General features: G+C 34.9%; 5 protein-coding genes and 1 pseudogene across 11 annotated transcripts; 4 read left to right on the top strand and 2 right to left on the bottom strand.

The window, feature by feature from the left end:
* Positions 1–14,933: 14,933 nt before the first annotated feature.
* Positions 14,934–18,541, top strand: LOC120081381 (elongation factor G-2, chloroplastic). Its single transcript, XM_039036209.1, has 4 exons — positions 14,934–15,252; positions 15,775–17,189; positions 17,312–17,824; positions 17,949–18,541. The coding sequence occupies exons 1-4, from the start codon at positions 15,018–15,020 to the stop codon at positions 18,114–18,116; spliced, it is 2,331 nt and encodes a 776-aa protein (XP_038892137.1). The 5' UTR covers positions 14,934–15,017; the 3' UTR covers positions 18,117–18,541.
* Positions 18,197–19,561, top strand: LOC120081011 (annotated as a pseudogene).
* Positions 19,562–27,092: 7,531 nt separating this feature from the next.
* LOC120080908 (probable RNA-binding protein EIF1AD) lies at positions 27,093–30,199 on the top strand. 2 transcript variants are annotated; one of them, XM_039035585.1, is made up of 4 exons: positions 27,093–27,667; positions 28,053–28,234; positions 29,283–29,409; positions 29,840–30,199. In XM_039035585.1, exons 2-4 carry the CDS (start codon positions 28,162–28,164, stop codon positions 30,039–30,041), a joined length of 402 nt encoding a protein of 133 aa, XP_038891513.1. In that variant the 5' UTR covers positions 27,093–27,667; positions 28,053–28,161; the 3' UTR covers positions 30,042–30,199. The 2 variants fall into 2 exon arrangements, with proteins under 2 accessions (XP_038891513.1, XP_038891512.1); XM_039035584.1 differs by having other exon boundaries at positions 27,102–27,667; positions 28,159–28,234; positions 29,840–30,113.
* Positions 30,200–32,468: 2,269 nt separating this feature from the next.
* Positions 32,469–38,665, top strand: LOC120081729. Of its 6 annotated transcripts, none has more exons than XR_005482940.1 (13): positions 32,470–32,987; positions 33,077–33,241; positions 33,325–33,414; positions 33,964–34,098; positions 34,203–34,271; positions 34,342–34,438; positions 34,648–34,750; positions 34,869–35,076; positions 36,590–36,703; positions 37,281–37,412; positions 37,555–37,635; positions 37,953–38,115; positions 38,234–38,265. XR_005482940.1 is itself a non-coding variant. In XM_039036828.1 (13 exons), exons 1-13 carry the CDS (start codon positions 32,880–32,882, stop codon positions 38,318–38,320), a joined length of 1,506 nt encoding a protein of 501 aa, XP_038892756.1. In that variant the 5' UTR covers positions 32,471–32,879; the 3' UTR covers positions 38,321–38,665. The 6 variants fall into 6 exon arrangements, 4 of the variants coding, with proteins under 4 accessions (XP_038892757.1, XP_038892756.1, XP_038892758.1 ...); XM_039036828.1 differs by having other exon boundaries at positions 32,471–32,987; positions 37,999–38,115; positions 38,234–38,665; XR_005482941.1 differs by lacking the exon at positions 37,281–37,412 and having other exon boundaries at positions 32,469–32,987.
* A 692-nt stretch (positions 38,666–39,357) lies between these two features.
* LOC120080941 (phosphoglucan phosphatase LSF2, chloroplastic) lies at positions 39,358–43,432 on the bottom strand. Its single transcript, XM_039035627.1, has 5 exons — positions 43,015–43,432; positions 41,535–41,740; positions 40,418–40,588; positions 39,985–40,188; positions 39,358–39,759 (listed from the first exon to the last, which is right to left on the bottom strand). The coding sequence occupies exons 1-4, from the start codon at positions 43,409–43,411 to the stop codon at positions 39,985–39,987; spliced, it is 978 nt and encodes a 325-aa protein (XP_038891555.1). The 5' UTR covers positions 43,412–43,432; the 3' UTR covers positions 39,358–39,759.
* An 826-nt stretch (positions 43,433–44,258) lies between these two features.
* LOC120081873 (uroporphyrinogen decarboxylase) lies at positions 44,259–47,978 on the bottom strand. Its single transcript, XM_039037049.1, has 6 exons — positions 47,684–47,978; positions 46,831–46,952; positions 45,659–45,769; positions 45,354–45,542; positions 45,128–45,253; positions 44,259–44,908 (listed from the first exon to the last, which is right to left on the bottom strand). The coding sequence occupies exons 1-6, from the start codon at positions 47,793–47,795 to the stop codon at positions 44,393–44,395; spliced, it is 1,176 nt and encodes a 391-aa protein (XP_038892977.1). The 5' UTR covers positions 47,796–47,978; the 3' UTR covers positions 44,259–44,392.
* Positions 47,979–71,120: the final 23,142 nt, after the last annotated feature.

The following is a 71,120-nucleotide window of genomic DNA, read 5'->3' as shown; positions in this document are numbered from 1 at the left end:
ATTAATAAATAAACATTTTATGATTTTCAAACAAGTTAACATGTCTATATTTATATTATATTTATAACAGTGGCATATAGATGCTTAATGTTTATGTTAAATGGATTTTTTTATGATATAATAGAAATATCGATTCACCCCACGTCGATGTCGAATCCATAAGAATATGAAAATATCGATGAAAATATTGACATATCGACGAAAAGCTAATGTTATGGTTTCTAAAATTCACATGTTTTTATAATACTAGGTTCTTCATGTATTTAAATTTGATTAATGCATAAATTAATCATTATTAACTTTTTCAAAACTTACCAATTTTAATAAAAATCTAGCGGTTGATCAATCATATGTAGAGTGGAGATTTAGATTTCTAATCTTTTGGCCAATAATACATATTTAATATCAGTTCTTCCTCTTTTGTTTTTTTGGGTACCCTTGTTTACTTCTATTTAAAATCTTATCAAATTTATGTAATATCTATGTCCTTGAACACCTGCTATCAATTTTCTTAAATTTTTTAGGGTACATTTAGCATGCAAAGTTAAGTTGAATAATGTATCTAGTCTAATTTTTGTAACCAAAAAGTACGAATTTTTTATGGCTTTTCTTTGTTTAACTTTTTGTTCCACCGTTCAACTACACAAATATTTTTCCAACTTTTTAACACTATGTTGAGATGTGAATCAAAAGCCTTCAAATATATTTTACAATTTCTTACATATGACTATTACATTTGATGTAGATAAAATACTATTTATATATATATATATATATATAATCTTACATCCATATTTGTATAGAAATTCATTTATATTGCTAAAATTTATTCGTATAATACTTAAGAATACTTTTGTTTGTTTTTTAGAAAAATAATAAACTAATAGTAGTGATAATTTTAAAATTTATTAAAAGTATATGAACTACACACGAATGAAACTCAAAATACAAGAATCAAAATATATTTTAACTTAAATTATTTTTTTAAGTAATAGGTTCGCCAATCTTAGAACTAAACTATCTCTCACACTAACTTCTAATCGCCTCCCATCTACTAGATTACCCTACTCTAAAAAATATATTTAAAAAACTATTACTTTCAACTTTTAATTTTAAAACGTTTTGTCAATTTATTTCAAAAATTAATTTTATCAATTAAAATATTTTTTAACAAAATCTTATTAGATATCCATAAGGTCATCACCTCCACTTTTATTATTCCTAATTTGATACTATGTACGTTGCATGTATTGTGTAAAATTTAAAAAGAAAACTTATAAGATTTTTTAATAATACAACCTTGATTCATGAGATAGTTTTATTCTTTAAATAAGTCATAAAAAAACATTTTAAAATTTTGGCTATTTGGTGAAGAAAAATAAAAACTATTTTAATTAAGTTTAAAATGTATTATTAAAAATATATAAATTAAACATTTTTAAAAGAACATATAAATTAATATATTTTGTACTAATTTTTTTAAAAAAATTGTGATAACCATCTTAGTAAAAAAAAAATATTTAAAAAAATTGTGCTTACTTGGATAAAAAATGTAATTGGTATTTTAATTTGGATGATTTGATTTTTTTTAATTTTAAACTTTAATTTAAAAGATTTTTTTTTTTTTTTTGAAAACTAAACAATACCTTAATAAAGAAATCGAATGTGTGAAAAAAAACACAAATGATGTTAACTTTTTTTTTTTTTTTTAATAAAATGAATATGGACATAGATTTACCCAAAAAATGTATAAAAAAATTGAAGCAAAATTATTCAAAATTATTAAAATTAGTTAAAAAAAAAAAAAAAAAAAAAAGAGGATTAAATAGTGGATGAAAAATTGAGGCTTAATTTAGCCTTTCAAATATTAGTTTTATTTTATTTTGAAATGTTTGAATTGGTTAATGTGATAGGACAATTTTTTTTTGTATTGGTTAATCTGGTGGTTGATAAATTTTTTTAATAAAAAATTAATGTAAAAATTGGAAATTAAATCTAAAAATTATTTAAAAATAATAAAATAATAAAATTTTAAAATGATAAATAGATAGTGTTACCAATGATTTAATCTTTATAATTAAAATAAAAATGCTTCACATATCAATTTAACTATCAAATAAAAGGGACAAATCATTTGATTGTATCTTTCTAACTTTTATTTTTATTTTTTTAATTTTAATTTAAACAAATATTTTTTCCCTAACCTAAAAATAAAAATAAAAAATTATTATAAATCAAATCGAATCAGGTTCAGTTCAAAAGCCGAAACCTAACTAAATTGGTTTTTAATGGTTCCTCCTTGTTGTAAACCGACCACTTCAGTCCATATAAAACCTATGTGATTCAACATGTAATTGGGCCCTGCATCGAAGATGTAACAGAACACATAGTGGGACGATTGGAGGGGAAATTTAGCATAGAGTAAATTTGGTAGCCATGTGGCAGAGAGATGCTTGGAAATTGGTCAACAAAACCCAAAATCATTATGGAATTTATATAATTTGTTTACCAAACACCTATTAATTAGATACAAAATTGAAAAAAAAATATATGTGTATTTTTTTTCAATTTAAGGATGAAAAAAATTAGTAAAATGTATCGATGTTTATTCCTCGATTCTCTAAATCCAATAGTATAACATTCTAAAATTTTAGATGAATTTAAATGGAATATTTAAGTTATTGAGTTATGCGCACTTCTTTCCTCGTTGGTTTTGCGTCACAGTTAGTCCTCGATATTTTCACAAGATATTTTCACAGAATTCTTCTTCTCTATGAATTCTTCTTCTTCCTTCATAGTTTTTCAAGCATATCAGTTCTGAAGGGTGTGAGTTTTTCGATCGGTTACCGTGCAACTGACAATTTTTTTCTTCTAGGCTGTTTTAATGACATGGCAATTCTATAGAACTGTTTGCACATTTAGGCAGAGTCGCAAAGCGTCTTAAAAGAGCAAGATTCGCAACTTGGCTTGTAATGAGTTTCTTCTGTCTACCGATGGGTAGCCATTCCAATAATTTTAAGACATTTTACATCTGTCATTGTTGCTATGACCTTTTCAAATTAGAACGACATTATGATCACCTCCGACATCAACTTTCCATTCCAGTTCAGAGGAGCGAACTTCAAATAGTGGAAGTAAAAGATGTTATTTTTCCTCACAATCAAGAATGTTGCTGATGTTTGTAGTACAAAGAAGCCAAATGTCCCAAAGAAAGATCCGACCGATCAATAGATGGAAGAAGCTACTGAGTGGGAAAAAAAAAGATTGTTTTGTATAAAAATTCATATTAAATGGTTTGACTAATGATCTGTATGAGTATTACAACAAAAGAAGTTGGGATCCTGTAGAAGAAGTACGATACCGAGGAGGCTGGGTTGAAAAAGTATGTCGTCAGCCATTACCTTAAAGTTCTAGATGACGGATGACAAATCTGTGGAGGTATTCCCCTAAACGAGCAATTTCAAATTGCCGTGATTATTGATAAATTGCCTCATTTGTGGAAGGATTTTAAGAATAGCTTGAGGCATTGAATATCGTTCTTGGGAGATCTGCTTCTGCCATGATAAAGTCTGACCAAAAGTCCAAGGAAACCAAGAGGAAAGGTCAGAACCATGGTTCTGGCAACCAGAACAATCAGAAAAAGCAGAAATCCCCTCGGGAGAAATGGTACAGTTCCTTTACTTTAATTGTAGTAAATCTGGACACGTGACAAGGAACTGTAGAAACAGGTGTCGTCCTGTTGAATAGGTGAACCAGATAGAAGAATCGTTAGTTGTCATGATCACATAAGTAAATGTGATCGATAGTGCTGAGGGATGGTGGATAGACACTGGCGCTATGCACCATGTTTGTCACGACCTTAGTGTAAACCCCTAAACCTATCTTACTAGTTAATCATGTTTAAGTTTCCTTAATTACGTGTTTAATTGCCCTAGTATGTGTTTTAATCTTACTAAGCTTGTAACTATGATGTTTGTAGTAGTTGAAATATTATGGAAGTTATAATGAGTAGGCATGTGAGGTAGAGATGAGGAAAAATTTCTAAGTCTTGAAATGGGGTGCTCTCGAGTGGTAAAGAGCAGCAAACACTTAGACAAAATTTGGGGAAGCTAGGACAAATGCAAGTAGGTGCGACGCCAGGTTGAAAGGGAAGTAGGAAATTACCTAAGTGCTAGAAGTTGAGCTCTCGGGCAAGATAAAAAAGCTAACGCCTAGAAAAGGAATCAGGAATATGTAGAAGTGAGGAACGCATGAGCGACTGTAGGCCTAAGAGTGGAAATTGGCTAAGTGTAACAGGAGGTATGCGTCAAGGGCTTTAGAGGTCAGTGAAATCCTGTGATGGATAGTATGTGGGTGTTTGAGGTTGCCTAAGTGAACGCATGGTAGCCGAGGAGTGTTGAGGCGTGCTAGAGGTAAGGGGTGCGTTTATGAGCAGTAGGCTTAAACACGAATGTCTAAGGGTAAAACTAGCGTATGCGCTGAATAGTGATGCATGAGCAAGGGGATGCGGTGTTAGTCGTGGTATGCGTTGGTCGGGATAGAAAGCTAGCAAGAATGCAAGCCTGGGCATTGGTAAAATACTTAAGCATTCAACTTAAACACTTAATTAGTAGGCTATGTGGCATGCTTAAAGGCCTTAAGGATGGGTTAAGTGTGCCAGCTGTTTTTTTAAGAAACTTAATAACCATTCAACTTTAGTATAAAAAGAAAGTTTGAATGGAGGTGCTTGGTTTTGACATTTTACGTGAGTTAGGGGAGGAGAATTTCTGCCAACTTTAAGCTTGGATGTTGAAGGAGTTGAAATAAGGTTGCCAAAGGAAATTTTCCATGGAATTGAACTGAAGGTTGAAGAATTTCTTCAAGTGTTCAAGGATCTTAGGCTACGCAGACGAGTTGTAAAGATTGGTGAATTTCAAGCTCGCAAAAAGGAATAAGAAGTTGGAATTCTAAGGTAAGATAGTTGAGATGTCTAGGAATAAGTTCTTAGAAGGAAGTTTCATGAAATTAAGTCTGGAATTTAAGTTATTTAAGCTGGAAATGAAATCTGAAATGTTGGTTAGATGAACAAATAGGCAGTTGCAACCCACGCATAAGCAAGCAGCTGGTCAGCAGATGCTAAGTGTGGACAAGCGTTCGTCGCATAGGCGAAGCTAACACGTTTTGTCACCTAGGAGCCTCTTGTATGCAAGCTGCCACTTATCTAGTTAGTTGCAAGGGCAAATTCGTATAGAGGAAGCTTGATAACTGGTAGAAATATAAGTTATTACAACTCAAATAAGTAAAACAATGAGAGAACGCAATGGTAAAATAGGCAATATCATGTCCGAAAGTGCTAAACTGAAAGGAATTGCGATCGCAAATGCTCATCGCATAAAAGCAGTTAATTCACCTATTTTGTGCAGATACAATGCGACGGCGTACATGAAATTGCGATCCAAAGGCACAATGCGTCAACGCGCTTAAAGTTGCGATCATGAGAAGTTTTCTTGAAAAGGCGATCGCATAAAGACCTCGCATCAAGGTGACAACATAATAAAGCATGATGGGATGGAAAGCTGATAACGGTCGATTCCGAATTTAGTTGACAAGCCGTTAAAAGCCACACTGTAGCAAGTACATTCAACTTTTGATGACTATTAAACGGCGCAACAGAATAGGGGAATTAATGGCGCCCATCATTACAATCATTAGCATGAAAAGCTGCTTCACCTTGAAATCTATAAATACCGAAGGCCACCAGAGAAAAAAAAGAGTCAGTTAGTTAGTCTGTTCACGCACATACTCATACATATACATGGCGAACGGAGAAAAGCAAAGAGTCGAGGAAGAAGCCAAGAGAAATCGCTCTTGGACAGATCAAGAAACTGCCGGAAAGCAACACAAAGAAGAGAGGGCCAACATTTGCGAGAGTAAGAATACACAACTAGAACAGAGTTGGAGTGATAAAGAGCAGTGTAAAAGGCCACGGGAAGCAAGACATTGCTTACCAGACACCTTATCTCTCAAATCCATTTGTTATTTTGTATTCAGTACTTTATTTGTAGAAAATGGAAACCTCATTTCTATCTATGTTCAATCTCTCCATACCACACATGAGTAGCTAAATTTCTGAATGGGTTGAGAAGTACTTAGCTAGCATGACTTAAGTCTGTCTCTTATACACATCTAGATGTGTATAGAGCCGGATTAGAATCGCATAAGCAAGAAGTAGAAACTTAGACATAAGTTCTATTGTTATTTACACATCGCATGCACCCTAGAAATAGGAGTGATGGTATACGGTCACCTTGTTTTATGTGTGCATCATTCATCATTGCATAGGCAAGAGTAAAGACTTAGAAATAAGTCCTATCGACTGTTTTGCATATACATTGCATGCGTCCTAGAAATAAGAATTATGACATTCTGCATCGAGAGATGTAGTACTGATATTTGTGTGTAGCATGATCGCATAACTTGTGCATAACCTTAGGAAATGTTAGCTAAACTCCTTCTCAACCCCTTCATCGCATACTTATTGTAACTCTACGCTTTCATCAACTCTGCGTTCAACTCCGTCGCATAGGAAAAATCTTAATTAAAACACTATCCACTTCATTTGTTTTTACTACCGCAATAGAATCAAAGAGTGTCGCATATCTACTTAGTAGTCCCTGTGTTTGACCCTGGACTTACCAGGAAACCTAAGAAGGTTTATACTTGGGTCTTGTTAGGAAAATTTGCATGATCACCACGTAACACACATCATCGCAAACTCACACTATAACACATCATAATTTCACGCATCAAAGCTTATAATCCTTCAAGGAAGTAACCCAAAGACAATAAGTTATTAGTTTTCAAAATATTTTCTAAGTGTTTTACTTATGAATTTTCAACACATAGTTACTTTTATCTTGATGTTCCAATGCATGCTTAAAGTAATGGGAGTCGAGGATGAACACATGTTCATGATTTAAAGACATTTACATGTAATTTTCATGTGTTCCACTTGAGTATCGTGCCATAACTTAGCATTGGAAATGAGCTCTTTACCAATTCCCATAAGCTTAATAAGAATGTTGTTTTATAATGTTGACATGTATGTTTAATATGTAAAACCTACTCCTGAGCATTTTGTACCAAAGGTATGGTAAGGTACCCAGTTATATGACGATCCTTGCTACTGAAGATATGGTAAGGTAAGGGAGATCCTACTCAGTTCTACATGCACGTAAGATCTATGTTGTTGGCGTTGATGAGATCGAGCAAAAGGGTTCTCTCTCAACTAAGGTCATTAGGGATTGAGCAAAAGGACTCTCCCGCATGTTCATGCAAAGGAGTAGAAGAATTTTACAAGGAATGTTGATAGTTTTAGACCAGGGCTTCAAATGCTATGATTTTATATTTTCAACTTCTTTTTTCTAAACCTTGGAATGTAAAGGTAAATGTTTTATTATAAACATATTTATATCATGAGTTTATAAAAGTATGTTTCTTTTCAAGAAGTCATTCACTGGGCATTTTAAGCTCACATTTTCTATTGTTTTCCTCCTCAGATAGCAGTCGACATCCCGAGACCTAGCAATTCTACCAGTCAGTCACTTCTCAGAAACCTCAGAGAATTTGAAGTTTAGGTGGCTCATCGTGTCTTGTTAAACTTAGATATTATGCTCATGTGTGGGAGTTAGGACGGGATTTTGAGTAGTTGTTGTAAATTAAGTATCCTACTATGTGATAGACTCTTATTAATAATATTGTTCACCATTGATGATAAACTCCTGATGTGGTCTATTATTGATAAACTTTGAGAGTTTGATCTAAATTTTACTATATTTATAATTTTTTTACATTGTACTACATTTGCTAATACTTTAGACCTAATTGTTATATTTGCAACTACTCACATTATACGATGAAGAATAAACCCGACTAGATATCTCAGTATCTACTATAATACAACAATATTCACAGCAATTTACGATAACTTTTGCCTAAAGTAGATGGTATATTACATCATTGTGATTATGGAGATTTGTGTGGAGTTTGTTACATTTCAACAACCGATATCATAATAAAAATTTAGCCACGTTAATAAAATATTTTAAAAGAATAATATATAAAGCACTTCTAATTTTTGCCTACCTAATTGCTTTTCGGTTTATAATTGATTGATATGATTATATAAATAAAAAAGTGACTGAGCAAATTTTGCAATTTTTCTTTTTGTGTACTCGAATTTGGACATGCATACAACTTTATTTGCTAGATCCCAAAATCCAGATCGGAGAAATGTACTTGACTTTCACGTTGACGTCAATAGTAAATTTTTCTAAAGAGCATAATAACGTGACCTGCAAAAAAATAAAACCTACACGTTATTACAATACTTGCCACACACATGTTTAAAGTCAAAGAATAAAAGAGTGTAAAAGCTAGAGAGTTTGAGAGTATGATTCAAATTACCTCATATAAAGTTATAATGATGTATTTATAGAGAAAGTTGACCTAAGTTATTCGATAGGTTTCGGAGTTGCCTTAGGATAGTTATATAACCTACCGAGCCAAGGAGTATGCCCAATTTCATGTTTGACTAGGTCGAAGCTAAGCATCTCCCCCTAAACTCATTTTAGTCCTAATACAATGCTTGGGGCAGATCATGCACGGACATTCCCCATTAAATATTTAATTTTCTAGGGTCAGACTTGGTCTTGGCCCAAGCCAAGATCGAGCACATAAATTTAGCTTTGACACGAAATAACCCTTTTTCCTATGCGTGAATGGGCCCAGGGTGCTATTTTTAGCTCAAACTTTGTTATTTTTTCGACTTTATTATTTCTATTCTTATTTTATGCTGAATATACCCTTCACTCCAAAATTACCCATAACAGTATTGATAATAAATTATTAGTACATTCTACAAATAAGCAAGAACAATATGATTTGTCCTTTATTAAAAATTACCCATATTCTTTCAAACTTTCAAACGTTAGAATATATATGACCTTTAATAAATATTTCCAAATTAGATTTGAAAATTGGACCTGGAACATGTGTGTGGTAATGTTCAAATGCCTAATTTACTTTTCAAATCATTGCCATTTCATTTATTGATTTTTATCCCGCATATTTGAATAGATTTTCTCTAAAAGTAATTTTGTAGAAGGTCAAGGATAATATTACAATTTTAATAGAATAAAGATATTTTTGAAAAAAGAGAAGAATTTAGGGGCACCTTTTAAAATATATATATATATATATATGTCCTAATATAAACCCAAAACATATCACACACATTTGGGTTCAACTACGTGGAAATAAGATAAAGTATATATGTCTAAGATAGTTAAAATATGATTTCTAACCCTAAATATCTAAAGCTCTGTTTGGTAAACATTTTGTCTTTGAAAATTAAGTCTATTTCATCTACATTTTTGACAATTATGTGCATCTTTCTTTGAGTACAATGGTTAAATTCTTAGTCAAATTCCAAAAACAAAAACAACTTTTTGAAAACAACATTTTTTTAATTTTCAAAATTTGGCTTGGTTTTTTAAACAAATGATGAAAAATAGGTAATAAAGGAAAAAATTTGGAAGTGAAAGTAGTGTCCATAGGCTTAATTTTAAAAAACAAAAATAAAAAGTAAAATGGTTACCAAACGGGCTTAAATAATTTATATATTTATATATGTATGTTGTGAAGTGATTTCATTATTTTTATAGGTGAGCAATGTTTCATTTTGGTATTTATAATTTAAGAGGGTGAGGGTAACTGTATTCCCAATCAGAACTTCATATCCTCATATTAATATTTATGAATATGTATATGACCACACGTGCGAATGATTTGAGCTTCAAGTTGGTTGAAAGTGAAAATGATTTGGTAAACCACATCTATAATATGTGGTGTGGAATTGCAAGCCTATGTGGCCCATTCCAAACCTGCTCTTTGCCAATTCAAAACTGTCCATGGTCCCATAGATCACTTTGACACTTCTGCCCTTATTTACAATCCAATTTACCAAGTTGCCATAACCAATTTTATACCCTTTTAGGAGATGGCTAAAGGAAAATATATTAAAGCGATTAATCAGTTTACATCACGAGCCTCTTCAAATATAACTAGTGGTGTTCAAAAAATTCGATGACTCAAAAAAATCGATCAACCCAACCCAATTTGTACGGTTTGAGTTATATTAGATGAACCCACGAACCAACCCGAATTTATTATTAACTTTAAAATATATTCTTTTATTACTTATAATATAATTATTTATATATATCTATATTGATGTTAATTTTTTTAATTCCAATATTTTTTGAATAATTTATTCTCCAACAACTCTTAAAATAGTTTCTCTACACTTTAGAAAGATAATTTTCACTATATAAATTGAAATTGAGTTATTGATTTTAATTCAATATATGAAGACAATTAAATTATATTTTTACATATTTACGTTTTACTTCTTTTTATAACAAAATTTTTAAATAAATGATCCAATTAACCCGAACCAACCCAATCCAATTTAATAAGAGTTATTCGGGTTGAAAAAAATTTATAACTCGAACAATTGGATGGGTCTAAAAAGTCTTTCAACCCATGAATACTCCTAGATATAATGGAGGATAACCAATCCAGTAACACAAAAGAATCCCCAGAACATCTTCAAATAGGAAAGAAAGGGATTAACGAAACCAGTCTTAGGAGATTAGCAATATATATATATATATACACACACACACATGGGGTAAGGATGTCTGGATGAAAATGTCTTGAAATGTTGTATTGTTCAAAAAAACATCCTTCTATTTTTGGATATTTTATTTATTAATTTAATATAATTGAACTTATGTAACATTTTAATATCTTTACAAATTTAATATTTTATTCTTCTCAAAATGTAATTTAATATTTTGTTGTTATAAAATTGGTTCACATTAAATTTCATGTTTGCTTTGTAAAAATTAGCTGATGTATATTGTTTTGAATTTTTTTAATAAAAAGAAATAACCTTAAATATTTATTTTGATTTAGATTTGAAGTACGTCAACTTATTTTAAAAAAAGACAATTATATGGTTGATAATATTTATTTTTATGGATTCTTGTACATCAAATTTTAAAGAAATAATATCAAACTGTTATTTTTTTTTAAAAAAAAATATATCGATGGTCACTATTTGAAAAGTAAAATAAACAAATACTTTTCAGTTTAGATTTGAATTAAAAAAAATATTGAGCTATATATTAATACATATCATACCATTTAAATAGAATTTACTTCATATGTAAATAGGAAAGCATAAATATAGTTAATTGAATAAAAGAAGAAAAGAGGGCAAAAACTAAAAAAAAAAAAAAAAAAAAAAAAAAAAGGGAAAAAAAAAAAAAAAAAAAAAAAAAAAAAAAAAAAGTGCCAATATGAAAATTATCTCAAAATCTCATATTTTAGAACGGCATTCCAAAATCATGAAATGTCTGTCGTAAAGTCAATCATATCCCAAATGTCAGAATATCTTACGTTACCTTAAAATTACTTGGTTAATGCAAATGTCTATTTCATAAAAGTCTTAAATTCTCCCAAACAAATAATTGAAACATACATGTCTACAATTGTAAGTAAAAATTATGGTCCCATTTGATAATCATCTTGTTTTGATTTTTGGTTTTTGAAAATTAAGTTTATAGACACTACTCCCCCTTCCAAATTTCTTTCTTTGTTATCTACTTTTTACCGATAGTTTAAAAAACCAAGCTAAATTTTGAAAACTAAAAAAATGAGCTTTAAAAACTTGTTTTTGTTTTTGAAATTTGGTTAAGAATTCAACCATTGTACCTAAGAAAGATGCAAACCATTGTAAAAAATGAGAGGAAATATACTTACTTTTCAAAAACGAAATAGTCACCAAACAGACCTATATAAAATTATGTTGCTGAATAATTTTTGTTTTTGAGTATATTTGGTTGATGAGTTTTCTCAAGGTATGATTTAAGATTTGACCATTTTAGGAGCTAAAAATATAGTTTGGTGACTTCAACCTTGCTCTCGTATAAGAAGATAGAAGTGTTGTGACTTAAGATTGCTAGTGTGGCCTTGGTCTAAAGAGGTAGTGTTCTCCTATAGATTGTGGTAAAATTAAAATCATGGCATAAAGTGATACACTTGTTGAACATGCCATTGTTAAACAATAGCAACAGTTAGATTATATAATATTACATTTAACCTTTATTCTTAAGTTTAAGTTTTTTGGTCAATTGGTGATTTAAAAACAATGATGCTAATGCCTTAATCACACACATTAAAGAATGATCAAACCTAGATCGTTAAATTTCATTCTAACAAATTCATTTGGGTGATAATTCAAAATTTAGAAAAAGATTTTTCTCAACTAAGCTCTAAATTCTCTCAGTCAAATAGAAAATAGGAAAATTGACCTATGGGTTGATAACCTGTAAAAATACAAGTCATTATTCTCTTAAAGTTGAAATAAATAGAATCTTTAGTGATATAAATGCACTCATTATGAAATAAAAATGCATGAAATTTCATACATGTAGTAAACTCATACAAAAGTATCATTTTAAGTAAAAAGCTGCTTCACTAATGCATTTCAACGTAGGAATCAAAGAAATTTACTAAGTGTTGCAACCAAGGGCAACGCAAGGGGTATGCGTCCGAGAATATTCGACACATGAAGGATACATTAGCTCGTGCATTTCCTGTCAAATCACCACTTACAGGCATGAGCATCTAACTGTGGTATCTGAACATTTTAGAAGTGGCTGACGGCTGTTCCAAGGTATGGAATTTAATGCAAGTCCAATCACTAAGTTGTTGAGATTTGCCTATATAAGGAAAAGCCGCCTTAATCAAAGTTAGACCTTTTAGAGCCAGACAGTTAGAAATTTTCTTCAGCACCAGTAGATAGACTTTGTTGTTTGCAAGCAAGAAGTAGGAGGGAAGACACCATTTCACCGTTGATCAAGAGGTGTTGTTGAAGAGAAGCTTGAGAGATATCATCTTCAACTCCTTTACCACGTTGGTTGTAGCAAGCATTAAAAAAAATAAAAATAAAATAAAACCAAAGAGGACAAGAGATTGAACTCTGCAGCTTGACTTCTACTTTTCACACTTCACTTCCATTCACTATTTCATTTTATTAAGCTGCGATTGTTTGTATAAATACTGGTTATCTTTAATTCAATCTTATCTTCGGCCATTTATCACTTCTCCATTTGTTTACCTTTGAAATTGTGTGTGTTTGTGAATTTTCTGACTTAATGAGAGCATGAAATCTGTTGCTTAAGTCTTCCTGATCAGTTGATTAAAGTGATAAGTAGTTAAGTATCTCGAGAGAGCAATTTAACTATTGAACGCATTAAATCGGAGTGTGAAGCAAGTCTAGAAATAGAGTTGCTAGTGTCTTTGCATGTTCTTTATGATCAATGCATGCACCTTAGAGATAGGATTACATGTGGCTTTCGTATTGAGAGATGTTGAATTTGGCGTAAACTAAAGAATAGAGTTTCCAACGCATACACATACATTTAGAGTGTAAACAAGCATTTTTATCATCTTCATTCCGCTCATATAAGCTCGCTGAACTTGCTAGAAATCAACGCATGCAACTTACACTTAGAACCACGTCATCCATAAATCCCTTTTTCCCTCTGAACTTCTATTTTTTCTTGCATGCGTGCCATTAGCTTAGTGTAAATAACCAACAGTTCTTAAATTAATTAGGAAACCTCTGCATTAGATCCAAAAACAAGGTCTGCGTTAGAGTATTCTAGAGCCCCTGCATTCGACCCTAGACTCACCAAGAAACTTAAGTTAGATTTATACTTGGGTCTGACTTAAGAGAACTTGTATGCATTCACAAGGTGTGCATGCATTCACTACCAACACATCACCTGATTTTCTTACAAAGAGAGAAATCACTCTTTCATCCATCTTCATTCATTATAGTCATTCATCACCAATTTTCTTCATCATTTTAAGCACGCTTAGAATCAAAATCACAGGGCGAACATGAGTCTACTAGTTATAGCAAGAATCAAGGCTACACTTAATTATCAAATTTGCTTATTCGCTATTATCTCATTGTTGAAATTAAGAGATGACTCATAGGTTAACTTAGTCTAACATGTTTCATTGTAGACTTAAACAAGACAGGTTGAGTTAAGCCTAAAGATGATTTATTTGTGTCGGTAAATTTTAACTCTACATAATTGTTACTTTTTTGTTTTAGAATATAACATTATATGGGCCGACGATTCAAATCTGTGGCAAATTTGGTTTTTTAAGTATTAATTAGAAAAAAGGTTAAAAATCATTTTTGGCCCCTAAACTTTCATAGCAGTGACAATTTAGTCTCTGAACTTTGGTTTGTAATAATTTAATCTCTATACTTTCAATTTTGTACAATTTAGTTCCTGAACTTTCCATGTAACAATTTAATTCTTGTTCTTTAGAATTTGTAACAAATTTAGTACTATTGTAGAAATTAGTATTAAGATTTAATGAAATTTTTGCATAATTAAATCAATAAACTAAAAGACTCAGTATTTTAAAAAAATACAAAGTCTACATCATAAAACAATTAAAATTGATATCTAATTTTGATCATTTTTTTTCACGTTAGGGACTACATTATTACAAATTTGAAAATACAAAGACTAAATTACTATATACTAAAGTTTAAGAACTAAATTATTATAAACTAAAGTTTAGGGACTAAAATTGTTACTTTTATAAAAGTTTAGAGACTCGAATGTGTTTTTTTTTTTTTTTTTTTTTTTTTTAAATAATTACCTCAAGAAAAGGGAAAAAGAAACAAAAAACACAAGGCTAATAAAGAAAAATGAAATTATTAGTTAGGGCAATTAGGTTACTATTGTGTTTGTAGAGGGCTGTTTGTGGAAAACAATTTTCGAGGAAGAAGAAATAGGAGAGACGTTATCTAATATATCTACGGCTTGTAATCCGAAGCAGACTCGAAATCTCCATTTCCGAGAGCAGGGAAGAAGACGATGATGGCGGCAGAGTCAGTGAGATTAGCTTCTTCCGTTTGCAGTTTCAATGGCTCTCAGCGTTGGCCTGCAACGCCTCTCACTCGAACTCACTTCCTCCTTCGTTCTTCTCGACCTTCCCGCTCCCAATTCTTTGGTACCAACCTTCGTTTCAGTTCATCAGCTTCTTCTAAGCTTTGTAATTCACGTCAACAGAACAGACGCAATCTCTCTGTCTTTGCCATGGCTGCCGAAGGTATTCTTTCTTGTCTTTCTATCTCAAATTTTCATTTTTAAGATGGGGTTTCGGAGTACTTCTATGCCAGAGTTTTGAATTCGTGAAGCTCCATAGCTATTGAATGAATTGTTTGCTTGCTTGTTCGTTCTCAACATTCTTTAAATTTTAATTTGAGTAGCTAATGAATGTGCGTTATTGTTAATACCCCTTTGATACCTTAAATTATTAGATCCCATGTGTTCTGAAGTATTAGAACTATATGACGACTCTTGGCTATTGGTTTCAGTTCTAGTTTTTCATTTCCTGCAGGGGAGAGTTTTGTAATGATCCTTGTTTCTTTAATAACATTTATGAAATCTTGTTGATTTTTTTTTGTTTGTTTGTTTTGTGGTCTTGGTTACGGCCTTACTGAAGTTGTGCAACTGCTGAATTTTTCTAGTTTGATGCTTTTCTAAGACAAAAGTCTACCTTTTTCACTAATGCAAGTTATCAAAGAAACTACTCAATAGGGATGTGCTTGTTTTCATCTTTTGTTTGCAGATGGGAAGCGTACAGTTCCACTTGAAGATTACAGGAATATCGGAATCATGGCTCACATTGATGCCGGTAAGACGACTACAACTGAACGTATTCTATACTACACAGGAAGAAACTACAAGATAGGGGAAGTACACGAGGGAGCAGCTACAATGGATTGGATGGAGCAAGAAAAAGAAAGGGGAATTACCATTACTTCCGCTGCAACTACCACATTTTGGAATAAACACCGTATAAATATTATCGATACTCCAGGTCATGTCGATTTTACCCTTGAGGTGGAGCGGGCACTTAGAGTACTGGATGGAGCGATATGCCTATTTGACAGTGTTGCTGGAGTTGAACCACAGTCGGAAACTGTTTGGAGGCAGGCTGATAAGTATGGTGTGCCAAGGATTTGCTTCATCAACAAAATGGATCGCCTTGGAGCGAACTTTTTCCGAACAAGAGACATGATTGTGACGAACTTGGGCGCTAAGCCGCTTGTTCTTCAATTACCAATTGGCTCTGAAGATAACTTTAAGGGTGTTGTTGATCTTGTGAGGATGAAAGCTATAGTTTGGTCAGGAGAAGAGTTGGGTGCAAAGTTTCAGTATGAAGATATTCCAGAAGACCTTGTGGATCTTGCTCAAGACTATCGATCACAGATGATTGAGACTGTTGTTGAGTTGGATGATCAAGCTATGGAGAACTATTTGGAAGGGATCGAACCTGATGAGTCCACCATTAAGAAGCTTATTCGGAAGGGAACAATATCTGCTTGTTTTGTTCCAGTACTGTGTGGCTCGGCTTTTAAAAACAAAGGGGTCCAGCCATTACTTGATGCTGTTGTAGACTATTTACCTTCACCAATCGACTTGCCGCCCATGAAGGGAACTGACCCTGAGAACCCAGAACTGATTGTTGAAAGGGCTGCCAATGATGACGAACCATTTTCTGGACTAGCTTTCAAGATCATGAGTGATCCTTTTGTTGGATCACTGACATTTGTGAGAGTATACGCTGGTAAACTTTCTGCAGGATCCTATGTATTGAACTCAAACAAAGGAAAAAAAGAGAGAATTGGTAGACTTCTAGAAATGCATGCAAACAGCAGAGAGGATGTAAAGGTAGCCCTTGCTGGGGATATTGTCGCTCTAGCTGGTCTTAAAGATACCATTACTGGTGAAACCTTGTGTGACCCAGATCATCCTATTGTACTTGAACGGATGGACTTCCCTGATCCTGTGATTAAGGTCGCAATCGAGCCCAAAACCAAAGCTGATGTTGATAAGATGGCAACTGGTTTAATCAAGTTGGCTCAAGAAGACCCATCATTTCACTTCTCCCGTGATGAAGAGATAAACCAAACTGTGATTGAAGGCATGGGAGAGTTGCATCTTGAAATCATTGTTGACAGGCTTAAGAGGGAATTCAAGGTTTGTATATGTTGCTTGACATTTTACTCTGAAGTATGTAAATCTTTATTGCTTAAACCTCCATTTTTGTTAAAGCTAAGCTAACAATAGAATTGGATGATTTGATTGCTTGGTTTAAACAGGTTGAAGCTAATGTCGGTGCGCCACAAGTTAACTACCGAGAAAGTATTTCGAAAGTGTCAGAAGTAAAGTATGTGCACAAGAAACAGTCAGGTGGTCAAGGACAGTTTGCTGATATTACAGTGCGGTTCGAACCCATGGAGGCAGGCAGTGGATATGAATTCAAAAGTGAAATCAAGGGTGGAGCAGTGCCAAAAGAATACATTCCGGGGGTGGTCAAGGGATTGGAAGAGTGTATGAGCAATGGTGTTCTTGCTGGCTTTCCTGTGGTTGATGTTCGTGCCGTGCTAGTTGATGGTACGTACCACGATGTAGATTCAAGTGTCTTGGCCTTTCAACTTGCAGCTAGGGGAGCTTTCAGAGAAGGAATGAGGAAAGCAGGTCCTAGAATGCTCGAACCGATCATGAAAGTCGAAGTTGTCACCCCCGAGGAACATCTCGGAGACGTAATTGGAGATCTCAACTCCAGGAGAGGCCAGATCAATAGCTTTGGTGACAAGCCCGGTGGTCTGAAGGTATGCCATAAACCTAAATGCCTTCACACCACATAAAATTCACGATAACTGCACACATTCATTCTCGTTAATGAATTGTACGTTCAGTAGTGCATATTATCAACGAAGTTTCGAACGAATGCAGGTTGTGGATGCGCTGGTTCCTTTAGCTGAGATGTTTCAATACGTGAGTACGCTGAGGGGGATGACAAAAGGCAGAGCTTCATACACAATGCAATTAGCCAAGTTTGATGTTGTCCCTCAGCACATTCAAAATGAGCTTGCTGCCAAAGAGCAAGAAGTTGCTGCTTGATTTTGGTTTCTGTTTGGAAACAACCTGCGATTCATTGTCTGTTGGAAAGAGGGATTCACGTTCTATTGTTAATTTATGCCATGTTTGTGCAAGGATTGCTGTTCCTGCAAGATTTGAAGAGGAGAGAGGGATTCGTGTTCTATTGTTAATTTATGCCATGTTTGTGCAAGGATTGCTGTTCCTGCAGGATTTGAAGAGCGACCTCTCTTACTAGCCCTCCTACCAAGGTGTAATTATTCAAATAGTTGGCTGTCGGATGTTAAATTCGACCCAAATGCAAACAATTTTGAATGTATAATCAATGTCTTCATAAGGAAGCCAGAATATTCATTTAGATCCTTGAAAGTTTTACTATAGATCACTGTTCTTTGATCTTTGAAGGAGTAATTCGTAATAAAAAAAACAACATTTTCAAGAGTATAAAACGGTTTTCTTTATTCTGAAAAGTACAGAATGGAAAGATAATTTCACTCCTTGTGGTGGTGAGATGATCAAAAAGTGGTTACCAGATGGGCAGTTCTTGTAGCTGGTTCTTCAGGGTTTTGGGAATTACAGGCATCAGGTATTCGGAATTTGAAATTAAGTTCTGTAAATTAGAATTTGAAATTGATTGAAATTTGGGGTGTTTTTTGATTTTTGGGGGAATAGGCCATCTGCCATGCTTATCAACTGCTGAACAAAGGAGGAATGAAGGATTAAAATATTGTGGTGTTTATGTAATGATGATATAGCCACAAATGTGCTGAATCCAAGGCCTGGAATCATCATCAACCACCCACAAGGAGATGTTTATCCAGGTGTCCTCAAGGTACGTGTTAGATGATATGATATTAAATTTGCTTCCATCAACTTTAGTTTTTGGGTCATTCTGTGGTTTAAGAGTACATTTAGGAATTTTAATTCAATAGAAAAAGTAGCCACAAAAGTTTATAAGCCAGACTGGATAAGAAATTCATGGAAATGAACTGATGAGCTAAAGAAATGGTTAGATAAAGAAGTCCAACAAGCAAAAGTAAATGTTGGTAAAACTTGGACTTCTCTGTTAAGATATCATGTTAATTGGCAACTAAACCTAACAGCTTAATTTGTTTATATTCTTTATACTGTATAGGATTACACTGGGGAGCATGTGACTGCTCAGAATCAGTATGCTGTGTTTCTGGGAAATAAACCTGCTGTTAATGGAGGGAGTGGGAAAGTTGTGGACAGCAAACCAAATGACAGGATTTTTGTTTACCATTCTTTCTGATCATGGAGGCCCTGGAGTATTTGGGTTGTTTTAAAAGATAAGACTAATTCAACTGATTTCTTTTGAATTTTGTTTTACTAAGCTAGTGTATATACTCTTTCCCAGGCATGCCCAACTTGCCTTTTGTCTATGCCATGGACTTTATTGAAATTTTAAAGAAGAAACATGCTGCTAGAGAGAGAGATCAAATTTCTAAGCACTGTGAAAAGCTTTTGTGTAATATTAGATGGTGTATACATTTTTGCAGGTTATCTATGTAGAAGCATGTGAGAATGGGAGTATTTTCGAGGGCATAATGCCAAAGGATCTGAATATATATGTGTTAGGTCACTGCTTCCCTGCATTCAGTAAAATCCAACAACACAACAACACAAGACAAGATGTATATATTGATATCACTGATAAAGAAAGGTTGCCATTACAATGTCCAAAAGAAGTAATACGTACTAAGCAACAAACTGATAAAGAGAAATAACATGTAAAGAAAAGTACACAAAACTAGCACATTTGAGAGAGTGGATGATCCTCTTCTTAAAAGCTAATCCGGCCTTTACTCAAAATGTTCTTAGTGTAATTCCTCTTCTACCCTTCCTCTTATAAGTGTGAATAATTGGGGGTTTAACAACACCATCCACCTTCAATTGTACCTTGCCCTCAAGGTGGAATTGGGGAAACTGTTCAGTCATCAAATAAACCAACTCTCATATAGCCTCACTCTCTGGCAAGCTTTTCCATTTCACCAACTACTCTTTCATAGCTAACTCCCCATTCCAATGAATCCCTAAAATAGCATCAGGCATCACCTGTAATTCAAACTCCTTTGTCAAAGTTTTGTTGAACTTGAGTCGATTGCCCCAATTTCTTTTTCAACTGAGAAATGTGGAATATGTTGTGTATAATGGCTTCAGGAGGAAGGTCTAGCTTGTAGGTCACTTTCCCAATTCGTTCCATGATTTTATATGGACCATAGTATTTAGGAGCCAACTTCTCACACATTTTTCTAGCTAGGGACCATCGTCTACAAGGATGGAGTTTCAGGAATATCTTATCCCCTACCTCAAAATGTAATTCCCTTCGTGTAGATCAACATGCTTTTTCATACGACTTTGAGCAATTACTAAATGTTCTTTTAAAGCGTTCAGGGCAGTGTCTCTGGCCATCAATTGTTGTTCCACCATTTGTTGTTTTCTTTTTCCCATACGACACTAAAGGTGGAGGTCTCCTACCAAAGACTACTTGATCAGGTGTTGTCTTAATTGATGTATGGAATGTGGTGTTGTACCAAATCTCAGCCCAAGGAATCCTCTTACTCCATTTAGAAGGTTGCTCGTTGCAAAAATACCTCAAATAGGTCTCAAGACAGTGGTTTAACCTCTCCGTTTGACCATCAGTTTGGGATGAAATGTTGTACTTCTTTTTAACACTGTTCCCATCATTGAGAATATTTCCTTCCAAAAATGACTGAGGAAGATTTTATCTCGGTTCGTAATAATCGATTTCGGAACCCCATGATGTCGTGTAACCTCTTGGATAAACGATTCTACTACTTGTTTGACTGAGAAAGGATGTTGAAGACGAATGAAATGAACATATTTACTCAACCTATCCACCATCACCATGATCAAATCATAACCTTCAAATTTTGGCAACTCTTCTATGAAATCCATGGTCAAGTCATCCCAAATTTGCTTTGGAATTGGCATAGGTTGAAGTAGCCCCATGGGGTTCAGCGATTCTGTTTTATTGCGTTGGGGGATCTCACATTGCTCGACATGTCTCTTCACATCAGATTTCATCCCATGCTAAAATAGTTCTCCTGACATTCTTTTGTACATACGAAGAAAACACGAATGTCCCCCTAAAACCGAATCATGGAAAGTATGGAGGAGTAATGGGATTAAGAAAGATGTTTTCAACATCATTAATCTTCCTTTGTATAACAGTCTCCCATGCTTCCATTGATACTTTGGTTTCCCTCCAGGTTTTCTTTCAATAAGGCAGTATCTGTAATTCTTCATCTTTATCCACTTCCTTAAACACTAACTCCACATCCAGCAATACTGGAATAGTCAAAACAAATATTTCCACCGTTGGAGGTAATCAGGATAAAGCATCAACGACTTTATTTTGAAGTCTAGGTTGGTATAAAATCTCAAAGTCGTATCCCATTAGCCTCGTCAACCATCTCTGATATTGAGATTGTACCGCCCCCTGTTCAATCAAGAACTCTGATGCTTTTTGGTCTGAAATAACCGTGAACTTGTTATCCAATAGATAAATTTACCATTTTTGCACTGCCAAGACCACAACCATCAGTTCTCTTTCATAGATCGATTTCTCTTGAGCCTGGGGTGATAATTTTTTACTAAAATAAGTAATCGATTTAGAGTTCTGAGTTAGAACAACCTCTAATCCAAATCCGAATGCATCAGTCTCGATCACAAAAGGGAGTGAAAAATCATGTAGAGCTAAAATAGGGATGTCATCCTAGCTTGTTTAAGTTCTTCGAAAGCTTGTTTAGCTTGCTCAATCCAAATAAAAGCATTTTTTTTTAAGTAACTGAGTTAATGGTGCTGCAATTTGTCTATATCTTTGAACAAACCTTCTATAATAACCTGTAAGGCCAAGAAACCCTATGAGTCTCGTTACATTCTTTGGTTAGGGCTAGTGAATCATTGCTTTCACCTTTTCTTCATCAGCTTCCACTCCTTTTTGTGAGACTCAATGACTTAAATATTGGATTCAAGTTTGACAGAATGAGTACTTCTTCTTGTTCGTGTACAACTTATGATCACGTAAGATGTTAAAAGCTACTGCCAAATGCATCTCATGAGTAGTAATATCAGGACTATAGATAAGAATATCATAAAAAAAATACCAATATAAACTTTTGTAAGAACGACCGAAATATTTGATTCATCAATGATTAAAAGTAGCTGGAACATTTGTCAAACCGAAAGGCATCACTAAAAACTCACAATGTCCTTCGTGAGTATGGAAAGTCGTTTTTTCAACATCCTTCTCTTTCATTCAAATTTGGTGATAACCTGAGCGTAGGTCCAATTTTGAGTAAATCGAAGATCCATGGAGCTTATCTAACAATTCTTTGATGACTGGAATCGAGAACTTATCCACCACTGTAATTTGGTTCAACTTTCTATAATCAACACAGAATCTCCAACCCCCATATTTCTTTTTAACTAACAGAACAGGACTTGAATATGGGTTCGACTCGATCTAATTATTCCAGCTTGCAACATCTTCCCCATGAGCATTCATTTTTTTGATGGTGTTCATATTTATGTGGTCTTACATTGACTGGCGGTTGTCCTTCTTGCATAATAATCTGATGGTCAATCTTGCGTTTTGGGGAAAGTTCCATTGGAATTTCAAAAATATCCTCACTTTTTTTAGCAGTGTTTGAATCATGACAGGTAAGACTTCTTCCTCTTTCCTTTCCTCATCAGGAAGTACTTCTTAATTATCAACTATCTTCACATTCTGGAATTCAATTAGAAATCCTTGATCCTCCTCGTCCCACACTTTAGCTAAAGCTTTCAGAGAAATCTCTGGTCTGGACAACAACGAGCCTTCTTTCAATGTAAATATTCTCTCTAGTTCGAAAAAAAAAAAAAAAGTGCACTATTCTTTTGATATGCATTAATCTATATGCGTTGATGGTCATACGTTGGACTGAAGAATATGCATATGCGTTAAGCGTGTATGCGATGACCTTCCTGTCACAAGTTTTCTTGTTTTCTCGCCAAGTATAACAAAAACGCAAGTTTCTCGGGATGATCCGAGGTCGGACACAAGGATTTGTAGCTAAATGAGGTTTGTGAAGTAATGTGTCTGAGGCGATTAATAAATAAAAAGAGAAGTTAATGGGCTATGCGTTACTCCTACTCCTAACTAAATAGATTGAGCAATGGAAGTTTGACTATGAGAATTGGTAGAGATGCGGCAACTATTAACGCATAATAAGGTGAATGAAGAAACAAAATTGTGGAGGGAATAAATTCACTACATCACTATACTTGGTTGCTAAAGTAATCCTACTTAGTGTGTTCCATTATTTACCCTCTCGGACAGTTAATTGTAGCTACTCAGCTCATAGACAAGCATTGCGATAGCCTCACACCAAGCAAAGAGGATTAACTCACTATACTCGTGCAATGCACACCTTTCGATGGTTTGCTACATGTGTCATATCTCTAGGTCGCATGATTGAGTATGCGACTCTTGCAATTAACACTTAACTCAACGATGAAATTAAACGATGATAAAGAAGAAGAAGATGATGAAGATGGTGTTGAAGGAACTGAAGAGATGAATTGATTACAAAACGTATTAATGTCTTAAGCCAAATGTAATACAATACAGAGATATGAGGAGAGGTGGAGGGCTAGATGTAAGCAATCTCTTGCTTTTCATCCGAAGTGCGTCAAAGTTGCCAGTGGTGCCATGGATGAGTGGTGAAGAAGTCTCTCTCGAGCTCTATCTCTGGCGAAGCTCCGGTCGTCACTCGGAAGGGCTTGTGGAAGTGAAGAATTCTAAAAAAATGTCTTGCTCATGCTCTCATCTGTGATCACAAGAATTTTCCTAAGGCAGAAACTTGGATGGTTTGAAGTTGGGCTTCAAGGCTCTATTTATAGAGCTAAAATATTGACAACATTGGGCAATCTCACTTTGAATCCCGCCATTTTTGATGCAGTATGTGGAATGTCAACATCACCTTATCTTGTTGATATTCTCAAGGTATGCGTTCATGCTTGTTTCTCTTGAAGTATCAACGCATTCTACCCACCTTGTGATCAACCTTCTATCACGATTATCACTCTGTGAACATAGCATTCCATGCAACGAACTAGTCTTCATGAAGATCAACGCATGTGATCAACTTTGCGGTGGGCTGGGATCAAGGCATGTGATCAATTCCTGCAATAATTGCAAAAATAGACATTTTGATGCAGAATAACACATTATATAGGGTTAGTGAGGATTTTCAATGCTGGTCGATGCAAGCTCACTTTTCCACATGAATTCTTGGTATTATTAACACATATTTTGCTTATTAGCCCTCATAATTCTAAGTAAAGGCTATAATAGCTTGTATTTCTACAAGCTATCATCTCTCCTTCAGTGTATCACATTGTCAACGAGGGCCATTGTACTCCCATGAATCTCGTTGTAAATAACCATTGCATTCCTAAGACTACATCCATTTTTCCCAAATCAATTAGAAGAAATCGGCTCTTACAACCAACCCTTGTAATTTGACTACCACAAACTTGCAAACTCCGTTACCTCATATCACCCCTCTGTTGCCGATTACCACTCCATACTTCACTGTGTCAATTAATGGTAGTTTCAGCTCTTCAACCAATTTCTAATGGATGAAATTGTGAGTTTCCCCACAATCGATCAACACGACAACCTTCTTTCCCTCTATTGTTCCCTTCAATTTCATTGCACCTCTCTTCGAAAATCCCATCATCGATCGTAGAGAGATTTATGCGTTTTCTATTACCTCAATCGATTTCAACTGTAGAGCTTCTTCTATTTCAACAACGACAACCTTTGTCTCTTCGACCTCTTCCTCCTCATTTGTGATGAACAACATTAGGTCCCCATTATCCCTTACCTTGCAGCGATGACCGTGCGAATATTTTTCATCGCTACAGAAGCACAATCCCTTCTCCAATCATTCTCTATATTTGTTATGAGACATATGCTTCACCAGTGGATCCTTCTTCACAAAGTTTCCCTTGACTGGGATCGAAACCTGCCATGTCATTCCTGTCTCGGTCCCTTTAGGGTTTACTTTCGTAGATTTATTATTCGATTTGCTTCCAACTTGGGCTTCTCCCTTGCTCGGCCCAATAATTCCTAAGTCATTTAGGGCCAACTTGAGAGCTAAGTTACAATCATTGACGAGCTGGGCCTCCCTCATACATCCATCCAAGCTTACAGGGTACCGGTTGATGACCTCAGCTTGTAACGATAACTCGAGTTCGTTTAAAAATGCATCTGTGAGCACATTCTCTGCCATCTCAGTCAGCGACGCTGAGTAGGTTACGAATTTCTTCATATAATCAGCATAGTTTCCATCTTGTTTGGTTAGTAATAATCTTGCTCCGAGACTACCTTCGCCCGTCGGTAAAAAAATGTTCAAACATCCATTTCTTCAACTCTTCCCAAGTAAGAATCGCCTTGCGGTTATGACTCCATCTAAACCAACTGACTTCATCTGGAGCGAAGCTCACCACTGCCACCTTCACTTTTTCTACATTGTTTAACTCATGTATTTCGAAATAATGTTCTGCCCTATAAACCCAAGATTTCAGATTTTCTCCTACGAAGATCGACATCTTCAGTTGTTTATATTTACTTTGTTAACCCTTCCAATTCCTTGGCTTTGAGCTAAATCCACCTCCTCCATCTTCCCTTTCATCTTGAGTTGGGAACCATCAGTCGCATCAGATTTCTCCTTCTTCCTTATCGAGCTATTTTCTTCTCAGACTTCTTTGGTTAGTTTCTCTATGCTCTTACAGAGGCCCAAGATCATGTCCTTAATTCAATCTCATTCTCATTTGTGTCCATCCTTTCTTCAATTTGTTTTTGCGCCATTTGCCTTGTTTGTCCTAGGTTGTAGGGCTATGATACCAATTTATTAGGCCACTACTTCCCTATACTCAGTAAAACCTAACAACACAAGACAAGAAGAACAGAGTAACATAACTCTGATGTATTTATTGATATCACATAATAGTTAAGTTTAAAATAAACAAAAAGAAAAAAAATCGGAGAATATTTGTTTTTTTAAATTTTGAAATAGAGATGTGACTAAATTTATAATTTTATTTAATTTATTTTAAAAATAATTTGATATTTTGATTTTACTAGGTTTTGAGATAGGACTTCATAGACTTTTGTTACTTTAACTAATTTAAAAATGATCATTTTTTTATAAAATTTTTTATCGTAACATGCTAACTTCAAATTGAAATAAACTAGTATTTTAGTCTTATATTCAATTATTGAAAAATTATATATATATATATTTATCAAATTACATTTGAGGAATAAAAAAAATCATAAAGCTTGAGTTTTAATTTTTTTGGTGCTAAGTTGTTACCAACATACATTTAAAAAATATTCTAAATCTTCGAGCTAGTTGAATTGACTAAAGGAAAAAAAAACTATTAAATTAAATTAGAGCTTTCTATCTATATATAGTCTAAATATATTATACTTAATTATACAATTACCAATATATTTGACACATACTTGAGATCTTAATAGATAGGTGATCGATTTTCAATGAGGAAAAATAAAAAATAACTGAAATCTTCTAAAATAAAGGAAACATTAATATTAAACAAAGAATAAAAGAGAGAAAATTTAAAAAACAATCTAATAATAATAACTAAAAAAACACCCAAATAAAAAAAATAACTAAAAGAGAAAGTGTATTTTAAAAGATATTAGTGTGATTAAACTAAGAGTGCAAAAAATATTCATGCTATTAGAAGTGGCAGTCAGAGCGATCATTGAAGTTGGTGGTTAGAGATGGTTGGCTAGAGATGGTTATCGAAAATGGCAATCGAAGTTGATAACTAGAGGTGGTCATCGAAAGTGACGATTGAAGTTTGACCAACAACAATCACCAAAGACAATATTTGAAAGTTGATCGTCCAACTTTCTAAATTAAATTAGAACGAAAAAGAGAGAAAAATTCGTGGGTTTACTGTTCAAGGCATAGGAAGTCGGGCTTCCTAGATGTTGCCGAGTTGGGCTTAGTATCCATCCAATCCAACCCTTAAACAAACACGCCTACGTGTTTTCTTTCTAAAAAACTCAATTTTGCGATCTTCCTTCCACCAAAAATCGGCGACCACAGCTTCCATCTGACGACGTCACCATCGGACGGCGGCGCACGAACGTGAGGCGGAGACTCGGACGGCGCGCGAACCATTGGACGGAGGCGGAGTCTTTCGACAGTCGCTGAGGTGGAGACCTCGACAAATCCTAACTCTTTCACCTCACTTCAGTCGCCCCACCGTACATACGCCACCGTTCTGATCTCCCTCTACCGGCGGCCAGCGGCTTCCCACCTCCAACTCTATTCTCTTCTCGTCACTTATTAGAAGAAGAACCCTAGTTGAAGCTGAATCTCTGTCAGAGCATGAAAGGTGGAAGAAAGAACTTGCAGAGGGCATCAGAGCAACATATCTCGAGCATTGAAGATGGTCATAGCATTATGCAGGTTGTCTCAATTCGTGGTTCCAATCTAATCGAGGTATCTTTCTATTTCATCGGTTATGCTCGCTCTCTGGTTTCGTCAATTATTTTACTTCACAATCTTGCGCTTCTGCTATTGTCTACTACGTTGCATCAATCTACGTGAATGAAAAACTTCTTTTATTGCAGTTAATTATCCACCGATGTTTTGTTTTCAAAATTGAAAATTGTAGGTTTTAATTCTTGCACGTTTGATTGTAGGGTTACATTATGTATTTGAAATATTTGCAAACTATTTAAATAAATGATTCTGATACGCTTGTTGTGTTGCAATTTCTTTATAGAAATCATACTTCTAGTTAAGCGTTCATATGGAGGAAACCATAACCTGTGCAGTTTATCTGTTTCATGCACAATAATTTGTTCATTTCTTGATTTTGTAGGAAACCAGGATGTATATTGTTTGCCAGTTATTTTGAGTGGGCTGCTTTTCTTTCTATTGTGTGTCGGAAAATCTTTAATACCATTTGCATTCCTTTAATCGTCTAGGTCATGGATGCACAAGGCGAGAAATCACTCGCATTATTTCCTGCCAAGTTTCAAAAGAGTATGTGGATAAAACGAGGTATGTTTTATTACCCATTCTACTCAACTCATTGCTCCCATCGCATTAAATTGCCTTCCTAAGTAAGCAAGGTTCATTTTTTCACACTGAAAGCTTGGTTCTTCATAAAAAAGAATCTACACAAACAAGAGATCTTCTACTATCAAAAAGAAATGAGAGAAGAAAAACAAAAATTCCCTTTTCGCATTTGCCTCACCCTTTATATCAAGGTTCTATGCAGTAAGCTGTGAACGTCGGGAAGCTATGCTATTTCATTTTCAGTGTTCTAGGAATCCATAAACTGCAGTGGTTGACTGTTAGTTATGGCTGTTTTTTCCCCTTTCATTTAGTAGCTTTGACTATATTCATTGAAACATAGAGAGAGATTATTTTCGATGATTTGTTAGGATCTCAATCTTTAGAAAACAACTGAAATTGTACTCCGATATTAAAGAGAAGTTATATTGCTCATAGCCTTTCAAGAGGCCATCATATTGCTAATAGCCTTTCTAGAGGCTCTCTCTTCATCCTACAAGACTGTTTTTCCAAAATTTTGTCTAATATATGAACTCCCTAACTCCTACAGTTTATCTAAGCTTTTAAGTTTGTATCTATTTGTTCCATGAACTTTAAAATGTATTTAATATGTTCCTGAACTTTTAGTTTCAGGTTTTGTATTTATTTGGTTCTTGAATTTATAAATTGTCTTATAGTTTCTAAACTTTTAATTTATGGCTAATAGACCTTTGAAATTTCAATTGTGTCTAATAGGCCTAATTTTTCATTTTTTTAAAAAATATGTTAGGAATTTGTTAGACACAAAATTGAAGTTGACTTGTTAGATATTCTTAAAGTTCAGCGACATTTTAGACATTTTTTAAAACTCATTGATCTTTTTGACACAAACTCGAAAGCTTAGGGATTAAACTTGTAATTTAACCTAACTATAATTATGTCACATTTAAGATTACTACTCTAACATAACTTTAGATTCTGCCTTTACTGATTGCTTCTGGAGTACTGAAATAGGTATCTGAAAGAAGTGTTGTTTGCTTTGTCATCATTGCAGGAAGTTTTGTTGTAGTTGATGAAAGTGGAAAGAAGAATGCTCTTGAATCCGGAAGCAAGGTGGCATGCATTGTTTCTCGAGTTTTATATTTTGAACAAGTTCGCGAGCTTCAAAAATCCCCAGAATGGTATGTTATATTATATCAAATTTCAATCTATTCGTTAAAATGGATTAGGCATTGCTTGGTAAATTTTTGCGAATTCTATTAATCGATCAAACAAATATGAGGGTTTCGCTCATGATCAAACAGATGTCCCTTCACAAATATTTAGAAGCATGAAAATAACTTTGTTCTTTTAACTGTTGTGAAAAAGGTGTAGCAGATGGCAAGTTTATTTTGGTTTGGTTTGGATATCCGATATCCTTAGTCTTTCATGTGGGGAATCGATCTCCAAACAGAGACGAAAAATCCTCACGGAGACAGGGATGAGTTAGTGTATTCCCGCCTCAACCCAGCCTGTTCCTAGATCTTAGAAAACTGGTTTCATGCAAAGCTTTTTGTTTTTATTAAACTGGTAGATCAACTTACATCCCTACTTTTTATCAATCAATTGCAGGCCAGAGATCTTCAAGAATGCAATTGTTGGAGATCAAAATGAAAATCTGCAAGCACAAAATAATCGACCAGAAGAGGATGAGGTCACTGAGGTCGACTCGAGCGACGATGATGGCCTTCCCCCTCTAGAAGCCAACACAAACAGAACTAAACCATTAATATTACAACCAGATACAGAATCAGAGTCTGATTCAGATTCTTAACTTGTATATTAATTTTAATTCCATACCTTTTGAATTAATACTATGAGTATTCATTTTGATCTTTTTGTTAAATTTCGATTTTGTACTGAACAGAAATTTTTTACTACCTATTTTTAAATCTGATATAATAAGTAATCTATACAGTTTAGAATATCCAATACAGAATGTCAATTAATCTCTTAAATAAATAAAAGCCAATGCAATTTCTTTCAGTAACTTTGTTAATGATTTAACAGAAAGAAAATAGAGAAAATAATTTGAAGCTCTTTTTAAAGTTAAAATTGGGGACATGATTTATGAAGGGACTGTAAAAGTAATTTGAATTTTGTTTTTTGAGAGAAAAATCAATTTGTACTAAAGTTTCGATTGTATCAATTTAAATGAATTTAGATATTATTATTTAAAACTACTCTCTTACTTAATTTCACTTAAAATAACCTCAGTAAGTTATTAATCTTTGAAAATCAACCAAAGTAGCAATAAATATATCAGGTATTTTTTAGAAAAATAACCACCAAACATTCAGCAAAAACTCACAATAAAGAAATAAGTATTATTTTTAAAGATAAAATTCCCCCAAGTCCAAAAAAAAAAAAAAAACAAATAAAAACAAAAACAAAAAACAAAAAGGCTCTAAGAACTTTTTTCAACATCGATCTTCAATAACATAACAAAATAAAAATGTAAGCTCAGAAACTAAGGTCAAATACTTATTAATGAGGTATCTGTGTGAATCACTTTCTTTACATACACAAATCTTTCATTCATGTTAGAAACGATATTGCCTACAATTTTTTCACTAACAAGTTCCATATTGCCTTCACTTTTAACTCTGTAAAGCCACACGCCTTTTTTTCATAGACACCAATCTGTTACCTCGTAGAAGCAACGTTGTATAAAACCTTCCTACTACTAAGTTTCATGTTCATCAATTTCAATTGAGTTGCCCTATAATACAAATCTCAAAGCATAACTAACCATTTAATAAAACGCTTTTATTTCAAAATGTAATATAAGAAGTGTAGTAGTATTCTTTGCAATTGGAAACCATGACTTAAAAAGTCTAACTGTTGGGTTAGCTAACTTTGTTCAAAACTAAATCAAATAAGGTTTTCAAATAATTTGTAAGGATAATATATAACTTCTCCACATAACTTTTAAAATTAATTCATGGAAAAATAACATAATTTTAAATTTTCCATAAATGAAATTGACATCTAGATATTTCCAAAGGTCTCCACATACACACAAAGAAAAATAATAAATATTTCAAATACATTATGCATTTTCAAACAAAATAAATCAACATCAATATCACAAGTTTATAAATACTTTCAAAATGATACAACCTCAATTGACATCATCTAAATTACTATAGAATTTTTAAACTAAAATAGTTTGAAAGTCTAGAGTAATATTGCAACTTCAAAAAGAATAAAAATATTTTCAAATAAATGGTAAAATTCAAAGGTATTATTTTATAATTGTGATTTTAATTTATAAAGCCACAAAATTTAGGGACACAAAATAATTTTATTTTTTATGTTAAAATACCATGTCTTTTAAACATCCAAGTTTGCTCCTTGTATTTCAATAAATCTTAGGTTAAATTATAAAAAACGCCGTTGAACTTTGCTTTTTGTTTCAAAAATACCCTCATACTTTCATAATTATTCTTAAACTTTCATAAAACGTTTAAAAAGTACCCCTAAAATAGAAACTCTTTAAGATTTTAGACAAAAACCGAGATATGAAATGATGTGGTAATGACCTAAAATAAAAATCTATATTACGTCCCTAAATTTTAAGTTTCATTTTCTTGAAATTCTAAAAAAAATTATATTCTATCATACTTTTGAAACTTTTATAAAAGTAAAGGGTACTATTACAACTTTTGAAAATATAGAGGTATTTTTGAAACAGAGGACAAATGTATATCATTGGGCCTAAATCTTAAATTTGGCATTGAAAAGGTAATAAATCAATATTAATGTGAAAAGTAGGCCCCATTTAATTTTAGTGGTATTTACTTGGATGTGTATCCGTACTAATACATATGGCTCACTTGTAAATCTATAATAAAAAATACAAATTGATTGACGAGCTCAGCATACTCAATCCAATTGAGTCTAAAAATTATGCCATGTCGTTATTGTTAATGTTATGCAACATTATTTTTTCTATTCCAAAGTAAAAATAATGAATTTTAACATATTTACTGTTATTATTACCATTTGACCTTCAAAATTAATGGAAACAATAACAATAACCGTGAAGGTGATTCATAATTTTAAATAAATATGATAAAAAATAATATAATTATATTTGCTCGATACATTTTTTATTAGGGTATTTTTCATGACGGTTTGGTAAAAGTAGAAAAAAAAATTGAAGAAAATTTAAAATACTATATCTTCTCTTCATCTCTGTCTCGTTAACGCTTCTTTTCGTCTGCTCTCTACAACCCATTTTTTCAAGAGCCCGTCTTCACTGACATGGATGCTCCATTTAAGGGTGGCATCAATCCATCCATGGAGGCCACTACCTAATTTCCTTCCCCAAAATCACGTTATATAGTATTTCAGACCCATTTGCTCAAATCCTTTAAATCGAATGAACCAAACCTCGTTTCGCAATTCCTTTCATATGGGTTTTTGAGTTCTTGAATCTTTGTGTGCATTGATTGATCGTGGGTTCTTTTCTTGGACAATTTTGAATTGCAAGGGCAGTAGATGAATTGGGGAATTCATTTTTTGTTCTAATATAGATGAGCTGTTGCTTCTTAATCGTTGACCATTAACAGTTGAATCTCTATTCTGAAGACGGGATTGCCAAATTATGAGCATAATCAGCAAGTTTCGTCTCGATGCACTTGTATCTGCGTTCGTTACTGTGCATCCTCATGAGATCTCGGCTCTGCTTCACTCTGCCTTCTGCTTCTTCTTCGTAAGTTCATGAAATCATCTGTTTCTTCTTGTTTTGATCGATCATTTTCTGCAAGTTTAATTAGCATTGTTTTTTTTTTCCTATCTTAGATTTTGAGTGCCTATTTTGTGGTGCTTCCATTGCGCGATGAGGGTGCGATTTCTTTGGGCTTGTCGAATTTGCCAAGCCTTTTTGTGGGGTCTTTGGTGCTTACTTTGATTGCTGCACCTGTTTCTTCTCACATTTTCTCTTTGCCTAATCTTTCCAAAGGCAAGGTACATTTCTCGAAGTCCCGCTTTCCCATTTTGATAAAATAGTTCTTTATTGTCCTGTAAATTGTGATTCTTGAAATTGCCAGGCTTTGGTTTTGATACACAGGTTTTTTAGTGTATCGCTCGTTGTATTTTTTATTCTATGGCAATCTTCATCTACTGGCCACTACTCCAAGGTAATATGACAATCTGGTAAATAATTTTGTTATTTTTTTGTTATTATTATTTTCTATAAAGTTCTACTGCAAGTGGGAATAGAGATTCCAACTTTTAACCATAACCAGTTGAGCTATGCGGATATTAGCTTGTGATATCAATTTCTCTATTGCTACTTATTTAGGTTCTTCAGCGAAACTAGCTCAAACTAATAGGTTGGCAGCTTGTGATTTTTAGAATTGGGTAGAGAAGAAATGATATTTCCAGGATTCAACCAAGACATCTATTCATGTTAAATAAAAATGAATTCACCATAGGTTTAACTTCAATCTATGATGGCCACCTACCTAGCATTTAATATCCTACGAGTTTTCTTGACACTTAAATGTTGTAGGGTCAAGCATATTGTCCCATGAGATTAGTCGAAGTATGCGTAAGCTAGCCTGGACACTCAAAATATATATAATCTAAACCTAAGAATTTAAGCAGATAGATTATGATAAATTTAATCGTGTTTGCTTGTTTGTTTTTATTTTTTTTTAACTTTGTTTTTTATTTTTCAATTTTAGGGGTTTTTTACCATGTTCTTTGCTGCAAAAGAGGACCCAAAGGATTATGGTGACCAATCAAGTTCTATTTCTTCTGTAGGTTGGGATAAACATGGGTGGTTTTACGTATCAGTCAGAATTGGATTTTTCCTTTGGGTATTAAAATCCTCTTATTATTTTTGCATGTACATTCACTTTCAGAAATGTGTTGATTTGTCCTAACCTCAATGGGTGAAAATAATCGTTGCTTCTTTTTGAAGGTGGCTTTACTTAATCTAATTACAATTTCCTCAACTTGGGCAAGAGTTATTGATGTCATGGATAGTGAGGTATACCTTCAGTTTCAACCACACTTTATATGGTTGTGTAGTTGCAGATTTTTTACCTTTTTTTTTTCAGTCAGGTGCAAGATTATTTGGGTTCATAGGTGCTGGAGCCACACTCGGCCAGCTTTTCGGTTCTCTACTTGCAACAGTAATGGCTTGGTTGGGGCCCTGTATGTCTCCCTCCCTCTTTACTTTTTTAAAGTGCAATCTTCTATTAATTCCTCCTGTTAGGCCAGTAACATAGGTCCATCTGTCTTTCCTTCCTCTTATTTTCAATCTGTGAATTTGATTTTTCATCAAGCAATTTGTAGTTCTGACGGGGAAAGACTGTTACATTTGTTTCTTCTTTTCTAAAAGTAACTTAGGTTTGTCATGGCAGTTCTTCTCCTCTTTTCTGCTATACTTATGGAATTCGCTGCACGATTGTCCGAAGGGATAAACCAGGATATGCCTCACCCTGGCGAAGAATTATCTCTCATCAGGTTGCCAGTTATGAAAATTATTGTTTATGGAATCCCTTAATAGAAAGTATTTCTCTTAGCAGACCTCATGGGATGATAAAGTTCCAACTTCTTGTTGATGTGCCATATTTTCTTGCAGGGATGCAGATCCCAGTCATGAGAATGACTCTGAAGGGCTGGGTACATCAGCTTTTAAAGGTCATTCTCCCAAATCAAATTCTACAATGAAGCCTCATCCCGGGGCTATCTTTGATGGAATGATGCTCATTTTATCATCCTCCTACTTGATGTGCGTAGCATTATTCCTATGGCTAAGTGCTGTTATCTCATCCTTCTTCTACCTGCAGGTACGTTTATTCTTGTTCATGATTCGCATTATTGATTTCTTTTTAACACCATTCTGTTCATGTTATAAGCTCTCAGTTAGAAGGTAAATTTGTATTTGCAAAAACTTTTGAAGGAAAATGCTTAAAATAGTTTAACCACCTATTTTCTATCTCTTTCTCGTGCTCCTTCTGATGTTATTAAAATATTGGAGAAATTGGTCTGTGATTTTTTATTGGGAGGGCTCTAGAGGCGATGATGGGATGCACAATGTGAAATGGGAATCTATCCAGCATCCTAAGTAAGGGCAACCTTTTGATTAGGTAACTTTCGTTGTCGTAATTCTGCCCCCTTGGCCAAATGGATTTGACTGTTTTCACATGAGTAGGATGCTTTGTGGCGGAAGCTCATTGTGGCTACTAAGTACTACTCCCCTTCTTGTATTTTGCCGTCTGCTACTCGTGTATTTGGTAAATCTTTGTGGCAGTTTATTTATCAGACCATTGATTTGGTTGCATATCGTACTCAGTATTGCCTTGGTATGGGTTCCACTATTTCTTTTTGGAAAGAGGATTGGCTTAGTTGTGGTGTCCTTTTTGTGGCTTTCCTTTGTTTGTTTTGGCTTGGTTGTTTTCCTGACATTAAGGTGTCAGAGGTGTGGCTTGTGGATTTTGAGGCTTGGGACTTGTGTTTTGGCCGTAATGGTTATGAGCTTGAAACTGTTGAATGAGCTTCTTTATCACAACTGTTGTTCTTTGTCAAATTTTGCCTTCTTCTGATTCATGGAGGTGGATTATTGACTCTTCTTAATCGTTTACTGTGAAATCTCTAATGGATGACTTGGTGGATATAGTGAGCCTCTTGAAAAGGATATATATTCTGTTATTTAGTTGGACTATTACCTAAGAAAATAAAAATCTTCTTGTGGGAGCTTAGCCACGGTTCCGTTAATATTACTGATCGTCTCCAACGTTGTATGCCCTACATGTCTATTTCTCCATCTTGGTGTATTATGTGCCAAGGCCATGCTGAATCCCTTGCTCATTTGTTTGTGCACTGTTCTTTTGCTTCTCATTTTTGGTATATTATTTTGGATGCGGTCTTTAGCCTGCTGACATCCTTACATCACTTTTGGTGGGCCATCCATTTATTGGCATGAAGAAGACAGTTTGATTGACTACTCTTCGAGCTTTCTTTAGGACATTATGGGGCGAGTGTAATAAACGTCTTATTAGGGATTCTTTTTCTTCCTCTGATTCTTTCATGGATTTGGTTCTGTTTACTGTGTTATATTGGTGCAAATTTAGGCACCCTTTTAAGAACTTTAGTCTTTCTTTTTTAGTTTCCAATTGGAAATCTCTTTTGACCTTTACGTTATTTCATCTGTCCAATGAAATGTTTCATATCTTTAAAATGCTTAAAAAATTTTCCTACTGAATTCTATACACATCTGTGTTTATCATTCTTATTTAGAAAATGCTCGTGAAACCTTTTAAGTGAAAATTACATAATACATACCCAACTTTTTGTGTGCAGAAAGTGGGTATAATTGCCATTACAGTCACTACCTCTCTTGGCAGAAGAAAATTGTTTGCGCTGATAAATAGCTTTATTGCTGTTTTTATCCTTGCTGGACAGCTTACCATAACGGTATGATTTCTTAAAATTTGTACTATAACACAGTAACTGACTACTAAATTCAGCTAGGAATATCACATTTGGCCATTCAGCTTCAAACGTCTTTAGGTTAAAATATTATCACGATTCAAAGTATGTTCAGTTTGTTTGATCTTTGGACTTTTGAATATTTTATTTGGTTCCTTGAACTTTGAGTAAAATAATCATTTTAGTCCTCGCCATTAATTTTTGGTGATAAGTTATTTAATAGAAAACTGACTTAGGCACATTTTTGTTTATTTATTGAATCAATAGATGTCTCTACTAGGACATGTGTTTGAAACCACATGTAATAGGTTGGACATAGGATTTTTAAACGGATTTTAGTTCTTGTTAAATGATTAATGAAAAGTTTAGGGTAACAACTAATGTAGTTTTTATGTAAGTTTAGGGACTTAAGGCAAACATTTTAAAGTTGATAGGAGTAAGTTAAATCATTTGAAAGCAAAGCAGAGGGAAATGAAAATGAAATTTCATGGACCACCACAGGATTTAAAGTATGTTTTTGTCATGTTTTTGTTATGATTTTCTTCCCCCTTATCAAGTTCAGGGTCACATTCTTACCATAGCTGGTGTTACCGTAGCTATCTGTGCTTCTCCGTCAGTTGCCTTCTTAAATTTGGTTGCAATCGCTGTTTGGCCAACTTGGGTAGCCATTGCTGTTTGTGAGACTGTCCGCAAGGTCTGCGTCGTAGTCTTGTATGCTTTGTGCATTCTTTATTACTTTTGACTAAAGTGTTATAGTTATACCAACCTTATCTGTCGGACGCGGATGCCATAACTCAGATTCGTTTAGTTTGATTCCTAGTTGATTTACTTGCCAGGTTACTACGTATGTTGTTACTAGGCCCGGGAGAGAGCTCCTATTTACCGTTGTATCGCAAGATGAGAAGTACAAAGCCAAGGTTTGCTTATTAGAATCTTCATACTTCCAAAAGTATTTTATTAACTTTTGATTGTTTGCCTTAATTTTTATACATCATCTAGATCTTCTTTGCCTTTATCTACTACTGCTGTCGTCCAATAATAATATTATACCTATGTACATTTTGGGTTATACCTATCTTTTCGCAGTTCACTTAGTTGTCCAATCACAGTTTGTCACGTGACGTGACAAAGCTCAAAATTTTGAGTACAATAGGGTGTGTAGTTGTCAATATTACAAGTGTTCAAAGTATTGCTCTAACCAAAAGATATCTTCATTACAAATGTTCAACTGCAGATATGTATTGACGTGTTTGTTCATCATTACAAATGTTCAACTGCAGATATGTATTGACGTGTTTGTTCAAAGACTAGGGGATGCTACAGCAGCAGGAATGTACAAATTACTCCTTAGCACTCTCCATGGAAAAACTTCAACTATTTCGCTCTACGCTCTACCTGTACGTATTATTGTTTCTTTTTGTTCTCTTAGTACCTTAGTTTATCGATATTTTCGATATTAAGATCGAACACTTTTCCCTGATTTTATGTATGCTACTCCTTTTGCTGCTATCACAGATATGCTTGTTGTGGATTGTCACTGCAATCTATTTGGGGCGTCGCCAGTCTCACCTTGCACACCTTCAGGCAGGCTCCATGTCGTAATGTCTTTTATTGATCCATAATAGTTGCAGACATAGGCTCGACAAATTGTCGCGCCAATGTTTAGAAGGATCTCACAGTTGCTACTAGCATTGTAACATTCAGTTATTTTATAAAGAATACATCCGTATACACAATTGTGGGATGTTGATTGCTGACTTCAAATGTCGCTTGTAGCGGAGGTAATACGAGCAATGTCATCAGTTGGGGCCTTCTAATTCATCTCCCTTTATATTGTAGCTGCATTTGCTTATTTTTTTATAAAATATAAGCTCTCTTTGTTAAACTTTAGATATTTTGTAAGATGTCTCACATTGGCTATAGTATAACACTGACCTGACCATCTCACTTTCTCTCTGTTGACCTGATTACCTCACGATTTATCTTCTTACAAATATGGTACATGCAAATAAAGTTGTATTAAATAGTAAAATCTAGCAAAATATGAAATAAAACAATTGTAAATAACAAAATACTGTATTTGTTTTCTGCCTTTTCTTATTCTAAAAATCGTGTTTTAACAGTTAAAAAACTGTTTAAAGGAGAAATTTTGAGGTAGATCGATCTAAATTTCCATTGAATTAATGAACAAAAAAGATGTAGCTATGTAGAATATTTATTAAATATAAGGGTAAATTGCAAAAACTATGGATGGTAGTTGTATTATACATTTAAACTTTCAAATTTAAAAACTTAGCCCTCAACCTTATCCAAATATTAAAATTGGAGCTTTAAACTTACATATTTGTGTATAAACTTACATATTTGTATATAATGATTGTAAAAATTTGAGAGTTCAATTTTTATCATTTGTGGATTCAATATTTACAATTATTATAAGTTGGGGGCCCAATTTTAATATTTTTAGAAGTTTAAGAATCCAATTATTACCTGCAATTATACTCTAGGGGTGATTTTTATAATTTTTCTAAATATAATTAAAAAAGCAACCAGCTTTAAGAATATATACAATATTTGAAAGTCTTAAAAGTTTGGAAGCTAAGGTAAATTAAGTAGAGATATTGAAGGAACAAAATCTATGAGAGATTTATTATCCATTGAAGATGGCACAATTAGTTTACAATTCTCATATCAAACACAAAAACAAAAACAAAATTACAATGATCTGAGGTGACAGCAAGATTATTCTTAGACAAATGACAATTCCTTTGCCTGGTCTGGAAAAAATTTCAAGATTAAGAAATCAGATTTCTGTGCAGAGATAAAGTGCAACACTGCAACAAATATTTATTACTTTGATTCAATATAGTGTTTTGTATACACATGCTTCCTTAAAATATACCAATTGAAATTGGGTCACCTCTATTGCTACATGTATTGTCCCATCTCTTATTCTCCACAGCCTAAGACTAACAGCAAGCAAAACTGCCACATCTATGTTCTCCAGTCCTCATCCTTGTAAAAATGGAAGGCCATTGAACCTGCACGTATTGACATGCTCCTAAAATACCGATATAATGTAGATGCGTACAATGAACAGTTATTTATTTAGATTTCTTGGGCATTTCTATTTTGAAACACTGATAATGCAGATAGAGCAACAACAGGAAGAAGAAAAAAAAAAGGAAAACAAACTAGATGAGCCTTAGCAGATCCTAGAGAAGTCTTTCAAGTTTTGTAAGAAAGGCAAAAGACTGCACACTTACTCAAGTTCTACGGAGAGAATGGACCCGATCCCGAATCAAGTTTCTTTCCCAATCAGCAATATCCTCGAATGCATTATCTGGAAGGCTCTCAAATGGCTCCTTCCATGGATCATTTTTAGATAGATCGTACGTGGCTCCTCGGATAGCTCTTTTACTTGGTCCACAAGGTCTTTTAGAAGTCAGTGCTTCATATGCTGTATTTAACTGTCACATAGCCAAAAGAAGAACCCAATGAGAAACTTCATTTGGAGAACTGGTGACGAAGCCTTTTTTGCAAGTCAGAAAATATTGACATTTATGTGATAGTAGTTTAGAAGTGAAATCTTGATAAAGCTCTCTATTGTTTTTAGAAAAATTGTTTCTAGGTTCAAAACTTGTCAAGGGCAGGCATTTTAAATATAGAACATGAGTTTCAAAGTAAAAGAGAACTTACATTCATTCCGCAAAACCAGTACAGGTAGGCTATTGCAACGGCCGGGGCCCTTCCGAGTCCAGCAGTGCAATGCACGTAAACTTTTCCTTTACCCTCTGAGATCGCCCATTCTAACAAGGAAACAGCTTTAGGCAATCCATTTCTCAGGGAATCTGGATCAAAATCTTTTGCCTAGAAAAGAATAGGTTAACTCAACGACTAAGCAGATAACAAATAAGCAAACAAATTCGTAAGGTTGATAAGTTGCTTCAAGAGAAACAAATTATTCACTTTTTTCCACGCTTTTTTCATTCCTTTCCTCTCCTTTCCTATTTTAGGTTCTTAATGCACAGAAAAACTCAAAAGAAACCAAATGAGGAAAAGCTTCCCCATTTGGTGAAGTCTATAGAACAATTCAAAGATAGGACACAAAAAGAGAAAAGGAAAAGAACTCAATGCTATGAAGCCCAGATACGGATACAGATACGAGATACGAATACGATAGTATGCTAATTTATAAAAAATTAGGATACTGATACGTTGAAGATACATTTTCTTTTTCTTAAAAAAAAGTAGGATATAGATAAACCTAGAATAGTACAAATACAATACAAATACTATAATACAATACAAAAAGCAACATCTAAGATATTGAAATAAAATAGTCAATAAAATACAATACAAAAGTGACTCATATTGATTAAAGAAGAAGAAGATTAGAGCGAAGTATGAAGATAAATGAAGAACTTCTTTGTTGAATTGTTGAAGATATTTAAGTGGATTATATTTTGGTGGACTTTGTAGGGACTCAGATATGAAGATGAAGATTAGATGATTCTAGGGTTTGGTTTTTTATTTTTCTTTTCCTCTTAGTTTTTGGTCTCAAGTAGTGAGCTTTTTAAATAGGCTGCCTATGGGAAAAATTAGATGAGTTGCTTATCTTTTTTCTTTAGAAAAAGGTAAGCATAAAAATAGACACATCAAATAGCGTGTCAGATACATATCCGAGAAGTATTAGTATCTAATACGGATTCTTTGTCTCATATGAAGTATCTGTGCTTCATAGACTCAATCGATTTGAAAATGGCTCTGCAGAAGATTTAATTCTACAGGGTGTTATTAAACGAAATGTGCTTACCGGTTGCCTCATATGGTGAATTCCAAGTTCTTTACATCTTTTTATAATTGATTGTAAGTCGATTCCCCAGTACTCGACATCCTTGTCCTGCTGTAAATTAAGAATATACGCAACACCTTCTTCCTCCTTCAAGAAATTGATATCTTCGGGTTTCTGAGGCTGGGAACCGACGATCAAATTGTCAGCTATCACAGTATAGTTCATACCTGATTGAAGGAGCATTATGACTTAACATCAGTTTTTAGCAACCTGATATCACTTCACGCTCTCTAACAGAGTGCTAGCTAGAAAAGTATATGTTAACAAATCTGTTCATCATTTTATGTGTTTGAAGAGAGATGCCATGAACACACTGAATTTGAGTTTTGGCAAGTGTGAAGTAGAAATGAATTTCAATAACATTAATCTATTAAAGCAAAAATTTAAAAATATTACAATATCACTTTGGTCCCTATACTTTGAGGTTTGTTCTAATATAGTCCTTGTACTTTTAATAATACCTAAATTTAGTCCCTCAAAGTTATTTTTGTTTTCGAAATTGGCTATATATAATAATAGTAATGGTAATAGTAACAATAATAACAATTTTCTTTCAAGGAAATACAATATGTGAATATGTTTTCAAGAAAATTTTAATAAATAATTTTTTCCTTTTTTTTTTTAATAAAAAAATCAACAATAAACTAACAATAAAAACTAAATTTAAGATTTATTGCAAGACAAAAATTGAATAAACTACAAATTAAAGGGACCAGAACGGGATATTTGACAATTTAAATTCATTTCTTCAGTGTAATATTTGTTTTCAAATGAACATAGAAGTAGATTTCCTGAAAATAAAACCCCCTCTTTTCTCAGAAGCAGATTCCCTGATACAGTATCTTCCCCTCTCTCCCTTCCTCCCTCCCACCCCTTAACACATATAAAAAGTCTTGTAATTTCATGAACTCATATTCAATTATATAAATTTTGTTGGAATTTCACAACAAAAAGAATTGTTCTCGGTTGACTTATCTCCTAAAATGGAACCAAACAGGACCTTAGTGACCAGTAAAACTGCTTCCAATATGAGATTTCATAAACTGAAACTCTTTCATCCCAACAAAAAGAGATGACCCACAATTGTTTTAGATTATCAAACAATTCGAAGATGTTATCAATGTTATATGCCAATAAAAGTCTAGACCCTCTAATTAATTACTTAAACCTCCACTAGCATTTAGTAACTTCAGCAAAAAGCTACAATAAATCATCGCCCACAGAAAAGGTTCAACTGTGTACCTCTCATACCAGGAAAACACATCCAGAAAACCAAAAAACCACTTCAATACATCAACTTCTCAACTACAATCCATTCATTTTTCATTCCAAACAACACAAATTGCCCCAAAATTACCCATTAACGAATTTGCAGAAGGAGAGCGATTGAAGAATATAAAATGGGGGTGAGAAAACATTAGAAGAAAAAGAGGAAACTGACCCAGTTCATGGTGATATTCATAGGGGTTCCTCATCATCTTCTTCATAGCCAAATTGTACTCTTCCATCCTGTTCTTGGAAGAGGAAGCTCTGGAAGTTGAGGGGATTTGCTGAATTCCACTTTCGGGGGCTCCGCAGCAAATCCTGTTCAATCGGAAATGGGGTTTTGAAATAATTGAAGAAAATGGTAAAAATTTGTTGGGAGCATTGTTTTGATGTGGAAAAAATGCAAATAGCAATGAAAAACAAGGGAGGCTAGAAGCAGCCATTTCCTTCTGGGTGACGATCGAAGTGATCAAAATTGTGCGATGAAATTCTATAGAATCAAAGAACTTGGGGTGTTTTGAGGAGCAAATCCGCCGACCTTCCACGTGAAAATAACTTCCACAAGTCGCCATTCACGAGATGCTTCTTCTTATTATTTTTTTATTTCTTAAATTAGGACATGATTTGATTGATTACAAAAATAGTATAACTCAATTGATATAATACTTGTACTACAAATCTCAAAATTAGAAGTTCGATTTTTTTATCCTACATACAGTAAAAAAAAACGACCCAACTTAGTTTAAGCACTAAGTCAAAGGTTTGAGTTTTGTGATTAGAAATTCTAAATGAAGAAGAATGGTAGTTGGTGAAATAATGTAAAAGTGAAGATTTAATTTTTGACCTTCCAACAAAAGCGTATATGTTTTAGTTGCTAAACTATGTTTATGTTAGCAAAAGGCATGTTTTTCATTTTCATGCTCTAATCCTTTATTTTATAACAATCATATAGTAGACAAGGATGTGCAAATAAAAAAAAAAAGGGAGAAAAACTCTAGAAATGTTTTAAATAGACATATGTATGCATGTGTGAGTGTATTTATATGTAAGATTTTAAACGTAAAAAAAAAGTGAATCAAACTTTATCATATAAAAATAAACTAAATTTAATATAAATATAAAAAGGATATGACTAATGAGGATCTAATATTATTAATAATAAATTTAAACATGTTAAAAAAATATTAAATCCTTGCATGTTTATTTAATAAATTTGATGATTTTTTTTAGTATTTATAATGATTTCAGTACTATCAATCAACATAAAAACTTCATTGAGATTTTTATAAAATTAAGATCTCGATGATTAAACTTTGAATATACATCAAACATTCAAATTTCATTTTCCCTAAATCATCACTAAATAAATTAAAAAAAAAAAAAGGATAGCAATAATGCATGCCCATAGGCCATAGTACATAGTTTAATCAAGAACTAAATTAATATTATCAAGAATCAGTCTCTATATGCTCTTTGAGAGCAACAAAGAGAAGATTAAGTTTACAACACTGCAAAAATTCAACTAAACAGAATGAATCAATCTCAACAATCCACTAATACCTAATTCCTTTAGCAACCTCAAAGAAATGAGCTACATTTTCCTCAGGTGTACCCACAACAATGCCATGACCTAGATTCAAAATGTGCTTCCCTTTACCTGCCTTCTTCACAGTATCATTTATCCTTTGGGTGATAAATTCCTTGGAACCGAAGAGAACACCGGGGTCGACATTACCCTGAACTGCTACATCTGCTCCTAATCGCCTCCTACCTTCAGCCATATCGACTGTCCAATCTAAGCTAACAACATCGACACCAGTTGAAGCCAGCCTCTCAAGTAAGCCCCCAGATCCACTTGCATAAAGAATCAGTGGAAGGTTTGGATGTGTTTTCTTCACAGATTCGACAATCTGCTTCAAGTATGGGAGACTGAATTCTTCGAAGTCCACAGGGCTGAGCTCTGTGGCCCATGAATCAAAGATTTGAACTGCTTGCGCCCCATTGTCTGCTTGGTATTGAACGTACCTCGCCATTGAGCTTGTAAACTTCTGGAGTAATGCATGAAGAACCTGCAGGAGGAATGAAGGGTCAATGCTTACTATGCTTGCTTGCTTAAACAGAAAGCGGAGCGGGGTTTTCAGGAAGTTCGGTGACCATTCATGAACTGAAGAGGACATTCATGTTGTGAGGTATAGTTACATAAGGAGAAAAGTTCACAAATATCTGGTGATGTCAACTTGAAATGAAGATAGTTATATGATTGATCCGAAATCATCGTGTGGCATTACCTTTGGCTGAGAGAAAGCGAGCCTTTTTATTTTGGAAAAGTGCTTCGACGAACCACCTTCAACCACGTACGAAGCAAGGGTGAAAGGAGCCCCAACGAAACCTAGAACTGCTGCTTTGTTGTCAACCTGGAAAGGAAAATACATGATAGATATATTAAAAGTTGAGAAGCTAAAACATTACATAAAATGAACTACAGACTGAAAAACAATACATGACATCTAAGACCTCTTTTCGCAGAATCGTCAGAGCTTCCCCAACATATGGAACATTTTCTTCAGGGACAAATTCCCTCACTTGGTCAACTTGGGCAGCTTCACTTATAGGATTGGCGATGATCGGACCCTTACCTTTGACAATGTCAAAGGGAATATTCATCCCTGAAAGCGGAGTGAGAATGTCTGAGAATAAGATCACCTGTTGCAACCAACACAAATAGAATCTGATAAGGGCAACAAACAAGTCAAATCAAAGGACTAACTCATGACTACAACTGTCAGAAAAATCATTGCTTTCTTCATATGATAGCTCACCCCATCAGGCTTAAAGACATTCCATGGCTGAAGTGAAATTTCCACAACAAGATCTGTATTTTCTGACCTTTGACGAAACGAAGGGTATTTTTCACAAATGATTTGGTAACTCTGTTGCAACAGACGTGCATAGCATGAGATTCGGGTTAAACATAAGTTTTCAAATTTCAAAGAGAATACAATTCATACAAAATAAATTTACACAAACCCAGAATCAAACTTCGTATGAAATGAAAGAATCATTATTTTTCCCACCTTTCATTGTAGATGCCTCACTAAAATTTTCACAAAGAATTAGTTAAATCTATCAACTCAACTTTTCTGTTCAAATCTACATCAATCCGCAGCCAAGAGCATTCCAAGACTCAAGAGTATCAAGGAAAACAGTGTCATAAAATTGAACAGTTAGTTGTGTGTATCACCATCGAATCTTTGTTGTATAAGAAGTACAGTTATGTATGCGTGTATATAAGAGAATTAAGAAGGAATTAAGCAATGATTTTTCCTGGAAGTAGGGGAAAGTGGCTTCTCTCAGCAGCGCACATGGACTTCTATTTGTTTGATCTTTGTACTATTTCAGGTGCCTTTAAATTCCCATTCTCAGAAAGTTTCTTGTTTTCCTGTTTTCTTTCACTCCCCATTGGAGTTTGTATCCAATAAACATTTTTATTACTTTACATGTAACAATAATATGTTCATATCTTGGCAGGAAAATGATGTTTCTCCAAGAACAAACTTCAAGGTTTACCCTCTTAAGAACAGAACCAAAATTGTGATTTAACGACTTAATTCCTAATTGTACCAAAATAGATATCTTATTTGGATGAACAGGTACAAGAACACAAAGAGGCTAAATAAAAACATAAATTTGGAGAAAGAAATTTTGGGTGAATTAATGAAACATATTCCCAGACCACTTTATGTGTAGTGCACTAAAACTATCCAGGTCATGGGCTTTAAATCCAACCAAATCCTCCACAGAGTGCAAAAAAAATTAACCATTTTGATTAAGAAAACCGATTATCACAACGTAACAATATAATGTTGAAAAAATAAAATTCAGATCCAATTTACTTTAAACTATTTAAAGAAAAAAAAAAACTCTATGTCAAGGTATATGAAAGAAAATGATAAAAAGAGAGGCTGTGGAAATCTTAGCCGTATAAACCTGCCTTCATGTACCTCCCTGCTTGCCTCATCAACCAAACTGGGGGTCTTTCCACATCCTCTCCACGAACAGCATTAAGCAACAATGGTTCTGCAGAAGTGGTAGCTTTTGGTTCTGCTACAGTTCCTGGATGTGATTGTCTTGCATTATAATTCTTATTCTTATGAGTGTTGAAAAACTCTTATTGTCTCACAACCAGAAAAACTCTATCTGACATTAGTAGCATTTTTTTCTATATGGTGAGGGATTCGAACCTTTTGACTTGCCGGTTGACGGTATACTATATATTTTAATCAATTGAGTTATGCTCAGGTTAGCTAATATACCATTGTTGATAACGTACACAGAATAGCAATAATGATAAATATACCATAAACTGTCCGCTTAAACTTTTGTATTTAGCATATCCTATACTTATGGAGCGTTAAAAATGCATCAAAAAGAACAAATGTCATATAACTTATCCACCTAAGTTTCTGAGTTTAATCATAAATTCACAAACATAAATGCAGAATTTCCAAATGAGCTAGAAATTGACTTGAATTCTGCACTGATTTCATTGGAGAAATGAACTAAGCCAAAACGCAGCAAGAAAAAAAAAAAAAACTCAAAACGCCCTGAAATGGATCATGGAAAGAAAGTCAATTCCATTATCACAGCTCTCAATCATTTCTACTTCCCTAAATCAAAACCCTAACAACGACGGAAACAATCCAAATTAAAGGTTCAATTCCACAACCCAATAAAGAAATTATCAACAAACACTAGTCAAACCTCAAGTTTTCCAAATCCAATTATTAAAAAACAAACTCAAATTGGGAAATTGAACAAAACCCATATCGGAAAAAGAACCATACCTCCAAGAGAACAATGGATTCGAGGCTTAAAAGAAGCGCATCGATTTCTTCTGGGGAAAGAAGAAGAGGAAGCAGAGAAACAAGGTAATGGGCTGTTGTGAATGGACGACATGATCTTGTTGCTGAGCAGAAATTTAAATTCAAATGCTCAGAATGCTGTAAATCGTCTTTATCATCTCCCTCTGTGACTGCAAAATCGTTTTGCTGTGAAGAGGCTGCTTAGATGTGTTATGTTGGGGAAGAAGACAGAGAGAAAGGGAATGGGAATCGCAATTGTGGATAAAAAGGATAAGGGCGTTTACCATAAATCATCTTATCAAATGTAACCTCCGTAGTCCGTACCATTATATGCCATCTCAACTACATGTTTGTAATAAATTTTGATGTCCATGGCTATAACTTTATCACTCATGAATTAGCTTATTATATTTGAAGATTCCGTTTAGAGGTGTTCAATATCTATACGGGGATGGAGATTCCTCGATTAAACGAAAAATGGAGAAGTGAGTGGGGAAAAAAATTCTCCATGAGCTAAACGGGGATGGGAACGGGGAATGCATTCCCCGCCTCCGCCCTCACCCCACCCTGTTCCCCGTCCCTGTCCCGATTAACTTCATATTTATTTAGTATAGTTACCTAATGTTATGTTATTATTATTATATAAATATTATATTTTTAAATTTCAAATTTGATTATTTGTTGGGAAAAATAATGAATATGTTTAAATTGAATATTTAAATTTAGATTGTATAGGTGAATAATTTGATTTATATTTTTTCTTTCTACTAAAAAAATTTAATTAGCTTTTTTAGGCCAAAATTTGAGTATTTTATCTTTAAATTCTAATTTTCATGTAAAACTAACCATAAAAAACAATTTAGTGATAAAGTTAATTATTTAATTACAATTTTCTCATATTAGTGATTTAAATTAATTGGATTTATATATATATAAAAAAAAGTAACGGAAAAAAATTCCTTGCGGGGAACCCGATCCCTGAGAATTCCCCGGCCCGATCCCTGTGGTGAATTTTACGGGGATGGGGAATGAAATGGGGAACGGGGATGAGGATGAGGAATGACATCCCCGGCCCTACCCCACTTCGTGGACATCTCTAATTTTGTTTTTCAAAGATTTAAATCGAAGATCACTCTCTGTACGTGGATCCTACTTTGCTTGATGATTTTTTTGTACTAACGCCACATTTACCAAACCGTAATGAAACTTTGTATAATCAGAATGAGATTTCATTGATTGATGAATCGTAATAGGCTTGAATTGCAAATACAATTGGATTGCTTTTGATTGCGTTTACCTAGAATTATGAATCTGTCACATTTTATTGTTATCGTTATTGTTATTGTCACTATTTGACTCTAACGGTAACATACGGTAACTATAATAGTAATGGTAATGATAAAGGTAACAATAAATGTGGCAATTCATAATTTTCATACAGTGTAATGACAACAGTAACAAGAAAGGTAGTGGATCCCATGTAATTTTCAACCACAATCAAATTGAACACCTTTTATTCCTCAATTAGATTATATGATTTGATTACAAATTTCAGGATAAGTCCCACATCTCATTATGATTACAGAAAGTAGGTAAACAACAATAAAAGTAATTAAGTGTGACCCACTTTTTACATTACCATTGATGAATTACTTTTCAATTGCTGTAAACATGACCTAAGAAAAAGATTTGCTTGTTTGTGTCATTTGGTAAAAAAAGAAAAAAGAAAAAAAGGTCTAATAGATGGATCAAACCTTTTTTTTGATATTATGTAGAATGGAAAATCAAACCCCTAATTTCAAAGTCGACAGTACAAACTTTATTCTGGTTGAGATATGTCTGTTACAATGTGTTAATAGGTCTTGTAACTTCAGAAGTATTTCAATTTTATATCTAATAAGATTCTATATTTCAATTTTATATTTAATAAGATTCTAACTTATCATATAAAACAAAATAATAGACATAATATTCACGGCTCGTGAATTCTTAAAAAAAAAAAAAAGAATTAAAGACCTATTTACCTACAAAATTGAAAGTCTTGAGACTTCATATAGTCACAAATTTAAAATTTACGTTTTTGCTATTGTGTTGACTGTTCATTTTTTCTTTTGAGCCTTTCGTTATGCTCATTATTGTTACTCTTGTCAAGGGTTTTAGAATATTTTTTTCCTTATATGGTGCAGATTTCTAGCGAAGCTTTCCAATCGTGCCTGCCACAAAGATTTTCTACCTTGTAGATTTTTTTTCCTTTTGTTTCTCTCTTTATATTTGTTTATGTATGCCTTTTAGGGATTGTGCCTTTATTGAAAACATTGTTGTCATGGAGAGAAAGGTTTCAAATGATATTGTTGCACTCTTTCGTGTAAGAGTTGATTGATTTATTTGATCATCTATATGTTTATAATTCTAAGGTTGTTTGGTGTAGTTTTTTCACAAATTATTACATACTCAGTTGATGGATATAATAATGAGTAAAGAACAATATTTCTTAAGAGGAGTCTAAGAAATTTTGTTTGGACTATGTTTCAAACATAAGGCGGAAAGAACAATAAAGCTTAAAAAAAGGAGTATTCTATTGTAATTGATTAACTCTATTAGTGAAGTTCTTTTTCACTGAGTACATTATCCTCAAACGTAGGTGTAGTTACACCAAAACTGAGCAACCAATCTCTGTGTGTTTTTTCTTTTACTGTTTTCCATTTGACTTGTTGTCTTGTATCTTGTCTGTAACATCGTCATTAACTTGTAGATCCATTTATTAAATTCACCTGCTTTTTCAATTTTAGACACTTTTTGTACACAAAATTGAAAATTTTAACTTATTAAATACACATTTTAAGGGGGTCGCTATTTTGGGAGGTTTGAGTTTGGAGTTCTTAAACGTTAGTTTATTAATGTGTGGATTGTATAGAAAATATAGGTTTTTTAATGTTGAATTTGTTAAACATGTGTTCGAATTCTAATTTTGTTAAACGTGGTTTTATTAGGAGGGTGTTGAATGAGAAATTTCGGCCAACCAAATTTCACCACATCATTACAATGAAAGTCATTTTATTTGGAGATAAATAAACGATAAACTAAAAAATGCCACATATCTCCTTTCTGGTCATCCAATAACAATAATAGACTTTTTGGATTTATTGATAATTAAACCTTGATTGTTGTCAAGTAAATAAAGTCTCTCTGGTCCAACGTCCAACCCAATTTAAGCCCATAGAGAAAATTTGAGCCATAGAAGATATTGTCACCAAGCCCAAGCCTAATTTTAGGGCCCAAAAGTAGTTGGGCTCAAACCCATGTAAGGCCTACGAAAACTCTATAAATAGAGATCTTAACCTTCATTTTAAGAGAGATTGGAAGAACTGAAGATTGAAGCTCTAAAACTATGAATACTGAAACTCTGAAGCTCTAAAGCTCTGAAGCTCCCAAGTTTTGAAGACCGAAGCTCTTAAGCTCTCAAGCTAAAAAAACTCCCATAAGATCAGATGACTCTTTGAAGCTCTTGAAGTCAGAAACTCCAGACAAGCCAAAGGTTGATCCAATTTGATCAATAAGGTAGAGGTTGACCCAACCTGATCTATAAGCCAGAGGCCGATCCAGCCTGATCAACAAGATAAAGGCTGATTTAACCTGATCAACAAACTAGAGGTTGATCTAATAAGATCAACAAGCCAGAGGCCGATCCAAGTTCATCGACAAGCCAGAGGCCGATCCAAGTTCATCAACAAGCCAAAGGCCGATTCAACCTGATTAACGAGCTAGAGACCTATCCAACCTGACCAACAAGTTAGAGGCCGACTCAAACCGATCAACAAGTCAGAGGCCGATCTAAACTGATCAATAAGTTAGAGGCTGATCCAAATTGATCAACAGATCTAAGGTCGATCATTCAATTGAAAATCATCAAATCCAAAGGCCAATCATCCAAGAAGATCAACAACTTAAGGATTAAAGTTTACTTTTTGAGAGAAATCACCAAAGGATCATATATTAGACATTGTATTCACATACTAAAATTTATATAAATACGAATTTTATTTTCAACTAATCAAATTCCTTTGAATATCTCATTGGAAAAATTGGCATGTCCAGTGGGACATCTCTACTTTTCATCTCTTTCTCTCATAAAAAATCTATCTCATGAAGTAATGACATCTAAAGGCAACACTTCCAAAACTTCAAGCACCGCTTACATGAGACATTACTTGTGGTTGCTCCAAGGAAATCTAGCAATCTAAAGTGGAGCAAGTCTCTGATATGTCAAAGAATATATGAGAGTGAATGATAAAATCAACAAAAGGTGGGGTTGTCCTCAAGGACAATCCCCAACTAAACAAATCTACATCATCTTATGAACAATCAACCAAGGAAGTGTCAAACCCAAATATAATGTCAGTAATGATGGCTAACGTAGGTACAAGTGAGGAAAGATGACTGAACTAAAAAATAGGTGAGTATGCTTATGAAGGAAATCATGTTGGGGTTGATGCCCTAAAGCCTTGTGTCCTATAGTTTGTACGAATGCTTGTGTTGTATAATATATGATATTTTACTTCACATTTTGTTTTTTGTTCAGTTGCATGTTTTATTTTCTTTACCACAAACCAATAAACATAAAATCCCTGGTTATCTGAATATAACTCAAGCATGTATGTGGTGACATACAAGTAGATCATGTCTTGAGTGATAACCAAAATGGTCTGTAGTATATGAATAAAGGATGAAAACCTTATCCTGGTAACGCAATGGATGCAACCCGCTTTGTGGAATGGTCACAAGTATTGTGACTTGTCACAGATGGTTTGATCCTGATCATTCATGTTGGGGACATGCGAACAGGGGCGTCCTATACAAAGAGTTTGTATAAGACCTGACCACGAAGTGTTAACGTCTCGTTATATAACACCGTTCATGACAGAGACTTCACTTACTAGGATGACCATAGGTAACATAACCTAAATCCTAAGTGAGTTAGGAACTCCTGTCAATGAGGATGGTCATTTGACTTGTATGGGTGTGAGTGGCCAGGTCGCCGATTCAAACCTACCATTTTGGGGATTCGTCTGATTTGGGAGCTGGGAACTCAGTACACAAGATGGAATTCACTCCTTCCTCGAGAAGGTAAGTAGATAGATAGCTTCTTTAAGGGCTGCTTCCGAGACTTGAACGATGTGGTACCATACACCTTCTCTTGGCTCGAGAGGTGTTCACACATAGTTGGACTATGTTGTAATGTTCATTAGAGGAATCAGTGGTACTAAGGAGTGAGATATAACTATAGAAGCAAAATGGTAATTTAGCCCAACTGTACTTACGAGCATCTGTGAAGGGTCATCGTACCATGATTGGTTATATCCGATGGACCCAGAAATATATCTGTGGCAAGAAGAGTTCAGCTGTTGGTCTTTAGTGGAATGCCTGACATTAATGGATGGTGGATCTTGTAGCTGAAGAGTTTAGTCAGCTATTCATGGGCTGTTGGAGCTTCGAGCCACAGGTTCATTAGGTCCCCTGGGTAGCTTGGATAAAGTCGAGAATCAGTATTTGGGTTAATTTGAATGTTCAAATTGACAAGAGGAAGTTTGATATATATGATATAATTGAACTGGTTAATTATAAATGATATAATTGGCTAAATGTATGAGATACATTATTTTGGAGGAAATTAGATGTAAAATGAATTTATATCAAGTAGAGGATAAATTACTATAGTAGATATGTGATATCAAACTATAGGGTAAAATTATAATATGATTATATTTATTAATAATTTAATTGGTTAATTATATGATAATTAACCTAAAATCTCTTTCGAACGTGCGTTAGTGGAAAAACAGCGTCGGTTATTATAACCGAAGGATGAAAATGAAATTTGGTTTCATTTTGAAAAGTTCAGAAAAAGATCGGAAGGTTTTGCGTTGGTGTGGAAACGTAAACGATCGCTTAAAGTTGAGAGCCTATACGATAGTCGCTTAGCGCTTAAACGATTGCATACCTCGCGCCTAAACGATCGCTACCTAGCACCTAAACGATCGATTAGCTTTCCTAAACGATCGTATAGTGTGTCGTGTTTGCTAAACGATCGCCTACTTTTTTTTTTCTAAACGATCGTTCAGTAAAACCTACACAATCGTGTAGTTTCTTCTAAGCGATAAGCATTTAGCTATGCGATAGCTTCTTATTCTCTCCCACTTGCTTATCGTCTGCACGATCAGTTCTTCCTCCTACCTCTACCAAACTCACCAAAGACCACGCTTTGAGTTCTCACTTTGAGAATACCTGGGGCTTCTTTTTGGTGGTGTCGTCCCTGCTGCGTTCATTTGTTTGCGGTTGTTCATGCTGCTGTAATTGACGCATCTACTGGGCGTTGGTTGATCGAGTAGAGGTCTTTCGCTGCGTGAGTTCCATAGCTTGAAAAGCGTCTTCAACTGGTATGAGAACTTTCTCCCTTGTTATTTCTTGTTCAAAGCATGCCGATAATGACTGTTTGTTTGCATAACTGTGTGTTTGAATGCATATGGTGTATTTCGGTCATGGTGAAATTAGAGTGATTCGAACGCGCTCATAGAACTCTTCGTTAAGAGATCCTTCAAATCAAAGAGAGTGATTATGAAATTACCTCTTTAAAGAATTACATCGAAGGTCATGATGCTACTAGACGCCAAACACTGATTGTCAAGGATAATGACAAAAGGAAGACAATCTTGTAAGAAAGTCAACAATAACATTCAACTTCAATTGCTTCGTTATCAGTCCAACAATGCAAGATTATTGGGTTTTATGTCTTAAAACTCATGGTTTCTAAACAATAAACTTATTCTATTATTAACAAAGATGTTATTGAGGTTTCATTCAATAAAGTTGTTATTGAATATATGAATATCTCATTTCGTTTTAGAAAGAACCTAAATCCAATAAATTAAGATCCATGGCTATTACATGAATACTTGGACTTTGTGTAGTGACATAAAAGTAGATTAAGTTCGAGTAGATAGTCAAAATGGTCTATAGTATATGGATAAGGCTGGGCACCTTATCCTAAGGACACAATCGGATGCGGCCCACTTTGTATTCAGTATAAATGATGTGATCCTAAATCGTTCATGAGGAGACATGCGAGTGGGGGCGTCCTGTTCAAAGAGTTTGTATAAGACCGAATCAAGAAATAAACCACCCTTAATTTATAACGCTGTTTACTCTATAAGATTGACTATTTCAAAGCTATGACCTAGGTAACTTGACCTTAATTCTAAGTTAAGGAGTTTTGAGATTATCCTTAGATTTTCATGGGTGAGGGTTGGCTCAATAGCGCCGGCTCAATAAGCCTCCCATTTTAGGGGTAAGACCAGGTAGATAGCTGGGGACATAGGGTGCAAGACGGAAGTCACTCTTACTTGATTTTAGGAATAGTAGAGAGGTTGTTCCCTTAAGTGCTGACTCTAAGTCTTGAACAAGGGGCCATACCCTCTCATTGGCTCAAGAGGGGCTCGGTTTAGTGATTGGATCACAAACCAATTATTCATTAGAGGATTAGTGGAACTTAAAGAGTAAGATGTAATCTCGGGGGTAAGGCAACTTTTGACCCAACCGTTATTACGAACAACCTATGAAAGGTTGACTTACTGATTATAGTTATATTGAATGGATAGAAATATATCTATAGTGAGATAAGTGCAACTACTAGGCTTTAGTGGAGTGACCCGATAGTTAACGAGTGTTGGTTAATTGGGTTAAAAAGTTTAGCCGGTTAATCTCCGATCGTTGGAGCCCATGATCTGTAGGTCCATGAGGTCCCCTTACTAGCTCAATTGGACTAAACCTTAGAAAAGTGTGACAAACGAATTGAAGTGTTCAAATTTTATTTTTGAAGTAAAGCGTTAAATATATATGATATATTTAACCTAATGTTTAATTGTGAATTAAACGTAAAGAGAGAGAGAAATATGATTAAATAAGATTCAAATATCTGATTATGTTTAAGTCCAATGATAATCCCAATCAATATGAATCTCTATTCATAGTTTTAATATTTAAATCTTATTTAAACACCTTTCTCTCTCTCTCTTTATATTTAATTCACAATTAAACATTAGGTTAAATATATCGTATATATTTAATACTATACTTAAAAAACAGAATTCGAACACTTCAAATTCATTTGTCACACTGTTCTAAGGTTTAGTCCGATATAAGCTAGTAAGGGGACCTCATGGACCCTACAGATCATGAGCTCCAATGATTTGAGATTAACCGGCTAAACTCTTAAACCCAATTAAACAACATTCGTTAATTACCGGGCCACTCTACTAAAGCCCAGTAGTTGCACTCCTCTCATTGTAGATATATTTCTGTCCACTTGATATAACCATAACCAGTAAGTCAACCCTTCATAGGTTGTTCGTAATAACGACTGGGTCAAAAGTTGTTTTACCCCCAAGATTACATCTTTCTCCTTAAATTCCATTGATCCTCTAATGAACAATTGGTTTGCGATCCAATCATTAAACCGAGTCCCTCTCCGGCCAATGATCCAATCAGCACTTAAGGGAACAACCTCTCTATTATCCCTAAAAGCAGGTAGGAGTGAATTCCGTCTTGCACTTTATGTTCCCAGCTATCTACCCAGTCGTACCCCTGAAATAGGAGGCTTATGGAGCCGACATTATTAAGCCTGTCTCTTATACACATCTAGATGTGTATAAGAGAACAGGACATCCCCACTCGCATGTCTCCACATGAACGATTCAGGATCACATTGTTTGTACTGAATACAAAGTGGGTTGTATCTGATAGTGTCCCAAGATAAGGTACCCAGTCTTATCCGTATACTATAAACCATTTTGACTATTTACTTGAACTTGATCCACTTTTATGTCTCTATATAAAGTCTAAGTATTCATGTAATAGCCATAGATCTTAGTTTATTGGATTTAGGTTCTTTCTAAAACGAAATGAACAATTCATATATTCAATAACAACTTTATTGAATGAAACCTCAATAATATCTTTATTAATAATAAATAAGTTTATTATTTACAAACCACGAGTTTTAGGACATAAAACCCAACACACTCCCACTTGGACTAAAACTTCAGTGGTAACACATATATACACATAATGTTGAGTTGTTAAGTTTTAGAGAGAAATACAATAAACTAGGGTATCACATTATCATATACCGATGTCTTCACTAGGCATTATATATTGATGTCTTCACTAGGCATTATATACCCATGGGTTTTTCTCCCACTTGCCCTAGATTAAACAACCCATAGACCTAGACTCACTAGGTGACCCTTAAAAAGTTTAGCCATGAGGACCTTTGTAAATTGATCAACATACAGTAGACTTCTAACTTTTAATATATAGGAAATGCATCTTATATCCTCAACTTCTTGAGGTGATTATCGACGCTATCATCAAATATTGATGATATGAGCTTATGCTAAACCCATGTTATGGTTAAGCTGTCACACAACTCTTCCACTACGTCGAGGCACTCTCAACTTTTGAGAAAGATGACTAGGAGAAAGATGTATCTGACTAGTTTTAACAGCCCTTGTTATAGAACCAGCTTAATCAATGACTCTTGTTGATTTTCTATAACTTCCATGGAAACTTTGACACAATACTAGCTTATTACAAGATTGATGATCTTTAACGTGATCTTTTTCAAGAAAAATAGCATTTGTAGATACAAATACTTCATTTTCTTCTGAGTTGAAGAAGTATTCAGATTTTGGGTAGCCTAGAATAGGCATATTGTTGAAAGATGTTCCAATCCGTTAGGGTTTTGCACCAACACATATGTCGATTGTCCCCAAATTCTGAAATAATGTAAACAACTTTTACGTGTTGTAAACAACTTTTACGACCTTTCCATAACTCATATGGAGTTTTAGAAATCCTCTTAATGGAAACTATGTTCAAAAAGTATATAGCAGTCATTACTAAGTACTCCCAAAACTAATTAGGCAACTGAGCATAGCTCACTTATCAACCGAACCATGTCTAACATGGTTCTATTTCTTCTTCTTGATACACCGTTCTGCTTAGGCATTTGGTATAGAGAGTTATGACTAGATTCCTTTTTCTATCAAATAGTCCTGAAATCTTAGGTATATATTTTCTCCACCTCGATCTGATCGAAGTGTCTTACATGTTTTACCTAATAAGTTCTCAACTTCAGCCTTATACATCTTGAACTTTTCAAATGCTGTAGATGAACTAGGTAAACATGACTGTACCTTGAATAATCATTTGATGAGATATTCATACCCTTCTCGTGCTTTAACATTCATTGGTCCACTGAGATCTGAATGCACGATTTTTAAGGTTTCTTTTGCTTTAAGACATTTTCCAAAAAACGATCTTTTAGTCATTTTACCCTCAAGACAAGAATCACATAGAGGTAAAGAGTTGTCTTCTAACTAGTATAGATGACCACTTTTAGCCAATCTCTCAATCCTATTGAGATTAATGTGGCCAAGTCTTAAGTGCCAAAGATATGTATTTGAAGAAACTTTTTGCCTTTTGTTTTTCATTTCAGCCGTTCTTAAATATCTCAATATTCTAAAATATCCATCTCTTTGATTGGTTTTAACATATAAGTTGTTTTCTAGTAGAACAAATAAAAATACTTCTTTTGCTAATGAACACTTCATTTATGTCAAAAGATACTTTGTATATTGTTCTAACAAGAGATAGATTTCTTTACATTTCAGAAACAAAAAGTATGTTATCTAATATAATGAATCTATCTCCGGATAACAACTTAAAAAACTCCCATTAATTTTGCTGAGATAACCTCTCTTATTCAAAACCCTGAGAGTTATCTCACCTTCCGTAAGCATTCTTCAAAAACTAGTTTCCTTGTTTTGCTTTTTCGGCTTTCTTCTTTGCAAAGTACTTTAGGCAGTTTCCTTTTTAGTGCCCATCGTTGTTGCAGTAGAAAGACTTTCCTTTGTCTACAACTTTAGCCTTGCTTTTACGGCCAGTAGGAGTCTTCCTTTTCTCCTTACCCTTTTCCATTGGAACAATATTGTTCTTAGAGGAAGAAGGGCCAGAATTGGTCCTAGAAGACAATCCTCTGTTGAATTTGTTTGTGGTGGCAACATTTATCTCTGCTTCTTGTCCCTTAGATTTCAAGAGAGACCGATAAGTTTGAAGCTCATTGAGAAGAGTAGTCAGTTATATTCTATCTTGTTCATCATCGCATTTGTGTGGAACTATAAGAAGATCTTCGAAAGAGACTCTGGAATAAAACTGACTTGAATTTTCTCATCTATAACAGTTCCGTTTACTTTTGCCACGTTAAAATGGACCATCATGTCCAAATATGTTCTTTAACAGAGATCCTTTCTTTCATATGACGGTTATAAACATACTTGATGGCATCATGTCTAAGGGAGAAAGACGACTATCCAAACGTTCCCTGCAGAGATTCCATAATCTCTTTAGCAGTATGTAAACCATCGTGTTTCTTAGCCAAGACATCAGATATGCTGGCAAAAATGTAGACTATGGCTTTCTTATTTGCCCTTGTCCACTTGTCATATGCATCCCGAATAGTTTGGCTTGGTTTGAGCCGGGGTTTAGAGGACACTCCTTAGTTAAAACAAACCTAAAATCATCGATTACCAGTATTATATTCAGATTTGATTTCCATGTAGCATAATTGTCCCCACTTAGTTTCTCGAAAGCAAGTAGTTGTCTAACGAGCTAGTCATGCTGAAAATATAAAAAAATTCTATTAGTGAATTGCTATAAACCTTTAAATAATATCCAATCAGGCTTAGCAAAGAAAATAATGTACCCATCATTATTCTTATTGCAACGATACTTCAGAGGTTTAGAACAACATCTATCGAGGGCTAGTCTGTTACTCCTCCTTTGAATTGAGACAATCTCAGCTAATCACTATTGCCAGAGTAACTCATACTCCAATAGATCTTTTAGTTATCATTTGTTTGGTCTAGAATATACTAATTCTTAGTAATTCTTGTAAGTGTGATCCGTCATTTTTAGACCCAAAAGGTTAGCCCCAATAATGCTACCGAATTGGAGAGTCAATGTTGGGAATCGACCTAAGAAACCATATCCATTTCTATTCTCAACTTAAATCCATTGAGCTACCAAAAGGACCTCATGGACCTATAGTTTGAAGCTCCAACAGTATGTGAATAACTTATTAAACTCTTTAATCATATTATCCACCATCCGTTAACTGCTGGGCACTCCATTAAAGACAAACAGTTGCACTCTTCGTATTATAGATATATTTCTGTGTCCATTGGATATAACCAATCAACAGTACGATGACCCTTTACAAATTGCTCATAAGTACAGCTGGGCCAAATTACCATTTTGCCCCTATAGTTACATCTAACTTCTTAATTACTACTGATCTCTCCAATGAATAATAGATCATAGTCCCATTATGACTAAACCCCTCTCGAGCCAAGAGAGGGTGTGGCGCAACATTGTTCAAGACCCGGAATCAGCCCTTTAGGGAGCATGTTGTGTAGTTGAGTTCCCAGCTACCCAATTAGACGAATTTCCAAAATGGTCGTCTTGTTGAGTAGGCGATTTGACCACTCTCACCCATGCAAATCAAAGGACCGCCCTCATAGGCAGGAGTTCACAACTCACTGAGAATTAAGGTCATGTTACCTGTGGTCATCCTAGTGAAATGAAAGTCTCTATTATGAACGACGTTATATAACGAGACTAAACATTTCGTGGTTCGGTCTTATACAAACTTCTTTGTAAAGAATATCCCTGCTATATGACTGATTAGGATCAGATCATTTGTAGCACTTTACAACATTTGTAACATCTACAAAGTAGGCCATACTCGTAGTGTCACTAGGATAAGGTACCCAATCTTATCCATATACTACAGACCTTTTAGGTTATCAGTTAAACACGATCCACTTGTATATCTCTACATACATGTTTAAGTTACAAAGATAACCATAGATCTTAGTTTGTTGGTTTGTGGTTAATGCAACTAAAAAATCATATATTTCATAGACTAATGTGAATAAAATATCATATATTATTAATCACTGAAATGTTTGTTCATACATGGTTTACAAACTACAAGACCCTACGAGATTTAGGACATCAACCCCAACAATCTCCCACTTATCTTAAAGCTAGTAAGGGTGTACAAGATAATCAAATTACAAGTACACAAAACAATAAACTGGGGCACAAACACCCAGTACAAGATCTCCCACTTGCCCTAGTTCAGCTGTGATTTGTTCCATAGACCCATACTGTACAGGTGACCCTCAAACACTGTAGCCGTGAGGGCCTTCGTAAACGGATCATCAATGTTGTGCTCCAAATCCATCTTCGTGACAATCACGTCCCCTCGATGCATAATCTCTCGGATGAGATGGTATTTCCGCTCAATGTGCTTGTCGCACTTATGACTCCGAGGCTCACGAGAATTCACCACAACACCACTATTATCACAATAAAGGGTGATGGGCTGAAACATATCTTGAACAACTTCCAGACCAGTCAGGAATTTCCTAAGCCAAATGGCCTCTTTAGCAGTTTCACAAACCGCTACATACTCGACCTCCATGTTGGAGTCCGCGATGCACCCCTACTTGGTACTTCGCCATACTACAACTCCTCTGTTAAGAGTGAACACTGATCTTGAAGTGGATTTCTAGAATCCCTATCAGTTTGAAAATCATAGTCATTGTATCCTGTAAGGATCAAATTCTTAGAACCATACACAAGCATGTAGTCCCTTGTTCTTCGAAGATACTCGAGAATGTTCTTGATGGCCCTCCAGTGATCATATCTTGGATTGGACTTATATCTACTAACTATCCCTACTACACAGCAGATGTCAGGTATAGTATCTAACATCGCATACATCAAACTGCCTACGTAGGCGACCCGTCTCATTTTCTCAACCTCTTGAGGTGTCTTAGGACACTGTTCCTTAGACAAAGTAACTCCGTGCCTGAAAGGCAATAGACCCCTCTTGGAGTTTTGCATTGAATATTTGATCAACATCTTTTTAATGTACGATTCCTGAGACAGTGCTAACATTTTGTTCTTACGGTCCCAAAAGATCTCAATACCAAGAATAAACTATGCCTCTCCCAAATCTTTCATTTGGAATTGGGTCCTTAGCTAGTTCTTAACTGTAGTTAGTAAGCCTACGTCATTCCCAATGAGTAGGATATCATCAGACCTTATGTTCCAAGATCGAGATGACAGTTTCAGTCCATAAATGGACCGATTCAGCTTGCAAACCTTTTGCTCTTGACCTTGGAATATGAATCCCTCGGGCTGCATCATAAAAATGGTTTCCACAAGATTGCCATTCAGAAAAGCAACCTTGACATTCATTTGCCATATCTCATAGTCATAATATGAGGCAATGGATAAGAGGATGTAGATAGACTTCAGCATGGTAACAGGCGAGAAAGTCTCATCAACTCCCTCTACATAGGTATAACCCTTTGCCACCATCCTAGCCTTGAAGGTTTGCACCTTTCCATCAACATCCCGTTTCTTTTGTAGATCCATTTATAACCTATAGGTTTAACCCCATCAGGTTGATTTATAAGATCCCAAAATGAATTGAAGTACATAGACTCCATTTCGAGATCCATGGCTTTGATCCATTCATCTCTGTCAACATCTTCCATTGCCTTCATGTAAGACAATGGATCCTCAATCTCACCACAACTACCATAGTTAAGATTTTAGTTAAACCCATATATGAATAAGTGGGTTCGTAACCCTCCCACTACGTCGAGGTTCCCTCAACGTTTGAGGTGGATTTGACCTTCTAGGTGAACCTGAGTCAACAACTCTTATTGATGTAGTAGGTTCTTCAACAACTCTTGTAGAAGATTCAGTAGTTTCTTTGAAAATCTCATTCAACAAGATTTTGCTTTTAGGTTTGTGCTCCCGTATATGATCCTCCTTAAGAAAAGTAGCATTTGTTGATACAAACACTTTGTTTTCCTCAAGATCGTAAAAATAACCCCCTCGCATCCCTTTGGGGTAGCCTACAAATAGGCATAACCTTGAACGTGGTTCTAGTTTCTTAGGATTAGCCTCAAGCAGATATGCTGACAACCCTAGATACGAAAATGACGTAAACTAGCTTTACGACCATTTTACAACTTTAAAGGTGTTCTGGCAACACTCTTGGAGAGAACACAGTTCAGGCTATAAGCTGCAGTCTCTATTATAAAACCCCAAAATAAGTCAAGTAAAGAAGAGTAACTCATCATCGATCGAACCATGTCCAACAGGGTACGATTTCTTCTATCTGATACACCATTCTACTGAGGTTTACCAAGTGTTGAGAGTTGGGAAACTATTCCATGTTCTATCATATAGTTCTGGAACTCAGAATCCAAAAACTCTCCATCTTGATCAGATCGAAGTGTTTTAATTGTTTTACTTAATGCGTTTTCAACTTCAGCCTTGAATTCTTTGAACTTTTCAAAGGACTCAGACTTATGTTGCATAAATAAACATACCCATACCTTGAATAATCACTAGTAAAAGTGTAAAATATTCATAGCCTCCCCTGGCTTGCACATTCATCGGACCACAAAGGTCTGAATGCACTAGCTCTAGAGGCTCTTTGGCCCTATAGCCTTTTCCAGTAAAAGGCATTTTAGTCATTTTTTCTTCAAGGCATGACTCGCACACAGGTAAAGAATTTTCTTCTAACTCGCTTAGAAGTCCATTCTTCACCAACCTCTCAATTCTATTGAGATTACTGTGCCTTAAACGTAGGTACCAAAATTTGTCGTTGTCTTTAGGAGAACTTTTATATTGCTTATTTTGAGTTACGACAGCTTTAAAAATTTCTATGTTATGGAGGAAATTTGTTGCTATCGGTCTTAGCACATACAAATTATTTTCCAATTGAGTCGAATATATATCAACACCATTTTTCGAAATAAACACTTTATTTACAGGAAAATTAAGTTGATAATTACATTCGAGTAAAGAATTTATAGAAATGAAGTTCCTCTTTAACTTGGGAACTACATATACATCATTCAAAATGATAAACCTATTCTGTAAAGTCAATCAGAGACCTCACACTGGCACATATGAGATGACGTGCCCGATTCCAACTCGCATTGTTAACTCACCAGCCCCAAGCTACCACAAGGAACTAATTCCCTGAAATGAAGAACAAATATGGTTAGTGTCCCCAGAGTCAATAATCCAAGCATAATCATCATCTCCACTAAACAAGTTTCCAAAACCAGTAAATCGCATTTACCTTGTTTGGCCTTCTTTTTCTCAGCCAAATAATGTGGGCAGTTCCGCTTCCAGTGCCCATCCTAGTTGCAATGAAAACATTTTCCTTTGTCAACCCTCACTGGTTGCTTATCCCTTGGAGTAGCAAGTTGTGCGTTAGTAGGCGCCTTCCTCTTACCACTATTCTTCTTCTTCCACTTTCTAGTGTCGGAAGTAGAAGGCGCAGACTTAGTTCCAGAGGTCGAACCTTTGTGGAACTTTTTGGAAGATGATGAAGTAACATTTGCCTCACTAACCTTCTTTTTCTTGCTTTTCAGCAAAGATTGGAAAGTTTGCAACTCATTGAGTAGAGTTGTAAGGTTGTAATCAACCCTGTTCAGAACAGCATTGTTTACGAAGTGAAGGAAGCTTTTTGGTAACAACTCTAGAATTATGCTAACCTGGCTGGCCTCATCGATGCTTGACCCATTCATCTTTGCCACATTGAAGTGGACCATCATATTGAGAACATGTTCCCGAACATATGTTCCTTTCTTCATCCATGAGTTGAAGATGTACTTCAGAGCGTTGTGCCTAAGTTGCACGGACGATTGTCCGAACATTCCCCTCAGGGACTCCATGATCTTGCATGCAATGATCATGGGCTCATGCTTCTTGGCCAAAACGTTGTTAAAGCTGGTCAAGATATACGCTCGGGCCTTTTCGTTCGCCCATGTCCATCGCTCATATGCGTCTCGAACATTTCGAGCAGCGATAGGAGGTGGAATAGGACGACACTCCTCCATAAGGACGAACTTTAAGTCATCGATGATTAAAATCGTGTTTATTGTATTCTTCCAACTAGCGTAATTTTCGCCAGTCAGTTTGTCGGCAACAAGTAAAGATAAAGTAGTGGTAGCCATAATGTAAAATTTCTTAAAAATGAGCAAACTTAATAAATCTACTTGCATTAAACCAGTTTTAGAACCAATCAAGTTTTAGCAAAATAGTTCTATTGTACCCTGAATGACATCTATTTTGCAATGATGCTCAAGTGAGGCAGGGCAAAAGTCACCATAGGGTGATCAAGTGCCCCTTCACTGGAATGAAACAATCTCAACCATTAGATAGAAATAACTCCTTGTAACTGAATCTAACAGTCACTATTGTTCGGTCTAGAATTTATTAACATCCTTAACAATTCTGTGTAAGTGTAACCCCTCATTTTAGGCCCTAGAGTCCCGCTCTAATGAGCAAACCTTAGGGAAAAGTCGATTAGGACAAGAGACTAAAGCAACCCTATCCATTGCTGGAGATCAAATAAAGAGTTGTGCAAGACTGCCATCCTTTAGGGGGACATTCTCAGGGTGCTATAAGGCGATGCACTAAAACTTTATCCAACCTAATGAGAGAGACCGAGGGATATGTTGGCACACGTACCGCTCCCATTTACTATGAACATTCTCTCCATTCACCTTGTTATTGACCTACCCAAATGCCACCAGTAGGGGGACACTCCAGAGGTGCCTCGAGGCCGAGGATAGATCTCACAGTGTGAACTTTTTAGGGAGAAACGTGTAGAGGTAAAGTGAAGTATCATATACCCTAATTACCTCCCACTGAATGTTATACCTAAGGATTTGTTACCTTAAAAAATCCGACTACTGATTTTAACTAAGTGGTTTGTTTAATTTTCTAAAAAACAACACTTGCTTTTGATGATTAAACAAGTTTGATTCAAGTCTTATTAAATACTTCAATAGACTTTCATCAAAGTTGCATGTATGTAATAAATCTATCTAATTCACCTTTCCAGGTAGGTTTTCAAGTAGGTCTGTGACATTTTCATTGACTTAAGTACCCCAACCTAGCCAGAACCAGCCTTAGCCAAAATGTCCCTTATATGATACATTTGTTACATATTTAATCTTTTATTAGTCAATTTAATCTTCTCATGTCTTATCTCAACTTTGAATCCATCTAACTAGACCAAATACTTGTCGCCAATCTTTAGACAGTCAAATACTCTGTCCTTTAACCGAGGATCCGATTTCCCCATTGTGGTGCTCGACTTCCCTTCTGGAGTCGTTCCCTGAACCACTGGATTTCTACGCTTTTCCTTTCTAAAATCTGGTTCCTTTCTAACTTTGGAACCTCTAGTGGTAGGGGTCAAAATCCCCATCTTCTGTCTGTGTGCTCTACCTGCCACTTCCTCTTTACATTCTTTACTTAAGTAGTACACATGCTAGGGACTCACATTAGGACTCGGACTTATACATGAATTTTCTTCATTTCCCAAAACCTTATGCTCTGATACCAACTTGTTACACCCCTTCCCAGATTATCCTTTAAACCTGCAAAGAGATGTAACCGCAATAGTTACCAACCCTCTTGCTGGTACTTACTGCCTACTAACCTGCTTAACCTGACTTAGAAACTTTAAATGCATATATATACTCAATCATCAACTTAAACCAAATAACAATCATTAATAGAGTTCTATATTACTTTTCAATAATATAACTTATACACTTTACAGAAGCAGTAAGCCCAATACACTCAACTAGTCCCTACATGACATAACACATGCATACTACTTTATACATAGCCCACACTTAGACTTTCTAACATCTTGGTCTTAAGTGGCAGAGCAACAATAGAGTCGTCTTCTGGGGAGTGACCGCTACCTGTGGTCAAGACATTTAAATAGGGTGAGCTAGAAACCCAATGAGTGACTAACCTTTGAAATGTAAGAGACATACTTAATAATCATGCTTAATAAAGAGATCATGAACTGAAAAGCGTAGTTGAAAACTGAGAAATTGGTCAAGCAAGTAATTACATAAAACTTCTCTACTAGAATTTAAACATAACATCGGCATCATAGACATCAGCTTTAGAAGGCCCTTAGGCCTCAGCTTCCACATTAAATATCTTACAAGAGAGCGACTTCTCTAGTCTGCTCTTGAACATAACCTTATTGAACCTCAACTTGGTTGGGGAGGGACCCTCTGGCTCAACTTCCACTATAACCTTAGTCGAGGTGTGTCACTTCTGACCATTTTTTATGTCTTTAATTGTAACTCATCGAACAACTTCATAACACTTGAAGCATAAAACATTATAACGTTCTATGAATACTTCCTGAATCTTAGTTGAGAACGAGCATTCATCGCTCAAGCTCCCAACGTCTGTATCATGCCAAGAGACCTATACTTCGACCTCGGTTATTGAAATATGGCCTAGGAGACCCATACTTTGGCCTCTCAAATATGGCCTAAGAAACCCATACTTCGACCTCTCAAATATGGCCTAAGAGATCCATACTTCGGCCTCATCTTTAGAACTTTCTACGTGCACTGGAGTTACTAAGTACCGTCAACACCTTAGGTACTTCCTGGACATCTTCCATGCTTTCAGTATCCGCTTACTAAAAACATATCATGCTTTAACATCATACATATTATGAATCTTTTAGAACGTAGGTTTAAGCTTAGCATTTGTGGAAACTTAGCTACCGTCTTTAGAATGCATGCTTCAACATAGAATGCTTTATATGAAATAAGGCTATCATATTACCTTGGCATGCGATCAAACAAGTACATACTTGAGGAAAATGCTAAGCAATCTCATAAGGCTTCATTGCTTGAAAACATATAAACTTATCAACAATTATCAATGGTATCACATAGTTTATCGTTCTTGATAGCTCTTGCTAATGCGGAACTAACTCAACACAAAGCATCCTTAACTAACAAGTTTTACTAAAACTTGAATTCATCACTTGGGATGTGGATCCTCTTCCCATCACCTTCCCAGTCATACTGACCCTACGTATACGTAGCTAGGATCCTATCATCAACCGTCTTTAAGCTCGTTTACCACTTCGAGGTATTGAGCTAAACATACTTTACTAGGTGACCATTCAAGTTAGCTTGTCTTATAGAACTAGCTTTCCCTAGTAGCATACGCTAACCATTCAAGTTTTGTCTAGGGCAACATATTTCATAAGTACTAGACATTAATTACTTAAGAAGATCAAGCCTTGACCATAACTATCCATACTCTATAAGTTATTAATCTACCAAGCATTCATAAACAATAGTAAAGTAAATAGCTAGGTTACGTTTGAGGCTGGCTACCAATAAGTAACTTTCATAAAAGCATGACTTGTTAAATCATTCACAAATGTTTGCAAACATTAGAGTTACTCACAGTCTTTGAGAACTCCTTTTAAGACTGATGAGCTTCTCCTATTAATGTCAACCCTGTGAACATATCAAAATACTTTAGTTATTAGCCATGGTTTCCCTTTTTAGATTCACTTTCAGAATTAAGCTCACCTTTATTCCTTTCGCTTTCAATTCCTCGTAACTTACCTTAGGGCATCGGGTACTTAGTCGAATTTAAAAGGGCTTAAACTTCAGCTGGTCGCCTTGTTTCTGACGCCCACATCTAGTACTTAGTAGGGTTTTTGGGGTGCGAAGTCCACGTTTAGCAAGTAGTTGTCTGTTCGCCCAAAAAATTTCAAATTTAGCTTCTAATGTCAATAACTCGAAATCCAGAACTCATTTTAAGAAATTCCTTCTTCAAATAGGCTCGGAATTGTGTTAACAATGTTACCTCAAAATTTTAGTATAAAACTCTTCGTGGTTTGATCTGGAGCTTTAAATTTTCCCAATGGCTGTAGACCACGAAGCTGGCTGCTTGTTCAACACTTTCTAGGTTTAGCTTCCAAAATATGTAACTCAAGCCCCAGACCTCATCTTTCAAAAGTTCCTTTTACAAACTTACTCATAAAAATGATAACAATATTATCTTAAATTATCAGCTTAGAATTCCACGGTCTAAATCTATATTTCTTCGTCGAGTGCCCGAAAACGCCCGAAAAATGAACCTTTGACTCTTCCTTCCTTCTCTGGTCCTCTCTTCAGCGAGAACTCCCTTTCAAAGGCTCAATTTAACAAATTAGACTCATATAGCTTTCTAATGGTAGCAAGTTCATTTGGTTCGCTCGAGTAAATCGTCCCAAAACAAGCCCTAGAATTTCTCCTCCCTTTTTATAGTACCGTCCAGCTTTTTGCGTGAAATCTTCTTAAGCCACCCCACCCATTAGTGGCGATTAAGGGCCGAGATTAAGCCATCTATCCGGGTAACTAAAAGAGATGTTTAAAACTGAGCATTTTGAGCAACTCGATCCTTGTTGAGAAATCTTGATGGAGGAAGGTCCTTACTCGATGAAAGATTCCACGACTCTTTGTTAAATACTCGATGGGAAACTCGACGTGGGAGCTCGCTCGATGCATGCTCCTTACTCAATGACTCGTACTTGATGTGCGACCCTTCTCCGCTTACCCTCGACGCTCGACCCTTCCTCGATCACTTATACTCGATGCTCGACCTTCTTTAACCACTTATACTCGATACTCGACCCTTCCTTGATCACTTATACTCGATGCTCGACCCTTTTTCGATCACTTATACTCGACGCTCGACAGCATTTACTCGATGCCTGCCTTATGCCCACTCGTTGCTCAAACACCCCTCGACATGACTAACACTTAGCCAGAAATTCACTTTGTAAGGCTAAATCAATAAGTAACCGAGAGTTAAGTTCCCACACTTAAACATTTAACCCAACATTTTACTTACTTAAACAATAAACATAATGAAAAAGGGGAAAGTAAGGTACAGGTTTTACATCTGCTCACATGTCTCCACATGAATGATCATGATTAGATCATTTATAACACTTTAAAATAATTGTAACAATTAAAAAGCGGGTCATATCAGTGTGTTACTAGGATAAGGTACCCAACCTTATGCATATCCTATAGAACTTTTAAGTTATTACTAAAACATGATCCACCTGTATGTTAACCACATACATGTTTAAGTTACATAAAATTACCTTTGATATTTCTTTAATGGATTATTGGATGTAAAACTAATCAACCATTTTGTTGCAACTTTATCTAGTCTTGAACCACAAGATATTGTCTTACAGGCTTTTGTATTTAAATAAATTTTGGTCATATTCTCTTTTGAATTGATTTAAGATTCCTTTTTTTCGCACGAGATTTCAAGAGAAATTTATTTCATAGAACTTGAACTTTGTATTTATATTAATTTTGTGGAAAGTGAGTACAATCACTAAACATAATATTTTGATGCTTTTAAAATAAACTATAGTCTTTACGCTAGTTGATCTTCTGAATGATCGGCCTTTGGGGTTATTGATCTTCTTGGATGATCGGCTTTTGGGCTTGTTGATATTCTTGGATGATGGGCCTTTAGGCTTGTTGATCTTCTTGGACAATCGACCTTTGGGCTTGTTGATCTTCTTGGATGATAGGCCTTTGGGCTTGTTGATCTTTTTGGATGATCGACCTTTGGCCTTGATGGTCTTCTTGGAGGATTAGTGTTCACACCAGGCTTCTGGAGAAACTTGTTTTGTAGAGTTGAACTTAAGTTAGTGTTGATGTTGATGTTGCGACGTGGTTCGATCTTTAGTACTTGATCCTCTGATTTTCTCTTGGTTGAATGCGTACGCTTGACGTATAGAAGCAGAGTGTGTGGATGTTCTTGAGCTTGGAGTCTTAAAAGAATGCTTGTATCTTCAAAGGGCTTCAGTTTTCAAGCATGGTTAGAATGCTTGTATCTTCAAAGGACTTCAGTTTTCAAACGTGGTCAAAATGCTTGTATCTTCAAAGGACTTCAGTTTTCAGAATGCTTGTATCTTCAAAGGACTTCAATCTTCAGAATGCTATATCTTCAAAGGACTTCAATCTTCAGAATGCTTGTATCTTCAAAGGACTTCAATCTTCAAGCATGGTCTGAATGCTTGTATCTTTAAAGGACTTCGGTCTTCAGAATGCTTGTATCTTCAAAGGAATCCTCCAAAAGTCTGAGTTGCTTCTTCTTAGACTAAGAGTATTCCTGTAAGAAGAACAAGGGGAAAGGGAAGAAGAAAACCAATGGTAGAAGAGGCAAAGCTAACGCTGCAGATAAAGGAAAATTTTTCCACTGCAACGAAGAAAGGCACTAGAAGAGGAACTGCCCTCAATACCTTGCAGAGAAGAGAGCAGAGAAAGAAAAATAGGCAAACTAGTTTCTGAAGATTGCTTACTGTACTCAAGATAACCAGTGTGTTGCTGACTGAAGATGA

This window comes from Benincasa hispida, chromosome 7 (assembly GCF_009727055.1).
Source record: "Benincasa hispida cultivar B227 chromosome 7, ASM972705v1, whole genome shotgun sequence".
NCBI classification, from domain to species: Eukaryota; Viridiplantae; Streptophyta; class Magnoliopsida; order Cucurbitales; family Cucurbitaceae; genus Benincasa; species Benincasa hispida.
Note: the sequence above shows the minus strand (reverse complement) of the source record. Positions and strands in the feature narration are given on the sequence as shown.

Excerpts from the sequence above, each read along its gene's own strand:
- LOC120081381 (XM_039036209.1), top strand. The coding sequence starts at position 15,018 with ATGATGGCGGCAGAGTCAGTGAGATTAGCTTCTTCCGTTTGCAGTTTC. Across the intron at positions 15,253-15,774 it reads CTTTGCCATGGCTGCCGAAG|ATGGGAAGCGTACAGTTCCA; the intron begins GTATTCTTTCTT and ends TTTTGTTTGCAG. Across the intron at positions 17,190-17,311 it reads GGCTTAAGAGGGAATTCAAG|GTTGAAGCTAATGTCGGTGC; the intron begins GTTTGTATATGT and ends TGGTTTAAACAG.
- LOC120080908 (XM_039035584.1), top strand. The coding sequence starts at position 27,554 with ATGAAAGGTGGAAGAAAGAACTTGCAGAGGGCATCAGAGCAACATATC. Across the intron at positions 27,668-28,158 it reads GTGGTTCCAATCTAATCGAG|GTCATGGATGCACAAGGCGA; the intron begins GTATCTTTCTAT and ends TTAATCGTCTAG. Across the intron at positions 28,235-29,282 it reads GAGTATGTGGATAAAACGAG|GAAGTTTTGTTGTAGTTGAT; the intron begins GTATGTTTTATT and ends TCATCATTGCAG.
- LOC120081729 (XM_039036828.1), top strand. The coding sequence starts at position 32,880 with ATGAGCATAATCAGCAAGTTTCGTCTCGATGCACTTGTATCTGCGTTC. Across the intron at positions 34,439-34,647 it reads AATGGCTTGGTTGGGGCCCT|TTCTTCTCCTCTTTTCTGCT; the intron begins GTATGTCTCCCT and ends TTGTCATGGCAG. Across the intron at positions 35,077-36,589 it reads CATCCTTCTTCTACCTGCAG|AAAGTGGGTATAATTGCCAT; the intron begins GTACGTTTATTC and ends TTTTGTGTGCAG.
- LOC120080941 (XM_039035627.1), bottom strand. The coding sequence starts at position 43,411 with ATGGCGACTTGTGGAAGTTATTTTCACGTGGAAGGTCGGCGGATTTGC. Across the intron at positions 41,741-43,014 it reads TGAATATCACCATGAACTGG|GTATGAACTATACTGTGATA; the intron begins GTCAGTTTCCTC and ends TCCTTCAATCAG. Across the intron at positions 40,589-41,534 it reads TTCACCATATGAGGCAACCG|GCAAAAGATTTTGATCCAGA; the intron begins GTAAGCACATTT and ends ATTCTTTTCTAG.
- LOC120081873 (XM_039037049.1), bottom strand. The coding sequence starts at position 47,795 with ATGTCGTCCATTCACAACAGCCCATTACCTTGTTTCTCTGCTTCCTCT. Across the intron at positions 46,953-47,683 it reads AATCCATTGTTCTCTTGGAG|GAACTGTAGCAGAACCAAAA; the intron begins GTATGGTTCTTT and ends AATCACATCCAG. Across the intron at positions 45,254-45,353 it reads TGACGATTCTGCGAAAAGAG|GTTGACAACAAAGCAGCAGT; the intron begins GTCTTAGATGTC and ends TTTCCTTTCCAG.